This window comes from Calidris pugnax, unplaced genomic scaffold, assembly GCF_001431845.1.
Source record: "Calidris pugnax isolate Ruff unplaced genomic scaffold, ASM143184v1 scaffold31, whole genome shotgun sequence".
In the NCBI taxonomy this organism is placed as follows: Eukaryota; Metazoa; Chordata; class Aves; order Charadriiformes; family Scolopacidae; genus Calidris; species Calidris pugnax.
In genome coordinates this window covers 9,662,117-9,733,636 of record NW_015090786.1, presented here as the reverse complement: position 1 = coordinate 9,733,636, position 71,520 = coordinate 9,662,117, and the positions used below count along the sequence as shown (strand labels likewise).

The 71,520-nt window shown below is 42.9% G+C and overlaps 3 protein-coding genes across 8 annotated transcripts in view; 1 reads left to right on the top strand and 2 right to left on the bottom strand.

Moving 5' to 3' along the window:
• Positions 1–24,643: 24,643 nt before the first annotated feature.
• On the bottom strand, positions 24,644–30,318 carry OTOR (otoraplin). Its single transcript, XM_014966470.1, has 4 exons — positions 28,867–30,318; positions 28,242–28,381; positions 27,546–27,656; positions 24,644–24,921 (listed from the first exon to the last, which is right to left on the bottom strand). The coding sequence occupies exons 1-4, from the start codon at positions 28,988–28,990 to the stop codon at positions 24,898–24,900; spliced, it is 399 nt and encodes a 132-aa protein (XP_014821956.1). The 5' UTR covers positions 28,991–30,318; the 3' UTR covers positions 24,644–24,897.
• Positions 30,319–30,453: 135 nt separating this feature from the next.
• SNRPB2 (small nuclear ribonucleoprotein polypeptide B) lies at positions 30,454–39,152 on the bottom strand. Of its 2 annotated transcripts, none has more exons than XM_014966469.1 (7): positions 39,014–39,152; positions 38,751–38,838; positions 36,411–36,583; positions 34,136–34,276; positions 32,966–33,019; positions 31,348–31,436; positions 30,454–30,826 (listed from the first exon to the last, which is right to left on the bottom strand). In XM_014966469.1, the coding sequence occupies exons 2-7, from the start codon at positions 38,812–38,814 to the stop codon at positions 30,667–30,669; spliced, it is 681 nt and encodes a 226-aa protein (XP_014821955.1). In that variant the 5' UTR covers positions 38,815–38,838; positions 39,014–39,152; the 3' UTR covers positions 30,454–30,666. The 2 variants fall into 2 exon arrangements, with proteins under 2 accessions (XP_014821955.1, XP_014821954.1); XM_014966468.1 differs by having other exon boundaries at positions 39,145–39,151.
• Positions 39,153–64,720: 25,568 nt separating this feature from the next.
• KIF16B (kinesin family member 16B) overlaps positions 64,721–71,520 on the top strand; it is a 140,139-nt gene continuing 133,339 nt past the window's right edge. For all 5 annotated transcript variants that reach the window (XM_014966428.1, XM_014966427.1, XM_014966429.1 and 2 more), the window contains exon 1: positions 64,721–64,778. In XM_014966428.1, coding sequence (XP_014821914.1) covers positions 64,732–64,778 — 47 coding nt within the window. In that variant the 5' untranslated portion in view covers positions 64,721–64,731. The remainder of the gene's footprint in view (positions 64,779–71,520) is intronic.

The following is a 71,520-nucleotide window of genomic DNA, read 5'->3' as shown; positions in this document are numbered from 1 at the left end:
AGAGCCCCTGAGCCCCAAAACACTTGTTACTATGTTTAGAGAAAAAGTTACCCTTTCCCTGAAAGAAGCAATGGAGGCCAGATCTTCTTGGGCCACCCACTCAAGCCCATCTGCCAGCTTCCACACGCTCTTTCAGACCCCAAATTAGACAGTCACCTCCATTCCCAGGAGTCTCCTCTGATCTGGTTGCTGTTTGTATTCAGTGAAGGACCAGCTTTATCACTGTTTGCAAAGGTACTAAAGCTGCTTTCGCTCTTTAACTATGCCCGGTTTTGAAAAAAAGACAGTATTTGTCCCGAGCAGGAGCTCCCATTATGCATCACTAAGTTCATGGCCCTGGACTAGGCGGAAGTTTTTTTTTCAAGGCTTCATAGCAATCCAAGATCTCTGACGTGACTCTTCTGTACTTCTGTGTAATGATGCTATTTGGTTTAACTCTGCCATTAACAGATTTAATTTGTACAGTCTGTTTTCTTGTAGGAGACAGAAATACATTTCTTAAAACTAATAATCAATAGTAAAAAATTCTGAATTATTTTCTCTTTCCTCTTTTTCCCTCTCCCCACCCAAGTTCTTGTAATAACCTACTATAGTTCCTTTCTCATGTGGCCCTACACAAATCTAAGTGACATCCAGACAAATGTGGGTTTAACTCAAACATAAGAGGTGGCAGTGTTTTCTGGAACAATTTCATTTTGGTAATTCAGACTATGTTTTTACCCCCATTTCCTATTCATGTGTCATCCCGCTGTCATAATATCCCCCAAATTCCATCTCAGCAGCACAAACCCACCATCATCTCAGAGAAGTTAGCTTTCACTCTGACAGTATACCCTACAAGCTAGTAATGAGTTACAGACATTACTCACACATGCATAAACAATGCTTGATGCTACATGTTGCAGATCCATATGAGTATAAAAAAAGCAGTCCCATAAGTTGAAAATCTATACAGTAAGGGCTGCATATCATCCTTTTACCCCCTTTCCAAGCCCCCCCACCCTCACACACTCTGCTTCAGGGAAAGGCAGCATTTATTTCAAAATTAGCCATTTGTTTATCACCAAGTGAAATACTAGAGCAATCACTAACACTTCATTAACGCTTCTGTTTACCATCTAGACAGGAGATGGCTTCAACAAACCATACCCAAGGGAAATTAACATTTCTGAAGATTTAGATAGTAAAACAAACACCTTAAGGTTTGGGTCACAAGAAACGCCTGGCAGAAGATCTGAATCTACACCAGAATTTCAGAGAACATCTGGCTATGTCAGGAAATACACATCCCGAAACAGAACCACCCTTTTGTTAACACTCCACCTACTGTGAATTTTTTTTTTGTTTCAAGGATGTCTTCACACCTCCTTAATAGCTGAATGATACAGACAGAAAAAAAGAGAAACAAGTATGTCAGGTCTGACAGTTCAACTGGGACTAGTGCAGTCTTCCAATTACGGGCATCACATTTACTAGGCTAAAAGACAGGAACACAAAAACTGTTTTCCTCTTGCATTTCTCTTTGGGACTAAGGGTGATCTGGGACCAGGTAGCAGGAACGGCATTCTACTTCCAGGGCTGCAGCAACATTCCAATGCAGAGCCATTCTTCCAGCACACACTCCAACACACTGGCAAGGGTATTCAGAAGGTGTGCAGTGAAGAGAGGAAGATGAGGAGTGCACGGGGAGATACCATTTCCCTGCAAATATCCTCAGGAGAGCTGATGGGAGAATGGACAGTAGGATCAGGGGCTGAACTTAACAGTCTCTCTGCAAGATCCGACTGAGACACCTCAGGTACAATTCTAAAGAGAGCTTCCCGGTCAAATGAAGATACCTTGAGCATTTCAGAAAGAACTTTTCTGTTGCTCTTTTTCCCTTGCCTTCCCCAAACTGATCTTACTGCAGTTTTATTTCCACTTTACCTGTAATATTTTCACATCTTCCTTTTCCTCGCAGCCAAGGTTATCATTCTAACTCTTCTTAACCTCCACAGATTCTTGCCATCCTGGTGCATCCTGGCCTCTTAAGCACTGCAGCCTTTGCTGCGCAGCTGTAAGGATTAGAGAAGAAGGGAAGTACTCTGTTTCTGAAACAATCCTTAAAGCCAGGGAGATAAGGCAGTTTAAACTACCTGTAGAATATTTTGACTTTCACTTTTGTTTAATCTCAACACTTTCTTTTCAGTATCTCCCATCCAATAGTAGTAACTCAGGAACCGGGCGTGGGGAAAAGGCAACAAAACACCACTGAACAAGAGATCAGGTCGATCCAAAACCCTGCAAATTTCATCAGCAGAGATAAGTTTGAAAAAATCACTCCTAGAGCACGGATTGTTTGAGCTGCAGCTCAGGAAAGGATGATTTAAAAATGTTTACACTCACAGCAATATTTGGATTTTAACTCGGTGGGGTAGTATTGTTTTCTATATCTTTATTGCCGATGAAGGACCCCTGCTGCAGAGCTGGAGTCAGTTTCATGGGGTTTTTTGTCATGACTCATACAAGGAAGATAGGGATGACACCACAGAGAAATAGTTTTGCCTCCTTCTCTCAAACTTTATCCACTGCCTGACTGCATGACTCATTTAACATCAAGTACAAATATAATAAGAACTTTTATTCACTGAAAAATAGTTGTATTTCATAGCTGCCTTTAATGCCAAAAGAAAAGTGGGAAAATGTGGACTGGTAATTAGGTTATTTATGTAGTTATATAGAAATTGTGCACTAATTTCCTTGTTTGCAACATTTGTAAGAGTCTGACCTGTGAAAACAAGTTCAACCCCCTCTGAGGCATAAAAACCATGTTTTATTCATGAAGAAAGCACCAGTACTACGTTCTTTCCATGCTCAGCTTTTCAGAGCTTGATCAGCACTGTTTGCACTGAAGGAAATGGTAACACGCACTACCTTGAGAGAAGCCGAGACTTTAGGCCCACTGACTGATTTACATTTGTGAATCTTGACATTTATCCTCGCTTGTGGGGCCCATGAGTCAGCCTGTCATGAGCCAAATCACAGCATCTTCACACACAGATCCATTTCTACAGCACAACACAGGAGAATTCAAAAGAGGAGTGTAACAGCACATGGGGTCAGCACACCCTGTTCACTTGGACTGTTTCCTACCACCTGCTCTGACCAACACAGAGATAATGCAGCTCTAACTCATTTAAGGCACGTGAACATCTAGCCAGCTCCTAGTAGAAGGGGAACTCAAAAGGTTTGCAGTATCTGCTCTTTGTAACATGACGCAGAAGCTCTGCACGGCTGAGCATCAGAGCCTTTAAAACCAATCAAGAACAAGAGGCACTAAAAGAACATAAGTAAAAAAAATATAGAAAATAAGAGACAGTGGTACAGCTGCCCATATTGCAGTAAAGCAAGAAAAACAAGTCACTGAAAAGAGAAGTACTTTTAAACAACCTGTCGGATTTTGATCTGCCACAAAAAATCATCCACAAACCTCTCAACTCCTAATGAGAAAAAACTCAATCACCAAGTTGTTCTCCCAGACAAATTTGAACCTAAATCATTACTGGAGGAGCAAATCAGTCTGTTTTCTGGGCTGCTATTTCCAGCAAAACTCTGCATAAGCAAAGACTTTCTTTAGCATCTACACCTTCCTGGAAAGTTTCCTCTCCCAAGAGGAACCCCACATTGCTGTAGCTCACAGCAAAGAATGACAAGTCCCAGCACAAAAGCACAGAAAGGGGCAGTCATGCTTTGTTTAAGGATGGGCTATGATACAAACGAAAATGGCTTCCAGGAAATGGCTCTTCAGAGTGCATTTACTATGCTACACACTTCATTTCTCTGTATTATAGAAATATTCTTCAGCCAAGCTACAGCAAAGTGTCTTGTTTGCTTGAATCACTACCAGTGACAACCAGAGTACTTGCATTAACATTCACCCTAATGGGTTTTCACTGCCTACCCTTTCACACTCTTTCTCCTCTGAGATGTTTTTCTAACCTTCCAAGATTAATTCTGTAAAATGATCAATGACATATGTAATGTTTAAACAAGCAAGAAAAAGTGCCTTGATGCTGCTTTTCTGTTTGTACTTTTGCAGCTTCAATGGAAAGTCTACAAGCTGGCTTTTGTTTGCTAATTACTTTAATTTGCAGCATGGAGAAAAGAAGGGTTAGCACATGGCAGATAAGCTTTACTCTAAACATGAAAGGAATCACATGGCAGAGCATTCAGGCTCTAGGTGAATGATTTCCATGCTCTTTATGAATCAGAGAACAGTCTCAGCCATAAATTACATTTCCAGTACAAGAAGAATGTAAGCGTGTCCCAGGCTCTATCTGCAAAGGAGAACATAGGCTCATTGACACGCAAGCAGCCCCCCTCTACTTGCTTGCTTTAGAAAAGACATTTACACTGGAAATACCTTCAAAATACAAAGCAAACAATTCTTTTTTAACACCCTCCTTCTTCAGTGACTACTGCTGCCTATGTTTCCCCCATTGTGATTTCTGTATGCTGTCATCTAGGAATCTGTGAGGCCTTAACAAAAGTGTCACTCCTGCCAAACCTGCAAAGCTTCAAGTCTCCAGGCAGCTGTTGTTAACCAGACACATAGTCCCTACACTTCAGTTTTAGCCAATTAACAATATTCATCAATGTAGAAGGAAATTAGATTATTTGTTGATACCAGGAAGAGAATAACTGGACATTATTAGTGACGTTATAACAAGCTCTCTGCTGCTCACCTACCAGATGTTGTTTTGGGAGAGGGAGAGAGAGGGGCTGGTTAATGCTAACAGGCAAATGTTCACAGAGGATGCACTGAAGAGGTTCATTTTAAGTTAAAGGGGCAGTTTTAACACAACTCGAGAGCGGCATGCCAAGCACTCCGGTCCACCCCACAACACAGAGGGGAACAAGAGAGGGGACAACACTGCTCCTCCACCACGGTGTGGCCCTCATCCAGGTCCCGGCAGGGCTGCAGCCACATACCTCACTTTATCTCCCTGCTCTGTGGTGGGCAACTGAGCTGCTAGCTGGGGATTTGCTGGCACTAGACTGATGCAGAAACCTCCATTAGTGAACTGCAGAGTCAACTGCAGCACAAATATCACTGACTATAAATCACAGAAAACCTAATTGAAACCAATCTAGCAAACTAAGCACGAGGGGAATGCAGAGCCGTTCCATCAGAGGAAACCCCACTGCGACTTAGAAAATTAATTTTTTCACTTTTTTTAAAGCTATAAGCCTGAAGCGCCAACTTAACCCTGTGTCCTGGGTTGAGAGACACGGGATTAACTTCTTGTGTAATGCTTAGGAGAACTGTGTTTTTGGAAGACTCTAGTGTCTGAATTCATAACAATATTTACTTTATAGCCAGATACACTGTGTGGGATTCATGGTCTCAGTTGCTTTTGAGCCTTCCCAAGTACAGGGATGAGGAGAAGCAAGGCCTGGGCACTTGACCAAAGGTGGCCAACAGGATTATTTTGTACCATGAACATCACATCCAATATAAATTAGAAAGTTTGCTGCGTAGTTCTCTCTCTCCCTTGATGGTGATGGTTCAGAGAACTCCCTTGCCCGGTGCTGGACTCCTGAATCCCTTCCTTCCTCCCAAAGCAGCAGCACTCGCAGTGTCCAACGTTTGCTGTCCCCTGCTGGGACTGCACAGTTTCCTACTGATATAATTGGCTCATAATTGCATATTTTATATTGGTATCAGGATCAATACTGGTTCTGTATTACTATTCTTAATTATTTAGTCTTATCCTATTAAATCTATTTATATTTCAACCCTCATGTTTCCTTGTTTTTTCCCAATTCCCCTTCCCAGGTGGGGAGGGGTCATTGGGTAAGAGAATTATTGTCTAAATGATAATAAATTCTTATGGGTTTTCTCAAACCATAAAACCTTGTCAAATATAAGTGAGGTGAGAGGCAGTAGAGTTCAGAGTACTAGAGACCCTCCCCACACATGCAAGCAAATGGGGATATGCTGCTACCTTAATGAAGAAAAAAAACGATATTTAAGTTTTTAGTATACCAGAGAAGGGAAAATAACTAAGTAATTTTTTCCCCATTTGACCTTCTTTAAAGTAGCCGATATTTCACCTTTTTTATAAGAAACAAATAGAAAAAAGGACAATGGTTAAAAACATATGTTGCTTTGGGACACAGATCTTATTAAAAACCTGCCCCATAACTGTGCATTAGATTATATTGACTCTCAATGCAACTCTAGTGTAGCAATTCAAGCCGGACTGCAGAATGCTTAGCTCTATTACTAGATCTACAGTAATCTTTTCCCTCCTCTGCTTTTCCAGCTCCTGACAAACCCCCTAGAAGATACCAGCAAGGAGCTTGGGTACCTTTCACCTGGTCTCTCTCCCTGTGCCTGTTGTGAAGACAAGACCAGCAGTGCCTCTTACTGGGCTCTGGCGTGGTTTAGTCTCCTGTGCCACCCAGTGGCTTCCCGCCTCTCCTGCAGTTAAGCTTTGCAGGGTAAACATGTTTTTGCTGGACACCAGGGTCAACTCAATGGAACACAATGACAGCAGAAAGCCAAAGCCTGGTATACTCAGCATGCTTAAAATAAAGCCAAAGAGCACTTTTGGGGGTTTTTTGATGTTCTTTAACCCAAAACAAAGCTTCCTTCAAAAACTATTAAGTTCCAGTGAAAAGTCCTCTCCTATTCAAGCTGGAAATTATGGTTAAAGTTTGAGGAAATGCAAAGAGCCTTCACCATAACCACCAACAGTGTTTCCTCCATGTGTTTTAATCCTGAAGCAAGCAAAGCCAGAAGTTAAACTCTGTTTTCCAAACAGCATGGCAAGAGTCCCAAGCCACAGAAGTCTCGATCACTTGGGTTTGAGGTTTTGTTAGGGTTTTTCTTTTGTCATCAAAAGCATTAGAAGGTGTTACTTGCATCCAGAGGTGACTTAACTCAGTCAGATTTAAGATACAAAGACTTTGAAAGAAAACTGTTGTTCTTCCCTACCAGAAAATTCCCAACCAGTACTTGAAGCAGCACCTGTGTCCCAGATCTAACTCATACTGCACTCTGACCACCTCAAACACGGCTCTATAGACGTGCACCACTTTAATTTTATTTTAATTTGATTGGGTTTTATTCTCTTTGACCTCCCTCAGATCACAACAGATAATGCCTTTTATGTCAGGGAAGTGCTTTTGCAAGTAGAAAGACTCCTGCTCTAAGTAACCGATTCTTAGGACTGTCTGTACAGATGACTTTGACATACACAGCTTGTTTGGTGAGCACACCTTCCGACAAAAAACAACACTCTGGCTTGTACATCTAATGCAATAGCCACCTATAGAGATGTAGTATAATAGCAGCCCATCTTCCCAATGCGTTCTTTTTCTACATGAATGTTCTACAGCTCCCCAAAAGGAAGTTGTAGAGAAGTGGCTGTTGGCCTCTTCTCCCAAGGGAATAATGACAGGACCACAGGAAATGGTCTGAAGTTGGGGTAAGGGAGGTTTAGATTAGATCTTAGGCAGACTTACTTTACTGAGAGAGTGGTCAGGCACTGGAACAGCCTGCCCAGGGAGGTGGTGGAGTCACCATCCCTGGAGGGGTTTAAGAAATGTATAGACATGGCTCTTCAGGGATGCTCTTGTGCAGGTAGTGTGATGTAGTGGGGTGTTGTGTTTTGTGTTTTGGTTTCCTGTTTGTTTGTTAAAGTTGGACTCGATCTCAAAGGTCCCTTCCAATCACGGCGATTCTGTGATTCTGTAAACTCAGCGTTTAAAGACTCCTTTTTTAAGTTCCATCCCTTTCTCACCCTCCAAATAAACCCATCCTTCCTGAAATGCTATCAGGAAAGCCTTGTATACCTGACCTTTCACAATGTATTCTAAATGCTCTGTGCTAATGAAGTAGCCGCATTCACAGAGATACAAACACAGTTTAATAGACCTCCAGGGTCCTTGAAAACAGAAATAGGGGAAAAGGCTCCACTCTAAATTAGCATGTTGCAAATTGCCAGTAAGATTAAAATACATATGTAGTGCTGAAAATTAAAATTAGTGCTTTGTGTGTGAAAACCCAATCTACCTAAAACCTAATGAGTAGCAAAGAGGGGAGAAATAAGGGCCCGGCAATTTTGTTGAGCAAAAGCTACCCTGACTCTTGGATCTGCAAGTGACATGAGCTGCTGCAATTTGCAAATAACGAGGCAGAAAAGAAGAGCTAAGCCCACAAAGTCATCTGCCACCATCTAATACATATGCATGAACTCCCAAGTCAGGAAAAATGTTCACTGCATATTAGTGAATCTTCTAACTATATATAACAACTACTTTTCTACTGCAAACCAGGTTTTCTAAACCAGCCCACAGGAAAAAAAAAAAATCATGTCAGGTACTCTATAATTTTTCATGTGGCTTTTAAAGCTGGTATTTTCAAAGCAGATACATATTTCAGTTATACACAAATTAGCACTTATCAGTTAGCTGTGCAAACAAGCCAAGTTCCAACAGAAGAAACTTTACACGATCACAAAGTAGCTATAATATACATATCAACCCCATTAACACCATGCTCTCCACATGTTTAATTCATGTACCCATGTTTAGCACTAAGTTTAGTGTGTATAGGTACTAGAAAATAGCCTGATTAAATTCAGTGTGTGGTCAATTGCTCAATTTTATACAGAGAAGATTGTAGGGGTGTTCCCATCCCCATCAACACAGGAAGAACAGCTTTTCTGTTGGCAAACACACTGCAAGAGAACTTAATTTCTTTTTCTCATTTTCTATGCATCTCTCCTTCCCAGTTTTAGCCACTTTAGAAGGTGCAAGATATTGGTGCCGAATAGAATGAGTCTGGCTACAAGAGCAGGAAGACAGAAGGCCAAGAATATGACTACCATTGTGCTGAAGAGACACATTGTTTTGGGGAGTGCTGTTTTAAGACTGTTTTTCTCTTAACTCATCCAAGCACAAGCAAACTAGTATCTGTGATGTAGAACTAGGATTTACTAGAAACTGTATGAAGGCAATGCATTTAGTGATAATGGACATAGCTGGTCTGCGTTTCAGCAGGCTTCAGCCTCTTGTCCAAAATATTAAGTTTAATACTGTGAAATAAAAATAGCTTAATTGCTTCTGCCATTGCTTGACCTTGCTTTACATTGATATGAATGCAGCAAAGTCAAGCTGTTCAAAGTCTAGTCAAATTAAACTTATAGCTTGAAGTTTCTCTTAGAATGAGAATAATTTTGTTTCCGTGATGATTTTCACCGCCACTGAACTAAAAACGGAAATGAGTCTGTAACAGAAGCATTTTTGCAAAAGGCCTCAATCTTTGATGTGGTCACCCTGTTATGGGGAGCAAACATAGCTTTATGTCATCCTTGATTAGCACTCACCTTCCCAACGAAAGGAGAGAGAGACTCCTTTCTGACTTAGCTAACATCTTCCACAGATCGTGCCAGGGCTCAGAAGTTCTCTGTCCCTCTCTTCTCCAGACCATGCCACAGTGACACACAGTGAGGATCTTCAGACTAGCAAGGGCAATTCTCCCAGATGTCTCTGTTTCCAAATTCCAAAATGCATGTGTTCCCGCTACCTGTCCACAGGAGAAAAAAAAAAAAAAAATTAAACCCCACTCATTTAGACCACACAGTGCAATTTGTTTCTCATCCATAAGGTTAAAAATAGTTCTTATATAGACTGCAGTGGATAAATTTTATACAAACAGTTCTTTTGAAACAACTTCCCCTACTTCCATCCTGATGCAACCACTTCTGTTTTCAGCCTTTCCCAACCCCAGCATTTGACTCAGTATAACCAACATTAATGCCTTGCCTCACCTGCTAACACCTCTATTTCCTCTTCATGATAAACCCAGATATAACACACCATTGTCTCCGTATCCTCCTCATCCCTTACATTTCACTCTACATTTCAACTTTCCATCCCCACCACAAAAGCCAAATCCAGTTAATTTTCTACTCAGCTTCCAAATAACCATTTCTGTCCCTTAATTATCCAAAAACACTTTTTTTACTTCTAGTTACACTCTGAATCCTTTCCACTAGCTTTCTTGGCCCTTGTCATTTTCAAATTCCTACTTCCCCCCCTTGAAACTGATTTTTTTTTTTTTTTGGTCAATATGGGTTGAACTGCTTTTGTTTCCCCAAGGTCCACTGAGAAGATTTAAGCAGATATCTTTCTTGAGATTCTGGGTTTCGTTCTGGGGAGAGCCAAGTCAACACGTATTCTTACTGTTTCCAATTCATAGCTACAGTATTTACTTGATGAACCATCTTTTGAAGCCTCAAGAAGCCATTTATATGAGATGTTACAGTGACTGAGTGACCTGATCTCTGTGCTCAGCCCTGTTCCCAAACTACTTAAGTGGTACTTACTGCATTTTGCCATGCCTTGCTTTGCCTTCTGTTTTCAGCTGTAAGGTATAAGCAGGGACAAAGAAACTTTCATCTCCCCTGAAGGCTGCTGACATTCTATAGCATAATCTCATCTTCTCCTAGTCAACTGAACACTGTACATTGTGCCCAATTTTAGGCACCATTCACAAAGTATCTCTCCCCTTTCTCTCCTCCCAATTGTTCAACAATACTGTTCAGTCGGTACCTGTAGTCACATCTACATCTTAAAAATGAGTGCATGCTTAGGTGACAGGAAAAGAAAAAATAAAATCAATCCTGAAATAAAAAGAATTAGCCATTAACCAAGTTGTCAGGCAAGTAAGAATTCTCTGCCACATAACTACTGCTTTAGTCTCTTGATTAGAAAGCGGAGAACACAAACCCATTTCCAGGAAAAGGATTTGTGTAAGGAAACTGTTGTTTCAGACTTCAGACAGCCTAAACTTCAGAAAAGCTGCACTGCATTTCTTTCAGCTAGATCAATAAGCACATTTTAATTGTCAGGTTTGTTTACATAGAACTGTACGAGCTGTCAAGGCCCATCAGCACTGGATGGAAAGGAACTAGCCTCCCACTCAAGTCCACACTGCTGACTTGGCATTGCCTCATCTAACAATCCTTGACAGCCTTGGAGGCAGAAGCTCTTTTTTCCCCTACACACAAGGGGCAGGCTCAGGAAAAAAAGCTCCAAACTAAGCAATCACACGTTTCACCTCAGGTTCATGTTTTTGCTTATGAGGACCACTTTAACTGTTTGTGTAAAAATTGAGACTGTCCAACACTGCCTTCATCTTCAAATGTCTTTGGAGTTTTATTCACATCTGTTGACATTGCTTGTTTTTAAAACCATATGATTAGTAGAACATTAAGTCCAAGATAAATCACTCCCTTTCAGCGAAGGCTTCTGGGCACATGGCTGAGGTATTTCAACAACAAAGGGCAGCAGCTTGCAATGTTAAATGGAAAATATCTGGGGGGTACAAAACGAAGCAGCTCCTCCAATACCACATTAGATACTCCGCAGCTGCAAAATAAAATTACCAGTTTCAGCTGAGTCACTGGAGAGATGAACTGGAGTTTGTTATAAGGCCTCTTCTATCTAGTGCACTACTGACAAGTGATGAATTAGACTGAGCAAAACAAGCTCTTCCCTGAAAATGAGCCCAGCATTCTAGCAACTCCATAATTAATTGTGTCAAAGCCAACAGACAGCAAAACCCTGTTAAGTCACCAGGATGGGAGCAGGCAGTAACGAAGCACATGTTTACCTCACAGCCTCAGGAACCCTCTCTCCATACAAAACTGGGCACACTTCTGCACAGAGGAGAGAGAGGGACATAGTCCAGCCTCTTTCTTCTGCTTCCCAGGTGCTAAAGTCACAGCCAGAAACTCCTCAAACTCCTGTCCTTTTACCTTACCCCCTTCACTGCTTTTCCCTGGTGATGGTAACCGCATGAAATTAGAAGGGGAGGAAGAAAGAGAGAAGGTGCAAACAAACCATTTTCAAACAAAGAAAGGAGGAAAAGATGGTACAAGGAGGCACTCCACACATCAGGTATCGCAGCCCCCCTATTCAAAGCACTTGCCTTTCTGTTTACTGTTGCCAGACAATCCAACTGCAGCCCTCAATTCCGGGTGAAACTGCAGGATTTTCTTTGGTTACAAAAAAGACTTGTTTATAGGAATATTTGTAGTCCACTAGTGGGGAAGAAAATGGAAACCAGTAACTCCACCAAAAAAAATTTTTAAAAGCAGAGATTATAAAAATAAAAGGAACTGTACCCAGTGCCCCTCAAGTGGTGAACACAAAATGCTGTGCTCACACATTCACAGTGATATTTTATTTGGCAAATAAATCAAGCAAAACTTTTCCCAAAGCAGTCCGTAAAGGCAGTCAAGCAACAGCATGAAGATTAGCTGTATTCCAGGCTCTGAAGCTGAACAAAATAAGGACAAGAGGCACTGGAAACCCTTGCAACATAACAAAATAGAATGAAAGGATAATTGCTATCTACAAATCATGGAGGTAGGGCATGGACCGCGCACAACTCATAGCATGAGTGCACAACAGCAGTTCCCATATGAAAAACATTGCCTATCACAGCTACCAACCCTTAAGAATTAAGTGTCAGACAAAACAAGTCTAAAATCTAGCTTTAGATTAAAAAAACAAAACATGAAAAAAACCTTTCAGTCTACACTAAGGCACATATTGTTAAACTTGCTGTTGAATACTTTCAAAAATAAGTAAGCAAACTTCAGCACCCTACAACCAAGCATACTTTAGTTTCTCCAGTATCATAACAAAAGTTTGCAATTTTCAATCATATAATTATAGAATTAGTATTCTATACACAGGCATTCTAACATAATTGCTGTTCTTTTTTGGAAATCGTAATAGCATTAAGCTCACATTTAAGAGGGAGGAATGCTGCTTGGGAATACTGCTACATACAGGTAAAACAAAAGAGTCTGAAGAACTCCAGAGTTTTAAAAAAGCCAGGGTCACCTAGGACTTTTTGCCGATTCTTACTTAAAATATTATTTGTATTTTGTGGCATTACTAGTGTGGCAAAAGATGCCTGTGATTCTGTGACTACCGTGATTCTTTGCAGGACCAGAACACCCTCACCTCGCCATAGCCAGCACTAGAGGGCCCACTTCGGCTGCTTAATAAGCTCAGGCTCTCCAGCAGCACAATTGCTTGTCAGTATATTGTAACAGCCTGGCCGATGTGATCCTAAAAAAGCATACCATCAACAACAAAAAAAATGGTATTATTTCCCCTTCATTTAACTGCAAATATTTTGTATTAAGAAAAAAAACCACAACCCTCTCAATAATATGTTATGCCAAATTATAGCTTAGATTAGAAACAAACCAGCCAACCCTGAACAACTATGAAAGAAATCCTGTCTTCCCTGCCTATGTTCATAGGACTCTGACAACACCAAGATCAATCTGGTTTTCTACAGAACTACAATGCATTGTTTCTGCTCCAGATGCAACTGCTATGTGCTTTGAAAAGCAGACTTTAAGTCTGTTTGGGAATTGCAAGCTCCACCCTTAAACAAACCAAACCAATTACCAATGGATAAGAAAAGCAAAGGGAGGGTTTCCTTTTGTAAAGCATCCCTTTTTCTTCGTGGCCCCTGCTAATTCAGAAGAATCTATTATTTTTCCTCTCTGCTGGTCTTCTTGTATTGTCTTCAGTTTTGTTTCCTTGCATTTCTCTCACCCTACAAGCTCCTTTCTGTGTTTCCTTTTTATTGCATCTTCCCCTGAACCAGGCTTAATAATTGCTCTCTTTCCTACAAGCAAGTTGTTTTCCCCTAAAAGTGTTAAATAAGCACTTCACTGCTATTGCCCTTGCTCATTTTAAAAAAGAATGGCAGGTAAAGACATAGTTCTTTCAATCATTGTAGCTGGTATAAAATAATGCATTAATCTTGATTTCTTTAATCTGAATACAACCTAACCTAGGATTAAGCACATATATGAAGATCTGTAAGCTATCCTTTACTGAATTTTAAATTGGAGCCTTCTAAAACCAGGATGTGAGCAATTTGTAAAATTACTTCAGTGATGTCTTCCTCATTCACTTTAGCTCCCCAGCATCAATGGGCTGTTCCTTTGAGAAAATAGTTTCAATTTAACTGATGTGCAACAAGAGCGACAAAAATAATGTTGCTTGTGTATGCAGAATCTCAAACAACTACACATGAAATAGAAAATATATGACCACCAACGCTCAGATAGAAACCTCATTAAAAAAAGAGTACCACATAAAAACATGACAAAACAAATGCAGATAATTGCAAATAATTATTTAATAAGATGATGCGTATTAAAAAAAACCAAACAGCTGGCTTTTCATCCTCCAATAATTTACTGTTTTGCTAAATCAAATGCTAATAGCCCTTCATTTCTTTAATCTCAATTAGTTATATAGGCAGAGAAGAGAGTCTGGACTAGCTAAATGGAAGTGAAAAACTCCATGCATTCAGGATAATAAAACCAAAACAAATATTTAAGGCTTCACTCATGCCTCACAAGGCCAGAGCCCGTCAGGATTTACCAGTCTCCTACACCCTACCCAGCAGCACCCCCAACTGCTCCAACCAGTCAATGGTGCATTCACAGTTTTCATTCCCCTCTCTTAATTCCCTTTTAGAGAAAAGAAAGGAACTGAATAGCAAGGCTAACAATCTAGTTCTATCATCTGTTGTTTTACGTCTAAACAGCTACTTTCCTTGCTCTGAAGAAGCCCCAGCTCACATAGGTCTAACCCCAGTCAATGCTACACTCCCTCCAATGGGCCAGGAGTGGTGCTGCACAGGACTGGGCACGGGCAAGTTCATTGTTTTAAGAAAGGGTGCCCAAACGGATCCAACCATCATTTCTCTGTATCACCCAACAGACTTTACCCCCTCTTTATCAGAGCTTAAAGAACACTCTATACCTTGAAGACAACCATTTCTTCACACAGTAAGGGGACTGAAGATAGTTCTGTCAGTCTCAGCAGTGCTTCAGTGAAGAAGCTGCTGTGCGACAAGAGGTCAACAGCCTTTCCTTGCCTGTAGATCTCAGAGAGCACACAAAATGTTCTTGAAAACTAGTATTTAGGAGATTCACTTACATGTCCTCGTAAAACATTATTGGAGAAGGAATTTAATGGTGGCATCAAATATGATAAGAGAGGTATAAATGTAGAGTCTTTAAAGCATAAGTTTGCAGAACTATTTAGGGTTACCATCACCCCTGTTTTTTTCCTAGTAGAGACAGCGTAGGAATAGTTGTTTGCTCTGAGTGCATCATGGCAACCCCAATGGTTGGGATGGATTGTTGCAATTGGAGGGATGCAAGTTGCAATTCCCACCTACCAGAAGACCGTGCCAAAAACTGCAGGCAGTGACTGTTGCATGTTTGTTCCCTAGGCCATCAATGGATGGCTGTAAGTAGCTTCATCTTGTTTATAAAAAAAAAAATTACCTGCAAAAGGAGCAAAATTCAAAGCAGCTGACTTCAGAATTTCAGAGGAAATGGACAAGATTGTGTCTGCAAGTGGATGAAGACACCAAGAAGCCTGGCTTATGAGAGGGAACCTCATGATGGTCACACTGCAATGACCAGTGTTATCTGCTAAGCAGACAGAACTCTGCTGCTTTAAGTTACATTAAAACACCAACTGAAAACCAGAGCAATAAGCTCCATTACATCATGGAGACATCTAATCCATGCTGTGATCTGCCTCCCACAAAGAGAAATGCTTTAAAAGCTGCCAATCTTCCCAATCACATCAGCTTCTCTTCACACCCCAGCAGCCATCAGCAGCTACCAATTTGAACAGAATAAGAAAGCCACTGCCTGCACCCTGCAGTCAGGGGCCTTGCTACTGCCAGATTTAAGTTTCAGCACAGCTAGAACCAAAGTGCCTCAATCAGCTCAAGGTACAGTAGAGTAGAGCTGCAGAACTCGCAGCATGAGGAATACTTAAAGAAGCATATCCATCACTCATGGTGCAACAAACCTCGTTATAGTGGTATTTAGTTGACAGGTAGAGGAAAACAATAGTGGGAAACGATCAGTATGTATGTTTGCAGAACAGGCAATATAAGAATTTTTCTACTACGTTTTTTTTTCCTCTCCATAAACTCTACTAGCTAGATACTAGTGCAACATCACTTTCCTGAAAAAGCTAGAGCTGGCCTGTAAGACTCCATGTGTTCAACGGTCATATTCAGGTAATTTGAAGCAACTCCAGAAAGCATCAACATACACTAACACTCAGAAGTTGTATGAGCTTCCAAACAACTCAATATTTTCCTAGTGCCCAAGCATGTCTAACCCACACAAGCTAACCAGAAGAATTTGCTCAGCAGCATATTATGACTTTACATATATGTATGCTGCAAATAACAAAGGATGACCTAGCTTAACAGCCTGAACCACAGAATTAATAATTTTCTGCTGTGGCTGTTCTGAGTATCCTTGAATAGCTATTTCCTTCTGCACTTTCCTCTCACCCTTAAAACAAAAGAAAAAAGTACAGTGTTTTGAACAGAACTCTGTAATTGGAACAAAAGGTGGCAGTTCAAACCCTTAAGAACACGTAGCATCTGCTTACAATTCTACAGTACAAACAAACCACAAGCTACTGAAAGCATATTGAGCTTATTCTGGCAGAAAACCACGTCTTCCCCTAGGGAAGGAGGTGGTGGTAATGCCTTAGGGACAGAGACTTTGTTGTCTTCCCTCTATTGATTAGGTTTAATGACATAAGGCTTTTTCTGTACATGCAGCTTTTCCTGTTGAAAAGCATGGCACTTGGGCCATGACTCTCTGACCTTTTCTTCCGAGTTAACAGCAAGATCCACAAGTCTGTCTACACTGTAAAAAGCAGCATAAGGAGGAGTGCCTTGAGCTAGCTAGAAACAAGCTGCAACCATTGGAGTTAAAACACCGTGGTGCACTGCAAAAGCTATTTATTGAGTTGAAAGACAGGACTAATTTTACACCAGGTACAATGTCACACTCACATGGCCAAGCAACTTTCAGGTGCCACATCCATAGCTTGGAACGTGACAAATCTGTCATCTAACAGGATGATTGTGTTCTGGAACACAAGAGTCGCAACATCTGTGCCTTACTCTCTCTGCTTGGGCCATATCCCATGTCAAGTCTGTCTCTGCTCTTCTGAGGTTCCAGGCATCTCTCTGTCCCAGTCCTCTACCCAGTCTCCCACTACTTCCTTTCAGTCCACAGTTATTTCACACCCATTGGTAAAATTTGAGTCAGGAGACTTTACCTGTTAGTACAGTCCTACCTTTACAATACTGTTCTTGCTTTGAGTTACAGCACTGATCTTACACAGAGCTTTTCTCAGATGGTGACCATAATGGGCAGAGTACCCCTCACGACTGTGAATTACTCCAAACATTTACTTTGCAACCAAATGTCCCATGCCCCCTGAGAACTGAACCCAGGTTCTAACATTCACTGTCTCCTCCCACAAAAATCCAGGTTAAAATACTATTTTAGCAAGATAGATTTTACCATTTTAGCTTATCAAAAAGATACAAGGAAATTCAACGCTTTGATTGGCATCATGAGCAATACATGCTGTACGGTAAATTAAAGCAGCCTGACTCTACATCAGACTAGTGCTAGCAATTTTACCCTTTGTAGCTCAAAGTGCTGAGACTGCCTAAAAAAGAACCCAGGCATCAAGCTAGCTGCATTTAATTTACACAAAGCTGTTTCACTGTTTCCAAAGCATAAACAAAAGTGCACTGGCAGCCACATCGCCTACAAGAAGCCATTGATTGGAACAGCTAGCGCACATTTCACTCAACACAAAGACTTCCAAAATACACTTGAACTCCGAAGGAAGTAGGAGTTATTCTCCTGTGAAATCTTCTTAGTAAGGAATTTCTCTATCTGCATCAGAACTGGGAACCATCCCCTTCTGTCACCAATAACTGCTCCAGTAATATTCAAAAATGAGGACAGGTAGGATGCAGTTAGTCAGAGTTTCAACCACCAGGAACTGGAAAGGTCTCCTTGTATCACAGCTGAGTGTCCAGTCCCCCAGGTCATTATGCATGCAGAGGCATTTCTCCACCTCCAGCTTCCAGAAAGCCTGCCTAGTACTTGAACAATCTTCAGCCAACAAAACCTAACTAGAAAGGGTAGATTCATAACAGAATACTGACTGGCGTGGGCTATACTCCAACGCAGCTACCAGAAGATAGATTAGCAGCTCTTCTCTTCTACACTGCTGTTCAAGTACTTTACCATATAGGAGGAAAATGTCTATCCACATAGAGCTGGATACTACACCCCCAAGCCGTGTACTACACCCCTTAAGCAATTTTACACACTCTTGTAGCAAAAATACAGTAGTGGAACCCAGTTTCCTTCTATGGGAATTCCCCCTATCTGAAAAAAAAAACAAACATCTTTGGTGAAACCCTTCAACATATCTTAACATCACTGCCACTGTTTGAGGGCTGGACCATTGGCAGTGCTTTGCTATAACATATATGAAAACAATGCAGACAGGAGAGCTGTCTTTAAGCTGCATTCTCACCACACTATTGTGTAAGACAAGCTTTACAGTCTGTACTTGTTCAAGACTAACTGCTCTTGTGCGTTTTATACTCTTCAGAGATATTCACACCTTTCTTTAAGCGATGCTGAGAAACTCCAGCATTATATGCATATATATTCAATGCTATTTACTAAATAAGCGATTTTACCTAGTGCCATCTATATTGAGCTCCTGCTTTTCACAGGCTGGCAGTGTAATTTCAGTCTGAGCAGGAAGAACAATAGGCCTCACACTGGTTCCTTGTGATTTGTATTGACACAACACTATTCATCCATCCCAAAGCAGTTTTATTCCACCCACCCCTGAAAAAACAGCCATTTCTAAACCTGAAACCCATCAGTCACCTCTGAGGGCTGGTGACATAGCCATTCCACACTGGTTCAAGAAAACCAGGCAGGGGTGGGAGGCTGTAAGGGAAAAAAACCCTACAGACAGGTCAGCATCAGCCAACAGAAGATAAAGCACCTCTCCTTTGCCAGAGAAAAGGAAAGACAAACTATCTTTCATCTTAAATTAGGTATTTCCAGTAAATAAACATAAATCAGGAACAGTTTAATAACCAGCACCATTTGAAGAATCAACTCAGGCCACAATGTTAGCAAAAATATTCTCCAGTTACTCTTTTCCTTACCTGGCTACTCCCTGACAAGGGCTCCTAAATCTCAAGGTCATGAGAGGTTTCAGACTCATATCACAAGGTATCTTCTTCTTGCAACAGCCAGGTCAAATAAAGTATACTGGGTGACAGAGAATAGGAGAACACAGGCAACCACACTTCAGATGAGAGCTCACCACATCACATCTGCCCTACCTGCCAGCCTAACCTCCTCCTTCAGTCTGTCTTTGTAGCCCCCAACTTCCCCCTCACCCTGCTGAGGTGGGGATTTCACAGAAGCTGTTGCTCATCCCTCCTTGATCCCAGTCAGGGCTGCAATTAGCCCTTCATTAGCCCTGCCACCAGTGTAGCCGGGGATGTGTTTCCCCTCCTCCGAAGCCCTCATGCTGCAGCCCGTGCTGTGTGTGGAAAGGAACTCAGCACCTACCCTCTGCCTGCTGTTTTCTGTCACTGAAGTTTGCTTTACGAAGCTGGCAGGTGCTGGTAACAGCACCCCACTGTGGGTACAGGCACCTCATGCACTGCCTCTTCACCATGGGGACAGCACACCCCAGGAACACACAGCGCCCTCGCTGTCAGGTGCACTGGCGTGACAAAGTCATGGTGGCCAGAACACGTCTTCTGTGGAAGAAACACATTGCAGGAAAGCTCCGAGTGAAGTCCTTATCCTTTTTCATAAGCCCCTAGGCATGTTTACCGATAGCAGAACAGATAACAAGATGCTTTCCGTAGTGTATGTAATTAGGAAAAAATCTCTAGTGTATAATGTTAGTGCCATTACAAGTAAGAATTAGATAAGCATGTGTGAATCTTTCATAAACTCAGTCATCCTTACTGTTACCAACAAGCCAAATCAGAAACTTGGCCTGCTGCTATGCAATTTGAGCACGTACTGCAGAGAGACAGTGAGATGGCCAGGGGACCACCAACCCTGATTGGAGAAGCTGTGGGGGTTGGACTTCTTCAGCCTGGGGAAGACGGAGCTTCTGGGGGGGCACAAAACCAGCCCCTCAGTAACTGAAAGGGGTTTATTGAGAAGCTGGATTTGGGCTCTTTATTGAGGTGCTCTGTGGAGGAAAAGGCACAGCAGATTTAAATTGGAAAAAACAGGTTTTACATAAAGAACAAATTTTCACTATAATAATAATTAAGGAACAAGTTACCTACAGCCCTTGAAGGTTTTCAGGACTGAGCAAATCCATGAGCACTCTGATATGGATTCAGTGTGACCCTGCTTTTTGCTGGAGATCCCGGAGGGCCCTCCTAGATGAAGTATCCCTGTGATGCTACTAACCAGCCCAATCCTCCCCACAGCCAGCCAGAAGTCAGCCACTGGATGTCACCCTGCGCCAACTGAACATCGCTGCTCCCACCAGCAAACAAAGGACCAAATCCTGTAACAGCGGGAAGGCTTTCTTAATTACAAGCTCTTTACTTCAGGTAATGACTTAGGAACATTATACTTCTTCAAAGCAACCTTGCTGAAAAATACACAACAGTTGAGTTTAAAAGCTTCTGAATCCCCACTTAAGGTTGAAAACTTAATGCTAATTTCAGTCAAATAGATACCATGAGATTGCAAGTTCAAGGCCACATCAAGAGTCCTACACAGCCTTGTTTAAATGCAAATATCAAATACACATCAAACTGCGTGTATATTCCCCTATGCTGGGATAAAATGAGAAGAAACAGACTGTAACATCTTGTCACATAACCAACACACACTGCATGTAAGATATTGTGTACATACTACTAAAACAGTAAGTGAAACTGCTGTGATTTCTAGAAAGAGACTGCAAGGACAATAATCACTGTAGGGGAAAAGAAAGAAACTAGAAAATCAAAAGCATCCTCCACTGCCTGCTAGCATAATATTGATTCTCCTCTCCTTCTCCTGAAAGTCAGTTCCTGCTTATTTCAGCCAGGTACACTACAGCATGAACACTTACAGGTCTGAATGATCTGTTCTGAAACGAGCTTCACCTAAGAATGTGAAACGCAGAAAGCAGATCTGTGTTGTGTCAAAACTATTGATTCTTAACTGTCAACTTCACAATAATAGTGCTGCCAACTGCAACCACTCAAAAAGTTTTCTCCAGGCATCCCATGCTCCCCTGCCATTTCTCCCTTCCCCACTTCCCTCAGACTTCATCTTACAAGTCTGGGATAATTTTGTTTACCTTTGGTGGTAGTGCTGTTAAGATTAAGGTTGTCACGCTTCCCTACATTTGTAAAGGGTAGAAACTTAGACTTCCCTCTAAAAAAAGATTCTCAAGTAATAATCAAGCCTCAGCAATGGGAATTTCAAATTAAATAAACATTGTGAAACTTGCAAATAATAACAATAGAGGCATATTGTGCCATATCTCTAGAATGACAAGACCATGTCAGACTGCAACACCTCCACTCTTCTGAGCACACACACCATCCATCCCTCACAAAGTGAACCTACCCAACATGCCTACTCAGCGTAGAATTTACACAGTGAAGAGATTGCCCTCAGAGAGGCATTGGCCATGAAGATCAGGAATTGCTGCATTCGTTGTATCACAGATGTCCCTGGTGACTAACGAATGAAGTCACAATTCTCCTTCGGACATCTAAAAAAAGGATCCTGCCAAAAAGTCACATGATGAAGCTGTAAATTTATCTAGTCTACCATACCAGAGTTCAGATTGTAGCATAGGTCACCAGTGCTTGCAAGATGACAGTTTTACACGATGTGGATGTATAAAACAAGTACCTATGACATTGTGCAGATGAAAGGCGCTATAAAGCTTCATTAGATTGGAAACCATCCAACAGTTGCACATTAGAGAGTGAATTCAGTAGACAAGTAGCTTTGCCAGTACAATGCTTCTTCACAGCCAGGTGCTTTATGAATTCAACAAAGTCAACCCTTATCTTACTTCCCACAGAATTAGATTTTCAAGTAGCAAAGACAGACTTTGATGCCCCTCAAAAGCCTGCTGAGTTATTTTCTGCACAGAAGAGATCACCACAGAACAGGGCCTCTGATGGCAGCCAGAGAAAGGGGAAAGAGAAATAAATACATACTGCCCACATTCTGCCACAACGACCCCCAGACTGGCTATAACTGCCAAAGAAGTAATAGCAGGCTGTTTTTCACTGATACTCCAAACGTTGCCCTTTGTACAAGCTCAAGAAGGACATTATATGGATACCTCCTCCCTGTTGTATGCAGCCTGCACTGACGGTATTCTCCTCTTCGTTGTTTTACTGTCCTGAAGTATCCATAGCTCATACAAGGTGGTTAAAAACCAAATAGGAGTTGAAACCAGTTAAGTCTGCAAGCTTTTCTTTACAAAGAACATGGGTTAAGGATTAAGCACGATGTCAAGGACTAAAAAGACCAGTCTCACTTTATACCACAGAAAATGCAGTTCTCCTGGCCTGAAGCTCCTGCACCGTAAATGAAAAGGTAAGGACAGTATCTCTGTGGAGAAATGCATATAAACCTTTTTACATCTGCCTCTTACATATCCACGTAGAACTGGGTGCGTTAATAACTGTAAGCAGTTATCTGAAATGATGACTTGAGGAAAGCCTTTGATTTCCCCATGGCAAGTGCTAAACCTCACATCCCAATTTTCATTTATGGTATCCACAGCGCCATTTAATGTATTTTGTGCGTTGTTTGCAAACACTTACTGCTATGCAAACTCTTCTGGTACCTGCAGCTTCTAACCTGTGAGCAGGTCTACAACTCACTTCCACTGAGCCTATCTAAAATAAAGGCACACAATTGCAAATACCTCACCTTGGAAAGCTGTGCTGTGGACGATCCAGCTGAAAAACGACTATTTGTTGGTAAAAAGTAACCTCTCTCTCACGAGAACCCTGCTAGAGGCCTTTGACAAATTGTCCTGGTTTAAGAGATACAGAATTAATTTTTCAGTAATTTTACTTTTCAGTAAGGTCTTTCCTAATGTTTGGGAAAACTGCACTTTTATAAGACTGTAGTGCCTGAATTTGTGAAACTACTTACTTTATAGCCAGCTACAGTGTGCAGGTTTCAAGGTCTCAGTGTTTCTGAGCTCACCAGGTGCAGGAATAAGGAGAAGAGAAGAGCCAAGCACTTGACCCAAGCTGCCAACAGGATTATTTCCCATCACGAACGTCCCCTTCAATATAAATTAGAAAGTTTTATGAGGAGTCCCTCTCTCTCCCTCCCTCCACCCCGAGAACTTTCTGTCCCAGTACAAGACCCCTCAGCACAGGGGCCAAATACCACCGCCGCTTTCAGCCACAGTTACCGTGGAGTGACACACCCTCCCGCTCCGGAGCGGGTGTGGGGGACAGGAGTCCCAGCCCAGCGCCTCCCGGGCGGAGGCAGCGGGACCCACGGCCGGCCCGGTGACGGCCATCTCCGCCGCCCCACGCCGCCCCACGCCACCCCCTCTCCCTTCCCCACAGCCGCGAGCCGGCAGCACGAAGATGGGCGGGAGTGGAGCGGGAAGAATGCCCGATTCCCATTGGCTGCCGCGCCAGCGCACGCGCGGCCCCGCCCTTCGGGAAGGCGCTGAGGGGAGCCCCGAGGGCGGGGCGGGGGTCACGAAGCTTCACCTTGGGGCCGCGCTGCGTTTCTGAGCTGGAGCGCCCTCCTCTGGTCTGCGTGGCTTCGGAAACGTGCGGTTTCGTTTTTTTTAAAAAAAAAAAAAAAAGTTGAAAAACTTTCTTGTCCGTCGCCCGATTCTGTGAGTGAGGCTCTCAGCAGGTTAAACTGAACATTAGGAAAGAGTTCTTCACAGAAAGAGCAGTCAGGCATTGGAATAGGCTGCCCCAGGAGGTGGTTGAGTCACCATCCTTGGACGTGTTCAAGAGTCGTTTAGATGTGGTGTTGGGGGATATGGTGTAGGGGAGAACTTTGTAGAGTAGGGTAGATGGTTGGACTTGATGATCCCAAGGGTCTTTTCCAACCTGAATGATTCTAAAGCTTTGAATATTTAGGGTGTTGAGGCACTGGAACTGGTTGCCCAGAGAAGCTGGGAGGGGTTCAAGGCCAGGCTGGATGGGGCTTGGAGCAACCTGGTCTGGTGGGAGGTGTCCCTGCCCAGGGCAGGGGTTTGGAACTCAATGGTCTTTAAAGTCCCTTCCACTTCTGACCATTCTAGTCTCTGATTCAGTAGGGGCTAGACATCTTCAGAACTGGCTCTCCAGGGAAGCAACTAGGCACCATGCTCCCTCCAGGCTGGGAGAGACCTTAGACAGGCACCATCCCCAGCCTCAACCCCTCCTCCTGGGGCTTTGAACATGCCCTCGATCAGCATATACAATGGTTGAGATACTCTTTTGAACTCAGGGCTGAAGCCCATATTTAGTTACTGTGGATTTCTCAGTTATGGGATAGCTCTTGCCACAGAAATTGTTTATTCTGGCAAGTCACATATGGCTGAGGCAAGGAAGGCCTTTTGAATGGTGTAAGGTCATGGCAGGAAAGCACAGGTTAAAATCACACATCTAATCCCATACATAGCATATTAATACCACTCAGCAATTCAAAGGCTTTATTGACAAGTAATGAATTATACACAGGTAAAAACTCTAAAGAACAAATCCTGTGTGGCACTATTTCCCCATCCAAATCACTCCCTTTAAATGAAAACTTAATTGTTTTGAAGAAGGATTATGTATTTCACAAACATCTACTGCTGGAAGGGCTGTGTGTTCTGGGAGGGCATCCAGGTTTCCTTCTGTCAGCTTTCCCTGGCAGCAGCCGAGAGATTACCTGACTGCTGCTTTCAGCACTATTCACAGAAGAAATCAATGTCCTGAAAAAGAGAGTCAAAAGGAAAGATGTTTTGAGATTACTGAAGGATTAACATACCTTTATCACCTCCCAAAGGTGCATGAGTAGATGCAAACACAGAATACACTACCATATACTCAAAGTACACTATAATATACTCAAATTTTGTTCTCAGTAAATAAGTGAACTTCACAGAATCCTCAAAAATAAAAAAGGTCCTTTGTGTCCTTTTGCGTAGCGGGGATGGTTTGTTCCTGCCATCAATTTTTAAAGTGAATTAGGCAATACCACCATCTCTCTTCATTTCAAATGATTCCTTTATCTCCCTTTTTTGTTTTGTATTCCCACCTCCATACCTGGATTGTCATATGTAACCCCTCATCATTAACAGTTCCTAATCACATATGAAAAGGATGCCTTGAGCAGACTGAGGCTACATGATACACTGGCTGTGGAGAAATGTGACTAGAAAATAAATGCCAGTATTTTGCTTGAAAACTTCCAGTCTAGTGGACTTCCACAGCATATTGCTTTCATCGCATTTCCTGCTATTATTTTATATGGCTATGTAGATCGCTGTTCTGTTGCGGGGCATTATCACACCGTGGTGCTCAAACTGTACGATGTTTACGTTAGAACAGTCTATCACATATAGCTATCCACTGGAAGCAGAAGACAGGGAGCTGATCCAGAACAGATGCTTACTGGTAATGAAAATACTCTCATTTTAACCAGCAAATGGCCAGTTTTAAGCTGAGGGAAGGCAGGCAATCCAACACTGCTTTGTAGCACACAGTCTATTGTGTTGAATCTGTTGTATTCTGTGCGATTCAACGGTTCAGGGGGAGCAGCACTGGGAGGGGGAGAAATCTCCTAAGATTTATTTCTCAAACAGCAACCAACTGGCATAGATTACCCAGAGTTGCACAAAAGAATGCTGAGAGAAGTTCACAGACTGAAACGTTTATTAGTAGGGTCTGTATCTCATGGCATACAGAGATTTCAACAGTGAAAGTTACTTTTTTGGGGGGGAGGAAGGGGGAATAAAAGCAGGGTCAAAGACACAGAGGCCCCCAGGCTGATGTCCTCTTTCAGGCTTCACTCCACTGCAGCAGGCATCCCCCCATAACAGTCCCCATCAATTGGTCCTCCATGCAATGCCATGTGTGTGCACCACCCAGGTACTGCATGAAGATTAACTATTAAGCTTTGGGCATCATCAGGTCCCCTGATATAAATGTCAGGCCCTTCCCAAGACAGCCCATCGTCATACCAATATTGGGCTTTGCAGGGGCAAGGGTGCAGTGTCAGCTCCTTAAGGCCACATTTGCAACATCTAGTTGAGAGCACTAGAAAAAGGAACATATCTGTATTGCCCTTTGTTTCTGTTGTAAAGCTCCTGCGCAGCAAGAATGTGAAGTAAGGGTGAAACAACTGTGAAAGTTTTGCAAATGAAAATTACTTTCCAATTAAAGTTCTGCATTGCTGCCCGACAACAGCCCATTCTGGACCCCGAGTCAGCCTGCAGGCTAAAACATCGCTTTAACCCACCTCTGCTTCCAGTTCAGCTTGCTGTGCAGCAGACTGGCTGTCACATTGTTGAGAAAAGAGCTTAGAAACGTATTTTAGTAATTCTTTCATGTTCTTTGGCTAATTAATTGCTGCAATGCTTCTGGACCAAATTCAGAACAACCTAATGTAGTATCAAGAAAAGCAATCACTTATCCAAGATTCGCACTTCCTCAAATAAAGCTTGTTTGACACATTATAACGCAAATCCTAGCAGCTATTAACATGAAACAAAATTCTTCCTTTCACTTATTTCCTCTGCGTTAACAAAACCCATCTAGTAATCTGGGCCTGGGATTAAAAACTCCGTATATGATTTCAGGATTGAAGCACTAATTGTTATATTTTGCCATACACTTCAAAACTGCAAAGAGCTAAATATTCACTGCTGATGAAGGTTGTTACTGCAAACCTACCATTCGATTTATTTTTAAGCATAGGAATAAGCTACTAGTAAGCTCTAGTTGTAAACCAAACCATGCCAGCCTCTGAGAAAGGACCCTCCTCTTCCACTCCTCTGTGAAATGTTTCAGATGTTCAGTAAAATCATGAGTTGTCTGGTGTATGAGACACTACATAATTAGGGACAATCATCCTTTCAGAAATGCAACCTACTTACTCACCACTAACGTCTCTCCAAAATTTTTCTAATTCAGCATTTTAACATACCAATGACTTTGTTACAAGAAAGGTTTCAGTAAATCAGAAGTTCTGCATGACAGCATCCATCTAAATATACAATTAACAGAAAGTGCACTTGTACACGTTACTAAAGCACACATCCAGACTCTAAAAAGAGAGCTTTGGGTAAAACTTATGTGACCTTTAAGGAATACTATTCAAATCGAGAGGAACTCTAATAGGATCAAGCCCTTAATGCAGCATTTGCAATATCAAAGCTTATGTTAGGGATTTTATTGAGGCTATTTGCCTGTGTAAAGGCCCAAAGATTGGATCCCTAAGCATCTGTGATATGCTACAATCAACTGCCACAATTATGATTTGTTTTTACAGCAAATTAGCATTAAACAGCCAAGTATAATTATGTAGCCAGCTGGGCTTTTGCAAATTCCTTACCGTTGTAGGAATAGTCTTATTTGCTTCTTGATAGACATGTTGTTCTGAGACTAAACTGCTGGGGAAATAACCAACTGTCCCCATATGGTCTTCATACTGTTCTCCATAAACCTTCAAGCAAGGAGATGTATAATTAGGTACCTTAAAACAGTCCTCATCTGGCTTAAGCTAGTTCGCAATTTAGTCAAAAGCAGTTACTAATAGTGTTTCTTACTCCAGTCTTAGATTTCCTAGTTTCCAATTAGCTGGCACATGAAATGAACCATTAAGAAAAGTTCTAAGTAAATTAACACCGCCTATAGTTGATTTTTTTTTTTATATAGAAATGCAGCTAATATTTATCTTTGCTTCCCGTAAATGTAAGGGGTTTATGATGAACTGTGATAAAAAAAAAAAAAAAAATCTAAAAACTTTCTCCTCTGTAGCTTCAGCAAGCAGCCACAGAAGAGGACTGTTGAGCCCCTCTGTTAAGGTTCAGTTTCTAATTACCATAAGTTATTGGAGATATTTCATAAAACAAAAAAGTAACTATTAAAACAGATTGAGGAATTTTGAGGGTTTAAGTATAAACATTCACTTTGAAAACTAAGTTGCTGACTTAAAACCCACAACAGCTCAGCATTAGCATCCATTTTTGACAGAAATGCATGTTAACCTACTTCTGCTTTGCTCATATAAACAAGAATCTCCTCTTACACTTCCAGCCCAGAATTCTCCAGAGTCTTTTTCTTTCACTAGTTTTGAGTAAACATAAATCAACTGCCCTTTTTTAATATTAATGAATCTGCAGTCTGGAGCATTATAATCCTCTTCTGCTCTGGCAAGGGAAATGGTGTCTAGAAAAAAAAAAACAACAAAAAACCACAAAAATGAGGTGGACAAATTTAAATACAGATATACTTTTACAGAGAGAAATATAAATATATAAGTGTGTGTGTGTGCACAAGTAAAACTATTTCTACAGACAAAAGTAGGTTACCCTGAAATTAATACAAGTCAAGAATTTGTCCTGCTCATTTTATTATTCTCCAGGAAGGAGAGTAACGGCTTAGAATGTGCCATTTCATCGTAGTGGAAATTATAATCCTCTCTGCCCTTGTCTTTCACTTGAGTGAAAAATGTCCCTTGCAAACCCCTTTTTGCAGTAAAACTGTGACATTCCACATAAAACCCTCCCACTCTTGCTTTTAAAGTTGACAAATCAATGCAAATATAACAGAGCTAAATAAGCAGAATAGCTTTCCCCTCACACTACAGCATCCAAACTGCATTTTTGAGACTTTTGAGACTCTATTCTCAAATTTAAAACTACATTACTTACAGACACAGTTGTCATCAGCACACAGCTTCTTGCTGGCAAGCTTGTCCATAAAAACTCCAGTTACAAAAGGACACATTAATCCGAGACACAAAAGTAGAACACCCAAATGAACGTGTTGTGTCATTTTTCTCTGAAGCAGCGCTTGCCGAATGCGTGCCAGGTCCAGCAATCCTCGTCTTTTATGGAAGAGGCAGACACCTGGACAAACACACCAGGCCAATGGGAAGGGGTCAGGGTGACATTCCACCCCACCAGAGGAGCCGTAGGCAGGACGAAGACAGAGTCCACTTACAAAACCGTTATCTCCTCCCAAAGCCAATCTACATTAACATTTCAATCAGCAACTGTATTATTTAAACATTTTAAGCCTTCCTGTAGTAGTCCATAGTCTTAATCTTACCTCAAGCAGAGTTTAAGAACGAAAATTAAGTCAGACCCTGTTAAGCAGCAAAGGAAATTACATCCTCCAAATCCTCAAGTTCTTCATTTTCACCCATGCTCACCGAGCAGTGTAATCTTCACTGGACCCTAAACCCTCAGTGGCAGAGATTTCCCTGGTACAGCCTACAGAAAGGACCTCCTAGGACCCTAACACATGGACGCAAACATACACAAACCATCAGGGAGTTGAATCCCAATAAAAAGGGCTCTGCAGGTCATCCATTTAAAGTCTAAAAGGCTCAAGTGCTGCATACTTGTACAGGCAAGATCCCTTCCACAGGGAGAGACAGTTCAGAGCAGAACACACGGGTTGTGCCAAGACAGCAACTGTTTCACTGCTGTTTACATACCTGAACTCCATGGAGGGTTTGCAGATGCAAGAGGCCGAACAACATACAGTGCCACAGGTACTCCATCACCTGAACAAAACACTGCAGCCTTTGAAGGGATTTTTGCACCCACATATTTAGAACAGTTACTCACAATACTATATCTGATTACATCACTGCATCCCATGTATTTCATGTCACATGAGACCTGTAAACATTTTTGACAAATACTAAAAAAAATCCACTAAACCAAAACCCAAACCCAGAAGCATTAGGTCGTGTATTTTGAAAAAAAGCTGCCTAAACACAGATTGTCAGGCTCATCTGCACTGTTTTTGTAAAGAGCTAGAGAGCCCTTCATAAACCATTTCTTAAGATCACTGGTAGCAGGGCTGGAAAGAGCAGAAGAACAGACAACAGAAACGTTTATGTTTCTTCTGTGGACCTGCTTCTACTACCACCCACCATTAGAAAGACAAAACCAAGTTAACAACAGTGCTGTCAAACTAAAATCACTATCTACCTATGCCTGGAAAAAAAAGGCCACTAATAATAATTTGTTTTTTCTTAAGTGACAAAATTGTCCTTGCTGAAAAGCAGCTGTCCCTTTGACAACGAGACTGAAGATTGAGTGTTGTGTTTATTCTGAATATGCTGCCATCTAGCATTCCTGCTCATGCTTTTTGCTCTGAAAAGACAACTACTTATACAGCACTCACTTCTGAGTCATGAAAGTCACCTAAAAAGTAGTTAAATCAATATAGTGAAGAAGCCCTGCAAGCCCTGCAAGTAAGACAGATGCAAGGAAAAACATGGCTAGAGAACAGCACAAACCGCATTTATTTTATAAAAAAAATTAGTATTTCAACACAAATATGTACTATCCAAGAGATCCATAGAAATCCTAAGTCTGTGTGTTGTGGCAATTTTACACAAGTCTTAAGTTTTCTGCAGAGAACAGCAAACGTGAGCCGATCATCATATTAAAAAACCCCAACTATCTGCAGAAGTTCTTCACAGGAGCATCTAGTTATTTCTTCGCATAAGTGATTTTCATGGCGTGAGACGGAGTGATCTTGAATCCTTGGAGAGCATCTCGAGCAGCTCCTGCTTGATTCTCATTTTCAAACTCCACAAATGCAATGTCATGGCGCCCAGGCACTAAGCGGACTTCTTTGAATCCAGGAAACCTTTAAAATAAAGTGAGAGTGTCAGATAATATTTCCTAGTTTGATAATACATCTCTCTTCACTAGCCAAAAGACCTTACCATAAGCATCTAACAGTATATTTACTACTAATAAGAGATTCAAATTGAAGGCTTTTACATGTCCAGTCCTTTGAACCATGCCTCAATTAAGGATCATTACACGGAAGCAATTCAGTCTTGCGCACACATGGAAGCAACTAAAGCTAGTCTTAAAACTGCTCCTGCTGTTGTGAAGTCTTTAATATTACAGTCACTAGCTTAAATCCGGTGCAGACTGATAGCAAATATCTTACACAGTCAAGACCAGCTACGAAAAAGAAAATCAGATTTGCTTTCTGCACTAAGTCATCTGAACCAACATCTGCAATCTTGGCAGCAAGACAAAGAACTGAAATACCTTCAGAAGAAATTCTCATTTCTAAAAAGTCAGCTTGCCAACTGAGAAAAAGCATACAGGTAACAGAGGAATTCAAAGGAGAAGTCCTTTCTATTCAAGACTTACTGGTTGAATAACATGGACAGCATCATCTCATTTGTTTCCTCAGGCAAGTTATTAAGGAAAAGGATATAGTTGGGTGGGTTATCAGGCACCTGCAACAACAGAAGATCAAAGTTCAGAAGATTATACACAGCTATCTGTTCCTCTTGATCTGGCTGCACAATTATTTGAACCAAGACTCACATATCCTCAGTTTTGCTCATCACACTACTAGTTGGACTCGAGTATACCTTCATGGAATAAGCAGACATAGCCCCTTGGTTCTTTCACACTGATATATTAATTTGGAAAGGCTCTTACTTCCAAAAAAACCCACAGTAACATACTGTCCTGTATGTCATATTTAAACTTGACAACTCAACAGCTGGTCCTGCAGTGCCCTCAGCGCTGCCGAGGAGGGATCCAGGTGCCTGAACACCGGCTGTCCAAGACACCTGGGTGGCAGTGAAGGAACCCATGAAAGGCTTGCATGCTTCTGGAACAGCACTTGGAAGCCAAGATAAATACCCTGTTCATCTACAGTAGCACTGGAATACTGAACATCTTTGGGCAACTAAAACCTACAAAACAGATACGGTTTTACTACAGTGTTCTGTTCAAATTTATTAATTAGAAACCCCGTTAGATTTTAAACTTTAGAGTCTTTATCTAACAGATTTGTCTGCTAATATGAATTTGTAGCAACCCGCAAGGCTGAGTAGTCAGTTTGTTGATGCTGAACTGAAAGGTTAGAACATTCCTAAGTCATCAAGGAAATTACTACAACGAAAAGGAACTGGACACCACAACTTCAAATGTTCTAATAGTGCTGCCAACTTAATGCCTCAGGAGAACAATTTCCTTCAGCTGGTGGAAATATTCCAGGCAGTGCCAACAGAAAATAAACTTCCAAACTTCAAACAAACACCTAAAAACTCAGTTGTGCTTCAATGCAAACTGACATACACATATCATGCCTGAAAGAATATCCAGACTGGGAGCAAGGAGTTTTCCCCTATGGATTATGCACACAATTCTCAATGATTATTTAAGAAATGCAGGGCAGGCAAAGATACACTTCTCTGGTATTTGCCCTCCTGCAGAGCCTGGCTCTTTAGTACCTCCACTTCTAAAACACATGAAGCATAGAGAGCTGGTGCTACATCCCCACACAGTCCTTTGGAAAATAAGACAACATATGAGGAAAAAAAGTAACAGCAACCAAAGGACCCCCCAGACTCCTGAAAGGAAGCTATCTGAAGGCAGATATTCTGGCACTCTGTGTAGTTGTCCTTCTCCATTACAACAAAGTTAGTTAAAGGGAATTAACAATGAAAAAAAAATTACGAATCCTTCAACTGATAAGCACCGTCCAAATTTAAGAAACAAGTGAGATTTGTTAATAGTGCATTTTTCTGTATAATGCTGAGAAACTATAGGTTTTCACGTCATATCAAGCACATACAGTAAAAGTGTGATTTCTTTTGTTCACTGTGATTTAGCTGTTAAAGACAAATGTATCACAAAACAAAAAGGAAGCTGTAAAATATATCCTCAAGTTTCCATGTGTAACAAACCATTATTGATAGAGAATGATTTTAAACGTTAGTGCTTTTAGTCACACACGCACAAAAAGCATTACCTGCTGGTTCTGTGCTGCAGTCCCTGGGGCACTGGCTGAATTTTGTGTTGCTCCCTAGTAAAGAAGTACAAAATACTTTTACAAAGGTGTTCTGTTAGAAATATATAAACACACATCACCACGTTTCTCTACAACTCAAGAAGTACGTTAAGGTTTTTTTAAGCGACAGTCCAAGGAACATTTGTTGCTTATGAGGTATCTCCTGAAGGGAAACATAAAGCACATTAATTTTGTTGAACTTCAAAACCAGGCAATGAAAGACAAAAACATCAGCACTATCTGATCTCACTAATGGCCAAACCAGCAGATAGAGCAAATCACTATTTCCCAACATTATAAAATTTAATTTAATAGACAGGAAGGAAGTACTTTTGAAAATGAAGTCCTAGACAGGACATACCTAATAAAACAAGTGTTACCACTGAGGACTCCAGTTTAGCAAAGATAACTAAAGCTATCACTATTATAGCTGGTAGCAACTATATCTTTCAAAGAGATTTGTATATAATGATTGATTTTTTTAATAAATCCTGAAGAATCTGAATATTCTATTTAACAAAGGTTGCTTTCTATGAACACTCTTATTTCTTCTTGATGCCAATTTGTGCCTTAGCAGGAAGCATAGTTAAATAACACAATATTCAAACTCTATGCTTTGATAGTTTTTTATATACTTCACCACATAAATTACTAAATGTTGTTCGTTTAGGCCAGGCCACCCTTAGTGGGGATATATCCCAAGACAACTCCTTTTCGTCCACCTGTAAATGAATTATCTTTTCCCATTTATCATTCTTCAGTGCTTACAGAGCAAGTAAGGCATTAAAACACCAGAGGGAAAAGCTGGTTAAGCACTTGAAGCTGGCATTTAAGACAAGTGCACATAGATCTCCTTTTTGTCTTTATTTATTTTTTTAAAGAGGTTAGTTTCTGCTTTGGTTTACTGTACCTTTGCCCTAAAAATAAAAAAAAATGAGGAACAGCAAGGACTATGTTATCAGTCCCCTCTTCTTCCACTTGCAATGCTTACTAGATATCAATAGACCACAATTTAGGGAATTGAGAAGTACCAAAAGTCAATACTTAGTCCTAAAAAAAAATAAATTAAAATAGCTGTTGTGTTTGTTTGCTTAGTTGCGTTTTTCCTTTTTAAACAGAGAAGCAGCTTACCTGGATAACCTTTTTATTTGCTGCATTTGCTGATTGCTCCAGAGATTTGGCCTTCTTCTTTTCCTTCCTCTTCTCCTTGTCAGCAAAAGTGCCACGCATTTTAGAGATGATATCAGAGTCTGTTTTTGCATACTGAATACGCTTTTTAAAAGGGAAAAAAAAAAAACCACAGTACATTTTGCAGTTAATAATACTGAACACTTTGCACCTGTCCTGGTTTCAGCTGGGAAGGATTGCTGTGATTCCAGTAAAAGGAATGTCAATAATACCTATTGTTTTTAGCTGTTGCTGTGTGATGTTTACACTATTCAAGGACTTTTTTCAGCTTCCCAGAGAAGCATAGACAGAAGGATGGAATGGCCAGTGAAATACTCCACACCACAGATGTCAGTAGATGCTCAGTACATAAATAGGGGTTGGCCATGGCGGGGGTGCAATCCACAATCACTGCTCCAGACAGTGCCAATGCACCAGGTGGTGGGAGTGACTCATGTCATTATTATTATTTTTCCTTTTCTGTTATTGTTTCTATTAAACTGTCTTTATCTTAACCCATGAGTTTTTTCCCTCCCTTGCGTCCCACCCTTTGGGGGGTGGAGGGGAGTAAGCGAGCAGCTGAGTGGTTCCAGTTGCCAGCTGGGGTTAAACCACAACAGCACTGCTTTCATTAACTGTGTTCTACTAAACTGCATTTACACTTTTTTTGCAGGAACTTCTCATATTAAAAATATTGTTATAAACTGTAGGTATGCTTACAGAGTATCTAATCCTCATAATTAATTCTGAGCACAACTAGTGAACTCAAAAAAAACCCAAAACAAACCCAAACCTAGGATGGTAATTACTAATTTTAACTCATTGAAATCAGAACCCTATTCATCCAACAGCATCTTTTTAACATCTGTCAAGGAAACATATACCAAATGATGAAAGGACATTTGACCAAATTGGCACTAGCTTCTATTAAAAAAAATGAGAGGGTTTTTAAATGCCATTTTATGGGGAGTTCAAGTTTTACAATAATTTCTCAAATCTCTACAGAAAACTGAGTTCAGCAAAACTCAGACTTTTTAAATAGAAAGGTAAGTACCTGCCTTAATCCAAACTGGGTTGCCCAAGTTCTGCCAGCAGCGCAGTGGTGCTGGTTTCCTGCCAGAGGCTGCCCAGTGCACTAGGCAGGGGGGGTAAGCAGGTTCAGCTATGAGAATACAGGTGGGGAATGTTATATATGCACACAATCCTATTGCTCTTACTATAAGACACTACCTCAATACAAAATTACGCAGCCACTGGAGATGATTTTTTTTTTTTAATGTTTTTGTTTATGGCTTAGATAGGATATGCATGCTGCAGGCAATATTCAAAGAGGGAAGTTCACTGGAAAGCTTATGAAGCCTTAATCTTTTTATTTCCTATTGAGTTTTACTGAGCACACAACTGTAAGGGTAAACGACAGAACTGAGTTTGCACAACTCCTTCTTGAGGATTTCATTAGAGAATCTGAGAGTGTTAAGGCAAAAAGACTTGTGGCTCAGAAATGCAAGAACTGCCTGTGCTCTCCCTAACGCTCAAAGCCAGGAGCTGAAAGCCAGTATTAATGGACCCATCCATCACTGAAGTCAAGTGGGCCATTTGCATGTATCATTACGCCCCACAAATAGGCACAGAATTAAGAGATGCCTAATTATCCAAAGAGACAACAATGTGTCAATTGTTGTGCTATTCTGCACGTTATCAAGTACATTATTAAACCACATTAGATCAAACAGCAGGGCATCTGCTTCACTGAAGTTATACCAAAATTCTGTCAGTTGGTTTGGTGATCTGATGTGTGCAGAAGCAGAACTAGCCATCTATTTAAATAAATCTAGCTATTTATTAGCAATAGTAATTAAGGTTACTCTAGATAAATTAACTGAAAGCCCCTAGTTTCAATAACCTTACAGAATGAATTTAATCAGTTCAACAAAAGACACGATGAGTAAAATGGAACCATTTCAGATCTTAAAAAATTTTTAATCCAGCATAGACAAACGTAAAGCCATCCCTTAGGAAACCTAAATGCTAAATTCAGCCTCTGTGTGTGTTTTAGCTCCAGTCTCCCCGCCACCCCTTTAGTTTGCATAGATACAAATATTCATAAAGACATGATGGACTGAGTAACAGTACAATTACAAGTACATATGATAGTTAACTCACGAAGTGTAAGTACCAAAACACCGTATCGCACCATGGCATTTTTTTTGTCCTTTAAAAAGCTAACAAAATAACTTACCATTGGTTTCCCATAAAACGGAAAGCCTTGTAGTTGTCTCAAAGCATTGGTAGACGATCCAAGTTCTTTAAATATAACAAAAGCCTGTCCTCTCATCTTCATCGTCTTTAATGCCACAATGTCCACCACATGACCAAACTGTGAGAATAACGCATACAGGGACCTCTTCAGTTCTGTTGACAAGTACAACAAAATAGGTTATAACTGGTTACATGCAGATGTCCACTTCTACAGAGCGTGCTGCCCTTCAGGAGCAATGGCTGTTGCCAGCTCTAGCTCACACAGGGATGCGTTACATGAGTGTACGATGTACAAAAAGCCATCAAAGACTGATAGGAAAATCCGTACTGTAACACGCAACAGTAAAGAGGTATGACTTACAGCAAGAACACAGCAAAACAGTAACTACTTAAAGGCTAATTAAATTTGGAAATTTTGTTTGTTTAATCAATTCTCTCACGCACACGAATTATTTTTTCATATTCTGGATCTGAGTATCTTTTTGTATCATCACACTATATCTTACAGCTGTAATGGATTTATTTTCATTATTTAAAATCATCTGACTACAGGCCAAATTAAACCTTAATCTTATCCAATCAAGCTAAATAAATCCTCTGTATTGTGTAATCATTCTAACTCACAAATCTTACATTCGAAATTTTTCAGCCACATAATAGCACTGTTCTTATTTATTGCTGTTGAGACACAGTAACACCAACCTAGTGGCACTTTCTCAGCTGTGCTTGACCAACCACAGCACTATACATTTTTTTCAAAAAAGTTCTCATCAAAACATGTTCCTTGAAAATAACTTCAAAAACTGTATTTAAAAAAAAATTAAAAAGACACTTGTAAGCTTTACAGGGAATCTGAAAACCTACATTTAAAAATTACAACCACACAATTTCATAACGGAGACTTACTAGTTTATAGGACACTTTACATGGTACAAACAAAGCCTCAAGTTAAATTTATTCAGTAGAACCATCTTGACAAGTTAAGGAACCATTTCTCAAAGCTGTTTCCACTTTCAGATCTCTCCCTGAAGCACTCTGAAGAAACATTTAGGTAATGCTAGTCTGATCCAGCCACTCAGTCCACAAACAATAACAAATACATTACCTTGATCACTTTAAATTACAAGCTAAACATGAGCATTAAGTGGATGATTCCATACAGACATCAAATAAACAGCCAGATAAGGACAAGAGATTTTTTTTTTTTTTGGTAGCACACTGCAAAGAGCTAAAAGCCCTTAGGGTGAAGTAATTTCTCTCTAGAGAAGACTGCAGCTATGTGCAAGGCAGCGTCTCTAAGAGGATGAAGCAAAGCAGGCTTGCTCATGCCATGTTCACTGCTTCTGCGTCATGCTAAAACAAATGAGGAGCACACAGATGCTCCCACATTTCAGTGAGCAGGGGCTGCATCCCACCAAAATGTATGCCAGCACATCTCTTAGCAACCATCAGATATTCTGATTACTGCTGTCATCGGAGTTATCCACTGACCAGCAAACTTAACCTATGCAATTCTAGAATCATAAAACAATTGGGGCTGGAAGGGACCTCAAAGACCATCTAGTTCCAATTAGCTACAGAACTACAGTAGAGAAGCAATCAGAAACTTCCTTAGAAATCCCAGCCCTGGTTTGCGAAGAGTTGAACATTGTGCTATGTTTGTTGGCAGCAGCTGCTGCTTCCTTACAAGCTGCAGGTCGAGGGAGGCGATTCCGCTCTGGTGAGACCCCACTTGCAGTACTGCATGCAGCTCTGGAGCCCTCAGCACATGAAGGACATGGACCTGTTGGAACAGGTCCACAGGAAGCCATGAAGATAAGCAGAGACCTAGAGCATCTCTGCTGTGATGGCAAGCTGGGAAAGTTGGGGTTGTTCAGCCTGGAGAAGAGAAGGGTCCAGGGAGACCTTAGAGCCCCTTCCAGTACCTAAAGAGGGCCCAGAAGACAAATGGGGAGGGACTCTTGGTCAGGCAGTGTAAAGATAGCACAAGAGATAGTGGTTTTAGACTGAAAGCGGGTGGATTTAGATTAGATCTCAGGAAAAAATTCTTTCCTGTAAGGATGGTGAGACACTTGTCCAGGTTGCCCAGAGAAGCTGTGGATGCCCCATCCCTGGAGACATTCGAGGCCAGGTTGGATGAAGCTTTGAGCAACCTGGTCTAGGCCCCTTCCAACCTAACCCTTTCTATGATTTTATGACAAGCAGCAGGCTGCTGGGACTCTGCTGCAGAACCGTCATCCATGCGACACCTAGAAGCCCCAGCACCACCAAAACCACCACCCCGATGCCACAACACCCGCTGAGCCGCAGATACCGATACCTTCTTTCTTAATCTTGTCATTGATGTTGTTGATGTAGATGGTGTGGTTGGGCCTGATGTCCATCCTCAGCGGCGGCTGCAGACCTGCCTGCAGACAAAGCACAAGCAGGGAGCCCTTTAGCGAGACACGGGACGAACCGACGGAGCCGGCAACACCCCAGACCCCGCCGCGGGACGTGGAACGGGGGACCCCAGGCCTCCCCCTCACCGTGGGACCTGGGACAGGCCCTGAGGGCCTGCTCACCCTCCCACCCCGCTCCTACCCTCTCCGGGCGGGCGAGCCCGTAGGACGGCGGGACGGGCACTCCGGGGAGACAGCCCCACGGCTGCCCGCCATCCCGCTTCCTCCTCCTCACACCACCTGGGCCTTACACCGACACCCGGCCCAGCTCACCTCACCTCCTCCCTTCCCCCCCCCCCCCCCCCCCCCCCCCCCGCCGATATGGCGGCCGGCTCCTCCCGCCCTGCCGGAGACGCAGCGCAGGCAGCGGAGCCGCTCCCGCAGCAATCGATGGGCCGAGCGCCGATTGGTCGAGTGGCGCCTGCGCAGTGGCAGCGGCTGCCGCCATGTTAATTGGGTGCCTGAGGGCCCGGTGCTGCTGGCGGCCTGTGCTCCCACCCCGCGGGCAACGAGGGGAAAGGGTCATAAAGCCCTTCGACAAGCAGCTCGATTTAAATAAAGCGGGTTAGTAAACTGTGTCTGTTATTAAAGGCTGAGAGGGTTGGAGTTGTTCAGCCTGGAGAAGAGAAGGCTCTGGGGAGACCTTAGAGCCCCTTCCAGTCCCTAAAGGGGCTCCGGGAGAGATGGGGAGGGACTCTTGAGCAGGGAGGGGAGTGATAGGAGAAGGGGTAATGGTTTTAAACTGAAAGAGGGGAGATTCAGGTTAGATCTCAGGAAGAAATTCTCTCCTCAGAGGGTGGTGAGGCACTGGAACAGGTTGCCCAGAGAAGCTGTGGCTGCCCCATCCCTGGAGGGGTTCAAGGCCAGGCTGGATGGGGCTTGGAGCAACCTGGTCTGGTGGGAGGTGTCCCTGCCAAGGGATCTTTAAGGTGATCTTTAAGGTCCCTTCCAACCCAAGCCATTCTGTGATTTGTTTCTGGCCCTCACTGTAGAGGGAAAATGGTTTGCTGAGGCTGGAGGGGTGCCGTGCCTGCTCCACCACCCGGTGAAGCCTGCAGAAACACCTTGGGGAGCTCAATCTGCCTTAGGGTCAGTGCTGGGATGAGAGAGGGTGATAGTTGGGGCTCCACAGAAGTCTGCAAAGGTTGAAACTGACCAACATGGGGATTTCCTGCCCCAGGTTTAAGCTGCTCTGTGCTAATACAGTAATAAAGTGGGCTGTGATTTTTTCGTGTCTTCACGGTTAACATCGGATACAGCAACTTGTGGGAAATGAAGAGAAGCAGTAATTTTAAAACGGCTGTGTGCATTTGTTAGCTAACATTTGTTTTTGGTTTCAATATTGAAAAGGCAAAGTATCTGAGCATGTTATTTCTTGAAGGTACTTTGAAAATCCCTGTGGTAGTGGTAGCTCAGGATAAATAAACAGAGCAGAGATTGAGCTTGCAGCCTTTGAATTTTTGGAATAATTTTGCAGGCTGCATACCTTCATTTCTATGAATAATTAAGCAGGCTTTTTCAGAAACAATTTTAAGTTGCAAAGGTTAAACCTGGTTACATATCAAAAGTTCTTGAGGGGGAAATATAATCGATAATGTAGTTCTTGCTTAAACTCTAAATTCTGTTTGGACAGGCCATCTCTTTGTAAAGAGGCAGGAATGTTGAGTAGAGAGTTCTTGGTTCAGTTACACTTCAGGAGAAAAAAACCTCAACATTATCACGTTTTCTTTTTCCTCAAGCAAACTCTAGAATCTGGAAGTATTTAGGAAGCTTATAAAGAACAATATGGATTAAAGTGATTTGAATGTAAAAGCAAAAAGAAAAAGCTGTCGATTGAGGTGTTACTGACTGGTGGAAGGGAACAGCGTGTTCTTCAGTAGTTGATAGCATTGCGTGGTATGGGGAATGGCGTGCTGCTATGATGCCATATGCAGTGCATACATTCCACAAATTCAAGACATGATTGGCACCAGTTCCAATCAAGTTTTAGGGGCCTATTTTTCTTTTTGGTTATTGTCTTAGAAGTACATGTTAAGATAAAGCATAATTTTGAAATCCAAACATGAAAAATACATTAAAACGCTATTTTTCAGAAAGCCTGACTGTGCTATCTTACATGTAACTTCATAACTTAGTAACAATGTTCAAAACTACTTATTTGTTATTGAATCAACATAGCTAAAGGAGTTTGTCTCATAGAATAAAAAATATTGACGTATTACAAATTATTTTTAAAATAAAGTCCTTCAACAGTTTATAGAGAAGACACTGTAAGGAAAACAAACGCACAAAAAACCTCAACCTGACACAAAGAAAGGAAGAATTCATGGCTTCTGTAATTCTTCCAGCACAGTATGCCACACTCGTACTTGCTTAGAGTCACTTTAAGCACAGTTGATTTATTTTTGCAGAATTTGAATGCAATAAAGCAGAAAAGCTGTGTCTTTCCTGCTCCTCAGGTGGGATTTCACAGTCTGCCTGCCAGTTCAATAGAAGTGACATTCATTTCTGAGGTTGGCTTCCCCCTCTCCTCCCCAAGGTTTATTTGAATTACTTTTGTTTTCTGAATCCCCGAACAGAGGGATACAGATATTCACTAAAATGGTCATTTGTTTAAAAGTCTCTGAAAGCTTCAAGTACTGTAAAAATTATTTCAAGGTTCTTAGCAAGAATGCTCATGGTAACTTAGTAGGCAAGAATTCATCACCAACATAGTGGGCTAGAAACATACTTCCAGCTTAAACAGGTAGCTGCTTTGTCAGAGACTGCCCAAACAGCCTTGGAGACACAAGGCAGAGGGTTTCTTGAAAGTATCTGTGTAGCCAGTGCTCTTCCCCCTTCCCCGCCTTTGCTCAAGGTCAGGGAAGCCTACCTTTTCATTATTATTGCTGTTGTTATGAAACCACTAATAAAAATTGCTTTGGGTGGTTTTTTTTACTTCCTTTTCTAAATTCAGTGCAATTCCCTGAACTTAAAGCAGGACAATAACCAAAAGCTGCACGTAGTGGAAGCTTTGATTGAGGTCCATGTACAAATAATGATGCTTCACACTTTTCACGGCTGTTATTTCACAGTCTTCGTACAGGAAGGTGAGTGAAGTTACTCTAATTTATCAGTATAGAAATATTTTCATCTCGCCAGTGGAAGGGAGGGAATAAAAATCCCATGCTAGAAAGGAACACGGGTGTGAATGCTTTGTGATAACGGCTGGGTTGGTCTTCCGTACTTTGGTTCTGCCCTTTAATTGATGTGTTCTGCTGCGCCGAGGAGCGTGTCAGCACATCACTGAACATTGGAACATGGACAAAGACAATGAACAAAATGACAGGAAATAAGGAAATTCCCTAGCAAATACAAACGCATGGCAGTGGTGCTGTGAGCACTCGCAAAGTCAATATACACAAACCCTCGCGTCTAAGACAGAAAAGGTTCTTTGAAGGGTGAGCAACTTCGGGATCTATATTCAATTGGAAGGTGCAAAAGAGAAGGAGCTGCGTGCTGTAAATCAGTGGTTGCCGGGCAGTTGTACTGACTGCCATCCACCGGAGTGAATTGCCAGAAGGAGCCAAGGAGGCTGCAGTGATTTACAGATCATTGTTCGCAGGCTCAGGGTACATGATCTCTGCAAACTAACAAAGCAAAGTGAATGGACGTGACGGCAGGAGAAATTTAGTATTGACAAATGCCTGGCAAAGCGCTTGGAAAAGCATCATTTGAACCACCTGAATTAACTGTAACCACTCAGCAGGAGGACCCCGCTGACCCCCTTTGGGGGACGATAAAACACCCACTGGTAGGGAGAGCGGCAAACAAAAACACCATGTGGAAGGGAAAAAATGCACTGTAGTTCCTTTAATAAGGCTGTTTCATAACCTCCGAGGAGATGCTTGAATGTAGTACTGCTTGATCAAAACCAAAACACCTCCACACATTCCTCTGACATCTGTTATTCGCCGTTTATACTTTTAATTATTAAATACACTACCTGTCAGACCTTTCAGGTAGATGATGTGATTCAGTCAAGGGGGCTTCACTAACCAAGAAGGAGTACACCATCAAAACTAATTATTTATTACTATTACTTCAGAGGAAAGTCATTCTATTGTGATTTATGTAACAGTGTTCTTGTTTTGTTGACCAAGTCACCTTTCTCCCTTACCAAGTCCCCAGGAAAAAAGAGTACAGCACTTTATTTCTATATATGTGCTTCTAGTTTATTGCAACAGAAAACAGGTTATAAAAAATATAATTAAGTATTTACCTTGTTAAGTGAAACAGAATTAAATTTTAGGTCATTGACATTCATAGTTAATTAGTTGTATCAGGTGAAAACTGCAAAACGAGTATATTTCATCTTGCTTTCTCAAGTATGCTAGGAAAAAAAATTAAAAATCACTACAACTGGGAGGGGGGACTCAACACATCACACAACAAACTTGTTCAACCAAAGCCATCTGAGTTCACTGGTGAATTACTCACTTTCCCATCTCAGCTGGGTTCCTTCAATTTTAGGGCTCACCAGATGAGAGTGGCTATTACTTCTCTATGAACACCTTAAAGTTTCAGTTAACATCAGAGCCTTCGGGGGCCGGTGACAATGACCTCCTTGATCCCCCAGTACTGGTACTGTGGTCAATATGCAAATATGACTACAGGTCAATTATCTGACCCCCATAAATAGTGAACAGCCCAAGAGCCCTTGGAGCTCTCCTGCACAGCAGCGGCTGCACGCCAGGATCTCCCCTTGAGCAGGGACGCCCGCTCGAGGTCACTTCTCGAGATTGAGAGGCTCCTGGCACAACAGACCCTTGGTAAATGAAAAAAAGCATGCTAAACCTTGAAATCTTAGCTAAGTGATATAAAGGATTGATGATGCATCTGACATCCTTTAGGTGTAAACCATTGACCAAGTCTGGGACTAGGACTGGATCCAGCTGCACCTGGCTACTCTCTGAGGAGTTCAGAAGGCAAGGGGTCCTTTCTGAACCTCATGACTCAATGGGAGGGTCTCCCTGACACCTCCCTGTCCTCTGTGCAGTAAATAACCAAGTGTGCCTTGCCATCTCTGGTGTCTTGTTAAAACACTGTCACATTTACCGTCAAATTTTGCATCACTAAATGTATTGCTGCTTTTCTCTTTGAGTGAAGTCATCGCTCCCTCCGCAACAGCAGATGGGCCGTTCCTTCATGGGAGAGCCTCTTCCCTCTCAGACCAGATGCTGTCCCTGGCACACATTGTCTCTCACATTGCATTGCTACTTCGTCTCCTGGGGCAAAGGACATCTGAACTTGCACGTATGCTGCACGCTGCCCTCAGCAGAGAACTCCTTGTATTTGCTGTATTTATCGTTATGATGATTCCCAATTAGTGTTGGGTGTGCTAATATACTGAAAAAAATGGGTATCACTTTTAAATCTCATACAAATGGTTCCAAATTAGTTCAGGGTGCTGGGGTTGTCCTTTTGTTAGTGTTAATTGGTGGCAGTGCCTTCTGCCCACACTGGAACTCTTTGCTGGGAAGAACAGCACTGCACTGGTTCGATTTATTATTGTGCAGGAATACCTGCTCTCCTTCCCTTTTTCTTTCAGTCTGGATTCATTTTTTAGTTTTACTGGAATCACCATACTAATACAGTGTAAGGGATGTGACTTGCCTTGAGCATTTGAGATTCAATACTTTTGAATCCTGACATACGCAGTACATTGGAGTATAATGAAATCAAGACTTAGTGCTTAGTTGTATAAAATTGCCTGGTTGTTTCCATCACTTTTTCTTTTTTATATCTCACAAACCGCCAGTCCCCCGTTGTGAATATCTTCACCCACATCGTTACAAACCAGTTGTAGCTGCAGCTCTTGCAACGTTTCTCTGATCCATGAGTTCTCAGCACACCGGGAGCATCCTAGTTGCAAAGTTGGGGAAAACAAGAGGACCCACCATGCTCATGGGGGTCACTGGGTACCAGAGGGGTGGGCTCTCACAGGCCATGAAGCCCCAGCTGGAGCAGAGCTGGGAAACTAGGAACTGGCTGCAGAGCATGACCTGCTAGAGGAACAAGCTTTGGTCATCTGTGAAGCCAACGGTGTTTGGTAAAACAGCTGGAGAAGTTATTGCTGTCTGTTTGCAGGAAAATAAAGACAGAGGGGCAGCCAGACACCTGGGAGGGATGAGCTAGGGGCCCTGATGGACTGCTGAAGGTGGATTTGGGTGGTGGGAATGTTACCTGTATCTCTGAGCTTGAAGCAGCTGGGAAGTAGGAGGCTAGAGGTGACGTCTGCAACAGTCACAGAATCACAGAATCATAGAGTAGTTTGGGTTGGAAGGGACCTTTAAAAGTCATCTAGTCTAATCCCCCTGCAACGAGCAGGGACATCTTCAGCTCTTATCAGGTTGCTCAGTTCCCTGTCCAGCCTGGAAGAAATGTGGCAAAGAGGTGAGTAGGAAGCTTCGCCTACTTTAGACAGCATTGCCGGGCTGGAAGCCAGGAGACTGAGTGGGCACGGTGGTCTCAAATGGCTGGTGGCACCACTGTGGAGCTGAGGAACACAGATGAGATGGGGAGGGAATGCAGTATGTCCTGGACAGAAGGGCAAGCCTGCCCCTTGAAAACACAGATTGACAGGGAAACAAGTTTGCCCGGAAAGAGGACCTCAAGAGCAGAGGGTTGGTTACACCAATGCTACCTGAGGAGGGAGGTCTGCCCAAGCTGAGGGTTTCCACAGGGCCTACTGGCAGCTCGCCGTCGGCTCTGAGTGTGGGGTTCCACCAGCGATAAGATCCTGTAAAGAAGCACTCAGATTTTCATACACTTCTTTCTCAAGCCAGCTCAGCCTTGAAATTGCTGAGACCTGTGCCAGCATCAAGCTATGAAGCCGTAAATAAGCTTGTTTATTACTAGCCTTATGGTAAATAATCACTGCAGTTTGGGCAAACAGCAGTACTGAGCCTCTCTAACAAGTTCTGCCTGGGCTTGTGTTGAAGCTCTGCCAGTTCTCCGTATGGATACTAATAAAGCTCGTGAGTTATTTGGATTGTCTCATTCCTTCAACCATTTATTGACCTAAATAATTTTGTTCTCAGTCACAGCAGACACTGAGGAGCTGATGGTAAATCATACCATCTTGTACCATACATACTCTGGTACTTGAGTAGGCTGTAAATTTACCATATCTGGTAGACTTGAGCTGGCTATAAATTCTTTCTCTGCTCCTGAAGCTTGGCTGGCTGTGGAAAAGCCGGCGTGTGTTGTGCTGCCTCGTGTTTGCAGCCGTGCAGGGAGTCAGAGTGCCTATTTCTCATTCAGCCTCAGCGCGGTAGAGCCCCTTCTAAATGTTGGGGTTCTCCTCTGCCATCCTTTAAAAAAAAAACCCCACCACCCTACATCAACAAATAAGGTAGGTCAAGAGCAACACCAAATGCGGCTTCAGTCTCTTCTCCGTCAGAATTCCACCCCGGAACAGCTCTGTGCGCGTCGGCTTCCTCAAAGACTCTGTTCCCACTGTGATTTACACCGTCTTGCCTTCAGTAATGTAAAAATAAATCTCGGCTCTGCGAGATGAGATCGTACCTCCGAAGGAATAAATTTCACCCCTCCAAAGAGTGAAGTGAGAACAGGTGCTTGGGTATATGAGCATATCAATCCATTGGCTTAAAATTAAGTGCGCAGGTGGATTAAGACAATTCTTTCCACCAGGCTTCTGGTTACAAAGTAAGGCTACATGACATTAAGCAGTCAACGTCCTAAATCAAATACAAATTTCCTGGTTTCAGCCTGAAAAGTGATTATTTCACACACAGCTTGTTATAATTTTTCAGGAGGAAACTTAGTGACAAAAGCTCTTGTTTAAGAATATTTTTCTAAATTAGATTAATTTTTTGTAAAAGGTTTCTGTTCTTAATAAAATGGATGAAACATTTGGACATGTACAACCACTAAAAAGCTTTATATAAAAAAAACGTAGTTTGTTCTTTTCTTGCAAGAGGGAGGAACTATGAAGTCTCCCCATATTCTTCCTTTTGCCTCCTTATTTCCATGTGAAGTGATAGTTTGTCCTGGGGGGTCCTATCCAACCAGTACAACTTCATTACTTTGAGGTCAGCCGTTTTTCAGATCAATGTGAAAATGTGGTTGCTATCCAAAGGTAAGTCTCTGCCAAAGCAGTGATTTCCAGCACAGGGAGACATTTCTGCTCTAACAGTAATTTTGCCAGCTCGTGTAGCAATAACATTGAGGTGATAAAAGCACAGAAGGATGACTTTTGCAAAAACACTGGCGATCTCAGGTACATGGATGGCAGCATTTCACTGTTCTTCCCCCTTCTGCTTCATTCATTCATAAAACCATAGAATTGTTTAGGTTGGAAAAGACCTTAAAGATCATCAAGTCCAACTGTTAACCCAGCACTGCCAAGTCCACCACTAAACCATGTCCCTCAGCACCACATCTACATGTCTTTTATATACCTCCAGGAGTGGTGACTCAAACCACTTCCCTGGGCATCCTTTTCCAATGCTTGACAACCCTTTTGGTGAAGAAGCTTTTCCTAATATCCAAACTAAACCTCCCCTGGTGCAACTTGAGACCATTTCATCTTGTCCTTTTCTCCTGTTACTTGGGAGAAGAGACCAACCCCCCTTCATTCCACCCTCCTTTCAGGGAGTTGTAGAGAGCGATAAGGTCTCCCCTCAGCCACCTTTTCTCCAGACTGAAGAACCCCAGCTCCCTCAGCCGCTCCTCACAAGACTTGTCCTCCAGACCCCTCACCAGCTTCGTTGCCCTTTGGACATGCTCTGGCACTTCAATGTCTTCCTTGTAGTGAGGGGGCCAAAACTGAACACAGCATTTGAGGTGGGGCCTCACCAGTGCCAACTTCAGGGGGACAGTCACTTCCCTCATCCTGCTGTCCACACTCTGTCTAATACAGGCCAGAATGCTATTGGCCTTCTTGGCCACCTGGGCAAACTGCTGGCCCATGTTCAGCTGGCTGTTGACCAACACCCCCAGGTCGGGCAGCTTTCCAGCCACTCTGCCCCAAACCTGTAGCATTGTGTGAGGTTGTTGAACCTCACACATGTGCATGGAGCCATGGAGAATGGACCTGCAGCCATAAAGCAGTGAGAAAAGTGTTCTCCCCACCTCTCCTCCACCTGCAGGGCAGGACCCACAGGGCAGAGCCAACTCACACGAGTTTTCCAGTGAAGATGCACCACTTGGGTAGCGCTGCCTTCTTCCAAATCTGCAATAAGTGTTAGAAATATACTACTACCTTTTCTACATTATATAAAATGTCTCAGCTAAACAATTGTGGTGTAGGTGTAGTCCCTTTCTGTTTGCTGACTGCGAAATATTTTGGGGGGTTTGATTTTATTAGGCCTAGTTTCTAACTAGCGCATTGGTGCCTGCAAATATTTAGCCTGTCCTAAGACTGCATCAGGAGTAAAGCAGTGTTAGCCATTCACAAGTAACGACAAATCCAGATTTGGTGGTTGAAAATGCATTTTCTGTGAAAAAGAAATTTCTATAGCCTGTCCTGTGTGATATTATAATATCAAATGAATGCACAAATCTACTTCTGGTCCCATTCTACACCGGATTTCGGTGGTTCCAGTAGGACTCCCTCTGCCTCAGTCTCCACCCGAACACCAGCTCTGCGAGGGACAGCCTGAAGCTTCTCAGCTCTGGCAAATCGGACTCTAATCCTCTGAAAATGGGGCCTGTGAGTGGGAACCGATGTCCAAAACACATCTGAGGGGAGAGTCAGCTAATTGATTCCATTTGGACCCCAGCACGCTGCATCCCTGCCCGCTCTCTATGGCTAAGCAGCAAAGAGGGCTTGGGACTGTCGTTGCACCGTTGCACTTCAGCAGACTTTGAACTCTCAATTTCAGGTGATACTCGAAGGGAGAAATCCGTACCCTGGGGAGCGAGTAGCCTGTCCTTCAGCCTAAATGGGTCTGTCGGTGAGGAGAGGATGAATATTGTTTCTCAGTGCTCGGCTCTCACGTCTCTGCACCCAGCATGGCTTTCCCTGGTCCATCACGGCTGTAACGGTGTCACCTCTCACCCCTGTGTACTGAGACCACACGTGTGTGTAAGTGACCACAGTCATGAACTGTGTCACAGCTCATATAACACAGATTGTCTTTTTCTTCTTCAGCGAATCCTCGGAAAAGTTTGGAGCTTTTTGTGGGACATCTGCTTTTACACGAGGAACATCCTGTGCTGACTTTGTTCAGCAGCCACAGCCTTCGAGCGAGTCAGCCAGGGATGCTGTCACCCTAAGAAATACTGCTCAGCAGCCAGATTATACGCCATGAACCGTTTCTTCAGGGAATCCATCTTAAACTCATTTTAGGCTAACACAGTCAGAGCCGTATATTACAGAAGGGGGCAGCTAACCCTTTAGATCTGCTAAGTGTGATTGAAACACATTACTCACTTTCTCTCCACCTGGACGGTTTTAGCCAAGAAAACAATTGTTGGGGGGAAAAAAACTTGCTATGCAGAACGGTCATAGAGCAATGTTAATGATCCAAAAGGTTTCTTTGCCCTGACTTCAAATCAGAGCCAGCTGCCAGAGAGAGAAGCACAGGAACGATCTGTTCCAGGATATCCTCAGACCTTCTTCAAGTCAAACAAATTTTACCATAGGATATTAAAGTATTAACAAAATTGGCAGCATCAGTACAAACCTGCGCATTAATTCTTTGTTAATAAAGTGTTTTTTTCTTGGTGCTAAGGCCATGCAATATGTCTTCTCTGCATCCACATGCTGTGAAGCTGACAGCATCTTGGCACGAGCGAGCCCTTGGGGAAGGCGGGCATCATGCGTAAGGGTCTGCTCATTTATTAAATGAGCACCCCAACGTCAACTAAAGCCTCACCAGGGCTGGGAGGGAGGTTGTAAGGAGCGACGGTCAAATGAGATGTTCGTCAGAGGGCTGTAGATACTCTGTCTGATGTAACCAACATAATGGAAATGAGAGAGAGAAGCCTCCTTGTATCAAAATACTGGTGGAAGTTCTCCCTAACCAAGAACTCTCTCTTCCCGTATAGTTGAAAACCTATCCTAATCCTGATTCAGCAGAAGTGGTTTTGGTTATTTTCTTGGTTTGTTTTTTTGTTTTTTTTTAACCAGTCCAGGCTTCCTCTAGGCTGCAGAAGATGCTTGCTAGCAGGTACCATTTCAAATGACAAGTGCAGCTGAGAAAAGCTTCTGGTGGACAGCAGAGATGCCAGCACAGCAAGAGGCAGAAGTGTGGCGTGGGTCACATCGCAGTGGTGTGGGAGGATCTTGCCCCTTCCCTTCCCCTTCCCTTTTCCCTTCCCTTTTCCCCCCTTTTCTTTCCCCTTTTCCCCTTTTTTCACCCTTTTCCCCTCCCCTTCTTTTTTTCCACCCCCCCTCCTCCCTCTTTTTCCCCCTTTCCCCCTCTTTTTTCATTCTTTCCCCCTGTTTTTTCATCCTTTCCCCCTCCTTTTTCCCTTCCCTTCTCCTTTCCAATTTTGGTTCAGCTCAAAGCCTTCAAAACAGCAGCTAACTACGGGGAGGAGAGGAAAAGAAGATTAAATATTTTTTCATCTGAGAACACTGTGAGCGTTGCTCTTTCTGTATTGCCTTTCTCAGCCCTTGCCTGCTCCACAGTCAAGGAGAACTTGCTCTCAGAGGGAGCAACCCTCTCTCCTTGTGCACTCACAACAGTTCACAACCCAAAAAGCATCTTCTTTTCCTGCTTTTCCGTTGCTAGTTATTTCTGCCTTAGTTTAGTGCTAAGAAGGCTCAAGACTAATATCACCTGAACAGGAGAAAGCCTCCCATTCTCACGACGTGGCTCTTTGTCTTTTCGATTTGGTATTAATGAAACAATCTCTCTGCTTAAAAATGGAAAGGCTAATTATTTCCCTTTTTAATATAAAAATCTGTTATAGGCCTGGTATTAGATTTGTCACATTACCACACATTGATCCTGTAAACTGGAAGAAAAACCCTACCCTAACCATCAAACTGCCCAGCTGATAAAGCCAAACCCCCTGATAATATCAGGCTTGTTCTACACAAAATGAACAGAAATGGAATTGTTATATTGTGGGGTGAAATAATACGGTATGATTCCAAAAATAAAGGCCGAGAAAGAAAAATAGAAGTGATTTTGAGATAAAAATCACGTTAATAATGCTTTCCCCGTGCAGAACAAAAAAAAAGAAGAAAAGAAAAAAATGGTGTGTTTGAGTGTGATATTGCAGGAGCAGATACCACTGATCCACTCATTCATTTGGGCAGGGCTCTCCGGAAAGGTCTGCGGGCAGGATGAATACGGATTGTTAGCATTCATGAAAGGGCTTCATCGCTTGGTTGCTGGGAAACAGCAAGGGAAGGGTAGGGATGCCAGCCTGGTGATAGGGATAGCGGCAGCTGCATTAATCCCCTGCTTTGCAGACAGGAGATCTCTATCGTTGCCAAACGCGAACGCCTGCACAGGCTGGCGGAAATTTCAGAAGGTCGTTTCGCTAATGGTTTTGTAGAGATGTGGAACATGAGAAAAAGCCTCAGCCAGCAGCAGCGTCTCGTTAGAGCTCTGAAAAACCTCCCCTAGCCCATAAAATAGAGTTTTATGGGATATTATACTCGTGTGTAAAATATCCGTGCTGTTTGCTTTTTAGGTAAGGAGAATATAACTAAGGTGACCTGCCTCAGTGAGGATCAGGGACCATCAAGTGTTATCGTTAGTTAATAAGCAGAGGGATGCTCAGATTTTTACTGAAAAAGGCAAAGGAAGAATTTGGTAAATTGAGACTGGGCTTTTCTAGGTAGGCTTACCTGTGAGCAGAGTTAAGACCAGACCTTTGGTAAGCCCCCAGGGCGTGGATGCAGCGGTCAGGATTTGACTTAAATTTAAAGGTTTTTATTTTGTTTCTTTTGTGCAATATCTTCTTGTGTTCTGTCAGTAGGGAAGACATAAGGTACATTCAAAAAATGGTGAAGTTTCTTAAAGGTTTATCCCGTACAGGGCACTTTATGTTGTCCTGCTGCCTTCCAAGGGATTAGCATCAGTTCCTAGTAAGGGTAATCAAATCTTGTAAAGTTTTATGATTCTGCTGCTTTGTTTTTTACCACTCCTTCAGAATGGTATGTTCAAATGTGTGTAATGGGAGTATAGTGAACTATAGGAAAGACTTCAGAGAAGTCGAGAATATTTTTTTTATTTTTTTGTTAAAGCACCAGCTATTTTTCACTCTGACTGATCACTTGTCATTATCCTGGAATTTCCAAGGCAAGGAAAAGCCCCACGAAGTAGAGGGGAAAAATCTCAGTGCCCTTGAGCTCTGCTGGACTCTGACACAGGAGACTTCTTACAAGTCAGGGGGCTGATTGTAATGAAGGTCCAAGACTGCTTTTAGTCCTTCTGTTCTTTAATCTTCAAGAAAAGCAATCTTTGTGTGTATGGCTCTTCTGAAATGACTCCGAATGTGTTTATGAATGCTCAGTGGAAAGTACAGCTCAGCTGAAACAACATTGGGGAATAAGGACGTGGGTGTTAGCAGCAACGGTGTGTCTCCTTGCCATTAAAACAGTGTCCACCACCCTCACTCATCTTCCGACGGACAGACTGACATTTATGTGTCTTCAATTGCAATCGCCCGGAAAGCAGCAAACTGCATCTCATTCTTGATTATTCAAATAGCACTTCCTGAGAAACGTTGAAATTCGTAATAATACTCAAAACTTCCCCTGACGGGAAGTGATGCGTGTGGAGGGGCTGTCTTGTACCATCCCTTCAGAAATTAGATACCATGATATGACATTTCCTTTTAGCAATCTTGGGAAGCTCTTCCAGCGTTGATAGCAATCATCTCCAAAGGAAAAAAGTGCACTAACCTCTGGTGAATATATCTTGAGAGAGAAGCGAAAACAATCTTGTGAAAGGTATTACCTGGCTTCTGGAGGAAGGAGCCATGGTGAACGTGCTTTCACCGTTCCAGCTGAAGGGATGTGAAAATGGGGAGATTAAAGAGGCAGAGCTCGTTCATCGGAGGGGAGCTTCTGGGAGGGGACAAAGTAGAACAAGAGAGAGCCCTGAAGCACTGTGTTTTCTGTTGTGCTAGAGGCCTCCTCTAAAGGGATTCAGGGAGAAAGTGAGAAGTGAACTGGTTCCCTGGAAGACCCCATGAACCAGATGTAGATGGCTGTTTCTCTGTAATGGCAATGCTTTCTTGCCGCACCTGCCTACCTCCCTGCCTTTAGGAAGATGCCTTCACTCAGTGAGATGAACGCCAACCTTGTGGTGGGTGGACACCCGGAAGATGTCTGTGGTGGAGCAACCAAGCAAGCTACCCTTAGTCAAAGGGATTTCTTTCAGGACTCTGTTATTTGACAGATCATTTAGGGCTACGTTACAAACATAATGGCAGAAAATGGTGATCCTGTTTAGCCTGCAGGAACATTCACTGTCCAGGGCTGCTCCTTCTTTGCTGTCCACATGCAGGAACATGCTGATTACCTCTCCTTTTCCATACGGGATTAGCAACGTGTCTTCTGACCCTGAGCTGTTATAAGGTGTTTCATTTCAGCCTTTGAATGGTAAATATGCCTTAAAATTACACTGACTTAATTTTCAGGACTATATTGATTTACTAGACTCAATTTCAGGTACGAGCAGGTTGGATTTCATTTAAAGGAAGGGCACATATCTCTGTGGCATGCCAGATTGGGCAGGTATATGAGATAAAATGCATACACGATGTTATATTGTTAGTCTTTTGCTTCTTTTTAAGTGGTGGGAGGATTAGATGGTGGAGGTGGGGGGATGCAGGGGGCTGTTCCTTGGGTTTTCTAACACAATGTACCCTGAGATCTGACTGTGCCCTTTCCATCAAGTTGTGTGACCCAAGTGTTGGGCTGTGAGTGTGCACTTCATAAAACCTGTGTTCATAAAACCCCTGTTCTCACATGCTCATTGTCTTCTTGTGTGACCGTGTGCCTCTCCTTTCCTATCCTTTCCCCACCCTCTTTTCCCTGTCTTCCCTATTCAGCTGCAAATTCCTGGCATGGAAGGAGCCACGTTGCGGCATAGCTGCTACCATGGGCTTTCTGGCTTGACTGAGTGGATACTCCAGACATTTTATATAGCAATATACACTTTTATTGCCAATAATAATATTGCCATATTTATCCCAAGGCAAGGAGGAGAAACATAAATTCTCTCTGGCAATGCTTATCATCTGAAAGTACATGTACAACAATATCCCAAGTAAATTTTCTAAATATGCCATCATCATCATTATAGCAGCAATGATGCTTCTCACAGCCAACACCAATGCTATCAGTTTTGTTAATGCAGTCAAGTATGGGTGAAATACTGTATTACTGTTTTATGCATTTATATGCACACATTTTTGCCAGTAAGAAAGTGATATTAATTGAAATAATTGAAACGCTGGTTATACCTCATATCAAATATGGGAAACTGTATTACTTGAAATACTTAGCAAAAATGCTTTCGTATCTTAGTGTTTTTTCTATTTTGAACTCCAGCAAAGAGTGGTGACTTTTTACTGCAATCATAATATGGCAGATCAGAAATGGGTTTTGTACTTTTTTGCTGGATCAGTAATTCAGCAAGTGAAAGGCAGCTGGCCCTTCTCCAACGAAACCATTTCAACTGTGGTTTTAAAACAGATGATTCTCCCTGTGGCTCCTGCAGGAGGGTGCACAAGATCTCGGTGTGCTGCCTTTTACCAGCAGCATTAGATCTGCTAGTGAGACGTGGCTAAGCAGAAAAGTAGACACTTGAAATTAAAAGCAGTTTCAGCTCTTCTTTTCCAGGGTGGTATGATTTATCTCCATGCCAGGGCTTTTTTGATTTTTAAAGAGAAGCAGTGGCCACTAGAGGGAGAATAGGTGATGCGTTTGAGTTGTACGCGCATACTTCGTTTTGAAGACATATTCTATATGCAGCTACTGACACAAAAAACCTGTTTTTCTTGTTCTGGTTGGTGTGTGATCCTAATCTAGTTTTATCTCATTGCAGAAACACAATGAAATAAGAATGACAAACTGTAGTTTTATTAAAATACTTTGCTTGGCTTGATTTGAGTGTAAGTTGCAGGGATCATTGCCCAATGCCCTTTGTGGCTATCACTAACAGAGGAATAATGTTTTAAGTTGAAAGATTACTTAAAAATAAATGAGCAATTTCTTACTAGTTATTCTAGAAGGAACTATAACCAGGTAATGTTGACAATTTGGAAAAAAATCTTTCTGGTGGTGTTTATTTTCTTGCTAAATTCTCCCCAAAATGCTTTTTAAATATACACTACTCCACAGATTTGTTCTTTTCTGAGTGGGCTCTTCAATTACCTTATCTGAATATCTCTTCTGCTCATAGACTGCATGCATATTCTGCATCAGTGAATGAAGAGAGGCATCTAAAGCCACCTGCTCAGGACCATCTTTGGGAGTGTGTTTCACGGGCTTGGTACCCCAGCACACCTTACAGGGATGCCCTTTTGTGGGGGCTGCTCTGCAGCTGGAACACCACCGATGGTGATTTTGGAGGACTCACCAGCTTCTACCCATGCTTTCAAAAGAGGCCAAGAAGTCCTGCAGTTCTTACTCCTTACTCAGGCAAAACCAGCCTTTGAAGCCAACGATGAAGCTTGTTTTATCTTGTGGACAACAAAAGAGGAACCGGTTCAGTAGATCTCCAGGGGGTGGGCAGGAGCTGCAGGGATGGATGTAAGCAGTGGGCTTCTCTCATGATGTTCCCCCAGCAAGCTGAATCCTCCTTTGTCCACCCCGTGCAGAAGCACAGCTGGTATCCATCAGTCGGTGTTTCTCCTTGCCCCGTGCTTCCTGTGGGCTCCTTTCTTCAGCAGGAGCCCGCCTGCCCTCCCCAGCCCCAGGCAGCAGTCTCTCATCCCACCCTCGCTTCTGTTTGCTGTTTCTTTCCTTGCCCTCTCTTTTTGCCCCTTGAAATTCTCAGCAGGGCTGGCGCGCTGGCACGCCGGGTGGTAGGCTTGCCTTGCTAACCGGATTAGAAAGAAGGTTATGTTTATTTTCATGAGCAAGGATCAGTAAAATGGTTTTCCAGACTGCCTAAATATTTCATTCCAGTCAAGAGGAATCTGTAGATCCTTTGAAGACGTGTGTGCCGCCTTTCAAGTACCTCCTGAAATAGTTTTCTTATGGATATTGCCATATTCAGCAGCTCAGACCTACACTGTTTCTTTCCTTGGGGATTACAGATAAAGCTTTATCTTATTAAGAAGGCTGACCCGTACTCCAGTCTATTTTTCTACTGATCCCAATCTTAACGTTAAATACAACAAGATTTCATGTAAAAGCAGCGTATTAGGACATAAATGTGCTCGATACCAACAGAGTAATCTCTTTATTTCTCTCCAAATTTGGCTTATCCAAATCCTCCAAGTGTTTTCTCAGGGAACATTATTCCAAGAATATATTTGTCTGCTTTTCCCTGTAGATATTGATCAAATTGCACTGAAGTCAGTACAAGATTTCTCAAAGATTTTCAGTGTTTTACTTTCAGCTTTGCATCAATTTATATTTTCCCAGGTTGTTCTATTTTATTCAGAGCTTGGCTATAACATTAACATTAATTTCTGTTGGAAATCCAGGAACTGCTAAAGATCAGGGAACAAACTGAGTGTAAAATACAGGCAGTGATACATTTTTCTGCCCGCGACCTTCCAGTGTCCAGCTTCAAGTGGTCAGTCATTATCAGTTACCCCAAACCCACAGTATAAATCATTCACTAATTCCTACCCTGAACCTCTCTAGGCAAAGAAAAAGGCACTTTCTGGCATGAGAAGAAACAGAAATAACATTGGGAACGCAGAAAGAAAGCTTGATTATTATTCTTTTCCTGTATGCCATCAACCAAGCCTTCTCTGGCCTCCAGGAAAACTTCTCATGCGTTTTAATTTCTTTCAGGCAACCCATGACCTCTGCAGCCTGATGTCCCCCAAGGTGGATACTTGAAGGGCACTTCCCTGCCTTGAGCCTAGATACCCTGGCGGCAATCACAGCTGAGCTCCTGAGCCTAGCAAGCCAGCGAGATACCCTTCACAGCCTTTATCTCTCTCTTGGTGGGGATGTCGGTATCAGCATCGTCTGCTTTGCGTCTTTGGATGCAGGGTGAAGAAGTGATTCTCGCTGCTAAACTCCTCGGTCCCTCCAGCACTGTGCCTTGTTGGGGGGGCGAGATGGTGTGGGGAAGTACCGGAAGATTGGCGAGGAGGACTGTAACTATGCTCAAGTGACTGGCGTGTGGGGTGCTGGAAAACACATCTATCACACTCACTGTTGCTTAGTTTTGTGTGCTCAACAAGTAGAACATCAGCACTTAGATAACATGGTCCTGGGGTGGACTCAGGGGCACCTTATCAAACACGCCTGGGATTCTTGCCCTGCTGTTGAGGAGATCAAAGCCCAGCAGAAATCTCTGCCTGCCAGAATCCTTGAAATACAGCCCCAAACAGCACGTGGGAGCTCCCTCGCTCCCTCACTCCCTTGCTAACAAGGACTCTCTTGCTAATAAGGACTCTCACTCTGCTGCAGCCCCTGCTTGCCTGCTCTGCCCGGGTGCTGCTTCAGAGGTTCCCCCATCCATGAGGTATTGACATTAAATTTGTTCTTTGCCCTTAATCCATGGTTTTGTGGTTGTTCCTGCTTCCTGCCTGCATCGGCTCACACAGATGGTAACAAGTAGGTGCTCAGTCTCACTGGAAAGTCTGGAGGAGTGTTCTCTGGAAGAGAATTTGCAGCTCCAAACCTCCTCCATCTTTAATGCCAAAAACAGGCAATAAAAGGGGTCCTGGAGTGAGGAGTAAGGGGGGGTTAAAAAGCTAGGAGTAAATGGTAGTGCTGTAGACAAGGAATTTCCATGGGCTCGTGAATAAAACTACAGTGACGTACCCAAGAACTTGCCCCTGACCCAGCCTTGAAATACGTGGCTATTCCTGATCCCGAGCAGTGGTGTGTTGATGTGTTGTGTAAATCCCAGGGTGCTGCTGAGAGAACATCTCCAAACACAGCACTGTGACAATTCATTAAACATTGCTAGATCTTCGGCTTTCTTATCAAGCCCTGTCATATTACCTTTTGGATGTAACAGATTGCCTCTGTGTTAATTGAATGATACACCAGAAAACAGAGCAAACGAGAGAGCTCAGAGGCTGCCACCATCCCTGTATTGTAAATAACAAGAACTTGATAAGGAAAAATTATCAGAACATCTCCTTATTATACTTAATAAAGGAACAACAAATTGCTACGTTCTTGGATGGTTGGGAAAAATAATGAGTTGAACAACAGACAATCTCATTTCTCTTTCCAACTGTGCAGAAATTAAATGTCAACTACAACCACTTATTCTTCATTTCCACTTCTCTGTACCATACTTTTCCTTGTCAGGCTGCTTAACTGAAAGTGAAGTGGGAGAGGGGACAAAACCAACCTCATTTCTAAGAAGCCAACAACAGGTTTAAAATGCCGGAGCATGCTCTATGAAACTCATGAGTGCTTTTTGTAATGAGAAAAGTTTCTGTGTAGGATAAACTTCTCTTGTGCAAAGCTATTTCCTATTAATGTTTTAAAATAGATACAAAGTGGCTGTGTTTTCATGGTTAGAGTTTGATGTGACAATTGTGTGTCAAAGGAGAAAGTCATCTCCTCTAATATATATATAAAAATATAAGCAGTATGTTTGTTTCTCTGTTGTTACATACTTTATTTGTTTATTCCCACATGAATTATGTTTCAAATCCTTTGAAACTAAACGGAGGTGGAAAGCACCGCAAAAGGAAAATCAGCTCACAGAAGAATTAATTAAGCAATTTGCAGTAGATCAAAGCAGCAGAGAGAATCAGGCTGGTGACTTTGTGGTTCAGTTCCAACTAAGCTTTGGCTGAAGCTGTTCTGGATCCAGCCTAACACAACAACTTGAGAACTGTGATGTGTGCCCAGCGGTTTGAATCTTTGCTTGATTCATTGCCCCAGATGATGAAACTCAAAGGCTATTTACAGGCCGGTTCTTCTTTTGTGTGGTCCAGCAGACCGCAGGAGGTTTTTAGTGTGGACTTTGGTGTTTCCCCATCCTGCCACAGCTGTACCACCATGGCTTCTCGGCTCCCTCTGAGGCAGGGCAGGGAGCTGTGTCCGCTTCTCCATCCCCACATGAGAGCCAGTGTTATGTTTGAGGAACCCAGCACAATTTATTGTTGTTTAGACAATTATTCTCTCACCCAGTGACCCCTCCTCACCTGGGAAGGGGAATTGGGAAAAAAACAGGGAAACCTGAGGGTTAAAATATAAACAGATTTAATAGAATAAGACTAAATAATTAACATTAATAACACTGAAGAACCAGTATTGATCCCGATACCAATATAAAATATTCAGGGACTCTACCCACCCCATTTTTTTCGGCAGGAAGCTGTGCACTCCCGGCAGGAACAGAAAATATGAGACACTGAGAGCGCTGCAGCTTCGGGAGGAAGGGAAGAGCTCAGGGGTCCGGCACCGGGTCAAGAACTTCTCAGGATCACAACCATAACAGAAGAGGGGAAACTTGTCATCAAACTTTCTAATTTATATTGGATGTGATGTTCATAGTATGAAATGATCCATCTTGGGTCAAGTGCCCGGGTCTTGCTCCCCCTCATCCCAGGTTAGCACCTGGCTGACTTGAAAACACTGAGACCTGGAAGCCCGCACATGGCAGCTGGCTGTAAAGTAAATATTTTCACTAATTCAGACACTAGAGCCTTCTAAGAATGCATTTTTCCCAAGCGTTAGAAGAGACCTTACCAAAAAGTTAAATTACTGAAAAAGAAAATAATCCTGTATCACTCAAATCATGACAGCCAGTATGGCTGTAACCCCTTTGCATCCTTCTTCATGGCTCAAATGAAAGTCTGTGTAAGAGGGTGCCAGCGAGGATACCCTTCAACCCAGCCATTTCTTTATATCCTCCAGCCAGAAACTTGGAGATCCCTGCACATGTGCTGTCTGCACTGGGGACAGGCCACTATCTCCTGTACCAGCCTCTCATGATGCGGCCTCCAAATGTTTGTGATGGGCACGGAGCTCTCCAGGAAGGGATGCAGCTGGAAAGATGGGCAGTGTTCACCAACCATGACATCCAGCTGCTGGATGAGCTGCTGATACTCCCTCTGCCAAGCGAGGGAGGAATGGCCACATTTCCATTTACATTATCACCATCATAACCCTGAAGGTCAACAAGGGGGCTGGATGCAAATGAAAATGGACCTGCTAACATTTAGTTTAAGCTAATTTCCCAAACTGTAGCAAGCAGAGTGCTGGCACACAGCCTGGCATGGCAGTGGCACCAAGTGCTGCCGTGTCTTCTGCAATTTCTGCTCCTGCTCTCCCCAGATGCAGGGGGTGGTGCTGGCACCACCAGCTCCAGGCAACCCTCCAGGGCTGCCCCAAATTCATCACTCCCACCCTCAGCAGCTGGCAGCACCCTGGCAGATGGAATGGCTCCATGTCCACAGCATTCCTTCCATTCAAAAGAAAAAGGCAACTGCTGGAAAGAGGAAGGGGGAAATACCAAAATCCAGCCCCAGTGGTAACTCATTAAAACCGCGCAGCTCCCAAGGAGAATTTTAAGCTGACAGCTTGATGCTTATTTACTCGAAACTGCATGCTGAGACCTGCTGGAAATGGGATAATTCTCCTTGTTTAGTGTGGATTCAGGCAGCACTTGGTTTAGTTTTTAATACAGTGAAATCCTTTATTTTTCAGCTGTCAGGTGGCTCTGTTTGGACCTTCCACCAGGAAGCTGTAGTGAAGCACTGGCACTCGCTGGGGCTAGCAGAGGAGCACTTGTCCCCTTGAGAAGTTTATAGTCCCCCTTATAGAAGTTTATAGAAGTCCCCCTTCACCCACGGCAAGCTCCTCTGTCTGAATACAAATGTGAGTTCAAACCAGAGAGGTACAGCCACGTTTTGTGCAGAGATGAATATAGACCAAAACATGGCTTGGGAACGAGCTCCAGAAAGCAGAATGTGTGTATGGATTAAAAGGACCGCGTTTGTGTGCTACCAGGAATGGGCAATGCTGTATAGTCCTAACGATTTTGACAGATTGGAAAATCAGAGCAGCCCAAAGAGGACAATTTCCCTGGCTGAGATAAAGGAGTTCACACCATGTCTCGGTGGGGAGAGCAGAAATGACATCTGACTCTGCATGGCATGTCGGGTGTGAAGAGCCCCACAGAAGCAGGCTGGAGGAGGATGCTGAGCAATGATTCCCAGGACGATCTGTGACAAGAGAATACCTTCTCACAAACATTGGCCAAGGAGGACCCTCTTAATCTCTTTAGCAGCGAGCATTGAGCTTTCTGCATCAATTAGGAAATGCAAACTGAACCCAGGCTGATGGCAAGCTCTGTCCTGACAGCAAGTCCTGTGGGATGGGGAGATGCCCGTCCATCTGCCCCCTCCATCATCTGCCAACGTGAAGGGTATCTCAGCACGCTCAGGTAGAAGTCCTAGTCAATGTCTCCTTTCTTAGAAACATATTTCAAACTGCAATGGTAAAAGAGGATGCTGGCTGGTAAGACGTAACCATCGGTCAAGTCATTAATTCCTGCCCTTCTAGGCTATTTGCATATGAACACAAGGAAAGGCAACCGGTCATCGTCACGGGGAGCGTGCAGTGGAAGGGCTTGAATGAAAGACTTTGCACCACTCATTATTAGTAAGATCCAGCCTGTCATCTCCTGGGCTTGGGACTTGTTTTGCAACCCCAGGAAATGAGGGTATGTGCCCGAAGGCATTTCTGACTGAGCAGGTCCATTGCAGGAGGTCAATTAGGAGCAAGAAGGAAGTGCAGAAGCCGGAGGTCAGAAGTCCTTCAGGTGCGGTGCTGCTCGTCTCCTGACCTCTGGAAGGTCACAGAAGCTCCAGAGATCCCACCTCTGAGTCCAACCATCATTTCTACTGCAGGGGGAATCAGCCTTCCCAACTCTGAGTGAAGAGAAGCAGAGAGGCTCTTTGCGATAATGCAAAGAAAAACTTTGGAAATGCTTCGTTAACTGTATCCAAGCCATGTCTTTATTAATGACACTCATGCTCAAAGAGTAGAGAAGTATTTGGGAATGTGTGTGCTTTGGGTTTGGTGTGGATTTAGGTTTACAAACTTTGCCAGGTGTTTCTGAGTGCAAAATATTTAGTACTTAGAAACTGACAAATGTATTTTCCATCCAGATTTTAAGGAAAGGAGTTTGAGACACTTGGTGTGGGTATGTATATTTACATACCTTTACATTTGCTTTTTTTTTTTGATTGGTGTCTATAAACTGTCATCTATGTATGGAAGTCTCAAAAATATCCCTTTCTGGCAAGTTTTGTAGAAGTCAGGCTGGGAACAGAGGGACTTTCCTAACACCTCAATCCTTCGAACATCCGACGAGCGGCTTAATGACAGGACGCTGCCCTAAGAAAGCACTTTTCTCTCTGGCTCCTCCTCTTGTAAAACTTACTTGTTCCTTACTGAAGCTGCAGGAGACGTTACATACGGTGTGTAATAACTTAACGTGGCTGAACTGATAAGAATTTCAGGCAAAATATTTCAAGCACGTCTATTTTTTTCTAGCATACTTTTTAGCTTATTCTGTCTTTCTAACGTGTTTGTGCTATTCCCTGTCAGCTTGTGGCATGTCTCCCAGGTCCTCTTTAAAGCTTTCAATACACTTCTGTTGATTTGCCCCATGCCTCAGCACCGGTCTCCTCTCCTGTACGTTCGGCTGCTGCAGCGTGTCACCTCCCATGCTCACCAGGGTGACCCAATCCTTGGCTGATCTTTAAGCAAATATTGTTCCTTCTGTGATTTTCCCAGCGCCCTTCTTCTTTCTCTCCCACTGTAACACCTCTCTGGCATAGCACAGTTGATCCCTTCCCTCCTTTTTTAGTGCTCCTCTGACCTCTGACCCATGACACTCTGACACTGGTGCCGAAACTTCTCCTGACTCGTTTTCTTTTACCCTTGGAGTTTGTTTCAGCATCATAAAGTCCAGCTCTCTCTTTGCATCTTTCCCCCATGATTGTCCTTTCACATTGACCACAACCCCAGGAAAAATCCACATTGTGAATCCACTTCTTTCTTTTCTGTCTCCAAACCTTTAACATGGCTTTTAGTCTCTGACTCTCAGGCCAGAGGTCCCACCTGGCAGACTCCTGGGTCTCCAGCAGTGAGCTCTTCTCTCTCTTTCTCTGTATATTGTTCCTTCCTCCTTCTTTCCTATTACCAGTCCTAGGTTTTTTCCTCCCTTCTTCTCTTTTAAGCTGCTCCACCAGTGACTTTCTAACCCCTTGCCCCAGACCCCTCTTGTTCTCACCCCTCCTCTTCTCTTTCTTGAGCAAATTGAACACATAATAGTTTCTCTCTTGTTATAAAACCACCCCTTGGACCTGACCTCTCTCTTCAAACATCACCTCCTCTCTCAGTTGATCTGGTGCTCTGCTGGGGACATCACTTCTCTGGCTTCTTTCTTCCTCCTCTCCTTTCTCCACCCTGTGGCATCTCTTTTTGCTGTGGTTTTCAGCTGTGTTTCCGTGTAGGGCCTTTGTAGGGCCACAAAGATGATTAAGGGCCTGGAGCATCTCTCCGATGAGGAGAGGCTGAGGGACTTGGGTCTTTTTAGTCTTGAGAATCGAGAAGGCTTAGGGGAGATCTAATTAATGCGTACAAATACTTAAAGAGAGGGTGTCAGGAGGACGGGGCTGGTCTTTTCTCAGTGGTGCCCAGTGACAGGACAAGAGGAAATGGGCACAAACTTGAGTATAAGAAGTTCCACCTAAACATGAGGAGGAACTTCTTTACTGTGAGAGTGGCAGAGCACTGGAAGAGGCTGCCCAGGGAGGTGGTGGACTCTCCTTCTCTGGAGACATTCAAAACCCGCCTGGACACGTTCCTGTGCAACCTGCTCTGGGTGGACCTGCGCTTGTGGGGGGGTTGGACCAGAAGATCTCCAGCGGTCCCTTCCAACCCCATATGATTCTATGATTCTATGTATGTATGTACACACATATCTGTCTCCCCATATATAGGTATCTATATGTATATACATATAAGGGTGTGTGTATATTGAATTAAAGAATAAAGCCAGGTATGACTTAGCAAATGTAGCCTGACTGACCACAAACAGTATATAGGCATGTATATTTACAGACACCCCTACCTACAACCCTATATATATATATCTCCCTATATACAATGGGGATATACATATATATGTATGTAGACGCATATGCCCCCCTTTCCCCAAATACATATAGGGAGAAATATATATGGGAGTGTATATAGGGTTGTATATATATAGGTGTGTATATCTATAGACACCGCTATCTACAACCCTATATGTATATGTGCCTATATATAATTGGGAGATATTTATTATAGGGTGTGTGTATACATACATACATATTGATGCATATACACCACTGCCCCCGATATATGTAGGGAGAGATACATATGGAGTATATATGGGGGTATATATAATGGGGAGATACATATTTATAGGGTGTGTGTGTGTATATATGTATATATATGTATGTATATGCATATACCCCCCCTCCTTAAATATATATATACACAGATCTATTTATCTACATCTCACTGGAGGGCCCTGTGGAGAAGCCCCCACCCATGGTAAATGCACCCCTCCTCCCCAAGCCTTTCCGCCTTCCCCGGCCTCCTTCTCCTTCTTCTTCTGCTTCCTCCTCCTCCTCCTCCTCCTCCTCCTGCCCCCCCCACCCCGAGCTGATTCCCCACTCATCAGCAGAGCCCGTGGTGTGGCTGGGGGATGAGCCATGGCTTCGGTGAAGGTGGCCGTGAGAGTGCGGCCCATGAACCGCAGGTGAGTGCGGGCCCGAGCGGCCTTTTCCCCCCGCCCCGCTCTTGAGGGGGTCCGCGCCGCCCCGGGGCCAACGCTCGCAGGGGGAGCGCGGAAGTCCCGTGTCCCAGAGCGCGGGCGGGGGAGGCTGAGGGGGGAGCTCCGGCGGGGACGGGAGGGGGTTCTCGGCGGCGGGCTGAGCGGCTGCTTCTCCTCCCGGCGGGCTGGGGAGCAGCTTCTCTCTTTCGCTTGGAAGGTGCGGGGCCCTTCCGGGAAAGTTCAGTCCCTGCGTCCCACCCTTGTAGAATGGCGAAAAGGTTACTTTGCTGAAGATAAGAAACTACGGAGAGACACAGATCTATTTATCTACATCGCACTGGAGGGCCCTGTGGAGAAGCCCCCACCCATGGTAAATGCACCCCTCCTCCCCAAGCCTTTCCGCCTTCCCCGGCCTCCTTCTCCTTCTTCTTCTGCTTCCTCCTCCTCCTCCTCCTCCTCCTCCTGCCCCCCCCACCCCGTCCCGCCGTGGCCAGGCGGAGCAACGCCTTGCGCCTTTGTTTGTCCCCGCGCAGCCCCCATAGCCGCGGGGAGGTGTGGGGGGGGAGGCCGCTGCGGGGTTGCCATAGCGACATGGCCTAGGCCGGGGGGCTTGAGGGGGTCCGCGCCGCCCCGGGGCCAACGCTCGCAGGGGGAGCGCGGAAGTCCCGTGTCCCAGAGCGCGGGCGGGGGAGGCTGAGGGGGGAGCTCCGGCGGGGACGGGAGGGGGTTCTCGGCGGCGGGCTGAGCGGCTGCTTCTCCTCCCGGCGGGCTGGGGAGCAGCTTCTCTCTTTCGCTTGGAAGGTGCGGGGCCCTTCCGGGAAAGTTCAGTCCCTGCGTCCCACCCTTGTAGAATGGCGAAAAGGTTACTTTGCTGAAGATAAGAAACTACGGAGAGGCGAGGGCCTGTCCGACCGGGCTTCTGAAATGCGAAAACAAGCTGCTGCTTCGGCCCGTCCAGCAACCGCAACCCTTCCTACCGGCTGGAAAGAGAGAGATTGTTGTCTGGCTCCTTTGTAATGCCGGCTTTTGTGGAGGAGCCATTATGGTAAAGGTTATTAGTAGGCTGCTTAAGCCCGAAGTATAAAAGAGGCAGTGTGCCCCGTTGACTGTATTGACAAAGAGTTTATCACCCACTTCCCGAGATGTGCCCGCGAAACAAACACGGTCCTTTGGTGAAATAAAGTACCTAATAGGCACAGTGGAGTTAATTTTTAATAATATAATTTAAGAATCATATGTAGAACATGACCAGATTCTGCTGGCAGTGATCTTACGTCTTCCCTTGTTCTGGAGTGATGTAGTCAGTTAAAAGGAAAAGTGTTTTAAAAGCACAGGCAGCCAGTCAGGCTCCCACCCTTCCTCTCACTTGATCTCATTCAGGTATTTAAAAAAAGGGAATTCGCCAAGTTCTGGAAGTCTTGTTGATAATGTCTCCCTTTCAGTGGGGGAAAAACAAATCTTGTGAAAATAAAGTTGATGAAGGTTGGAAGGGAGGATTATTGCAGGTCAGTTTCAAGTAGTTTAGGCAGTTTGATGGAGCTGAGTGGTTAGAGGTCAGGGTTGGTGAATAATCTAGTTGCACCCTCCTGCTCCCTCCCCAAGTTTAACCATATGGTTCTTCGAAATTTTAAAAATTATTCTATGTATACACTTCACTTTTCCTTTGAGAATCTCTGACAACAGGTAGCATAGGTCTTTAAAGTATTAATAAGGCTTGTAATTTGCAGTGTTTCAGTAGCATGGAGAAGTTTTGTTTGTGGACTGGAACTGTGATCTGCTAAGAGACAGGAAAGAAAAGGCAATGGAAAGCGTATGGCAGAAGGGGAAAGGGCTGGTAACTGTGATCGGCAGTGGAAACACCAACTGATAAAGTATAAGTAGAAATTTGCAAGCGGCGAAAGAATATTAATCTGCTCTAGTGGAGGTGTCCCTGCCCGTGGGAGGGGGGTTGGAACTTGATAATCTTTAAGGTCCTTTCCAACTCTAACCATTCTGTGATTCTATTACAGACAGTGGCTCTGGATCTCATATCTAGAATGCACACGGGAGAATAACCTGGATGGGGCTAGATCAGAGCATACCTAGAAAATGATGGAAATTGTGAGATGATGGAAAATGGAGAGAGTAGGAGCAGGGCAAGCAGAGGCATGGTGTGATCAACATTGTCTTTGACATCGTGTACTGAGTGGCAATGAGTAGGGTGTAGATAAACTTATTCTGAGAACCAGTAAGTGTCTGACTGGAAATAAGCAAACTGTGCAGAGCCTTCCAGTTCAAGTTGTTAAAACCTTGTTATTTATGGGATGGTCCTTGATGTTTATAAAGCATTAATGAGGAAGCTGGATTCAGTGTCATGGGTTGTTGCTTCTAAGTCTTGATTTTTCACAGACACGGTTGCTGTTCTCTGTGGCACCCAGTACTGCAGCCTGGGAGTGGTACTGAGGTTGGTGGTGCTCTTCTGCTTCAGTCAGTGCTGGATTCGTCTGCTGTATATAGTAAAATTGACATCCTAAGCCTTAGAGGATTGAGTAGCTTTTCCTATTGCAATATGGTAAACCCTAAGCCAGGACCAGTAATCATATTTTGCTCATATTGGTTTCCCTTCTGTGTGTCTTCTCTCAGACATGCTCCCTTCTTCTTTATGGGTCACTGCAGTGTTTTACAGAAGAAGAACCTTTCTGCCAGTTCAAAAGAACATTCCCATTTGGGTGTTTGTGCTGCAGCACTTATTTTCAAAATCTTTAATGTGATACTGTATAGAGTTAAATTCGATTCATGTGTGTCTCTAAACTTGCTTTGGTTTGTTCAAAGCTTAATCATATAATGCAGCTTATTTCATGAGTCATTTTTAATTAGAGAGGACAGAGTTAATGAATGGTTATTGGTAAGATTCCTGCATTATGGAGCAGTTGCGCCGTGTGGTGTCATAGCACTGCTAATTGTGTAATAAGTCATGTAAGAACATGGATCTTGGAATGAATCATGTGATAGGGAGGGGGCTGTTGTTTGAGGATTGCTTGCTGTTCTGTTGCTTAGATCACAAATGTTAGTCTTTTTATTTTTTTTTTTTTCTTTTTTTTTTCTTTTTCCTGCTGTGATTTATTTTCAGTCTTCTCATTCTCTGGCTTCACCTGGAAGGAATTTGCTCATTTCAGTGCTGCTGTTAAAGCTGTTGACCATTCTTCTTAAAGTAGTTAACATCCCAAATTGTGTTATGCAGAGGTTACACTGGAGGTTTTTTACTGTATCTCTGGATAATATAATAAAAATGATGTCTAATGGCTTTACAGTTGCTTCTTTGAAACTAGTTGTGAGCATGATCTTAAGAGAGATCAGTTACTTGGTGAGTCACCGTTTATCCCCTTGCTTTTCCTAAGTCAGTACCAAATTGCAGTGACAGCCTCTCAGTCCATGCTTATATTTTAATGCTTCTGTAAAGGGGCTAAAAACCTGCGAGCTGGCAGAAGGCAAGGTTTTCTTCATCAAGTAGAAATCTGCTGGGAGGTGAGGTTGTGTGGCTGATGTATTTTGCTCTGGCAAGTTAATGCTTTTAGTCACCATTTAGTCCCCACAATCTTTTCCTACGTCCGTTTTATGTCACATTTTCTCTGCATGAAAGCTAGAACTCAATTACTGTGAAGGTAAACCACTTTTATTTTTTGGGTTTTTTTTGTCGGGTAAATAATACCTTCTAAAGTATGCTAAATAAGAAAAATGTTTTGATATTTAATAAAGGAAGAATCAACCTGATTCTTTCAGCTACTATATCCAATTGTTATGCCTCTCAATTTCTTGTACCTCATAGCTCTGTTTTATTTGGCTTTTAAGTCATGAAGTAATAGCGGAAAAGAAGCTTTTTCTGATTTTTAACCTTTTTCATCTGTTTCTTGCATTTGCATAAACTAATTATTTAACTGGTTGAACAAACTAAACGAGGGTCATATGCTGTCCTTACCTGCAGAAGATGCAGCTGACATCAGAATGTGGCTTTGCACTGCAGTAAGTTCTTCTTCCATGTGGGTATGCAGTGCTCTCAGTGTTTTTAAATATTTATTTAAATGAGCTATGTAGGTTTTCCCACAGCTCTGTTCTTATTTCCAATAAAATAAAATAGAAATTCTGATTTCATTTAATTTTTAAATGGTCAGTTCTTAACCCGGCATTCACACAGTCCTTAGATTTACTCTCCAAACAGAAGTGAGTGATGGGGGTGGCAGAAATGTATGTCAGTGGCTTTACATGGTTGTACAGTCATTCACAATTACCACGTGAAGATTAACAGCTTTTATGTTTGATAGTGGCGAGACGGAGAAAATATGTTTTATTGCTTAGAGAAAGCATTTGTGTGACTCTGGGATTTGTTTGGATTAAAAGCCATGCTGATGTCGATACTCTAATCCACAAATATGTTCTGCACAATTATTCATTAGATGTGAGGCTGGCCCTCTTGGTGAGGCTGGCCCTCTTGGTTTTACATTATTACACCTCTCAGTTAATGCTTGTAGAACTAAGTAACTCTTCTGTGTCCAGAGCTGGAGTCAGAATACCTTGGGAAATTTAGGACCAACATTATATTATCTTTAAAAATAACTGGTTGCACAATCCATGCCTTAGTATCAGTAGCAGAGTTTTCAACAGCTCAAATTAATATGGCAATGCAAAGGACAGACATATAAAATAAGATGTTTCATTTTACAAGGAACATGTGACTGGAGTGTTTTTGTAGCAGCGAAAAGAGGTAAACAAGTAAACAGTGAAGAGCCAGCTGAAATCTTAATTTCTCTTCCAAATGTTTACAAGTGATTTAGGTAGGAGCTTACTGGGAGAATGAAAGTTGTAATTAACTATCCATGCTTTTTAGAATTGAGAAGAGCAGTGAAAGAAATACACGAAGAATATATTATAGAATTTCCAATGCAGGGAAAAGGAGAATGAATTGGTGTTTCATGATGAATTGCTGTGTCTAAAATACAGGTTACTGTGTATATTTTTCATTTTTGTGAATTTATAAAGATAGTGTTTTGACAAAATGTGTATAACATCAGTGTAACACATGCAGAGTGAGAGAAGATGGAGTGATTACAAGCAAGGACACCCAAAGTTAATTATCATATTTGTCTCTGAGGTGCATGGTGAAATTTTTGCTGTGTCTGTTTCTGAGCACTGAGTGTTGGTTGTTGCTCTTAAGAGGCATCCAGAGTGTCAGCAGAAACATAACTCGGAGCTTAAATATCACCAAGTGTTGCAATACTGTCACTTTCTGTACTGATGAGGATAAGCCATTTATCAGCAAGTTGAGTTTGCTATTTCTTATGTTAACTCTTTGAACTTCCGTTTTAATAAATGGTGCATGTGATTTGATTTATAATCATGTACCGTTTCTCTACTATAAAAAGAAGTTGAAAGATCTTGAGGATAGGTGAGGGTCTTGTGCGCCTGGGGTGAGTGTTCTTCTGTCTTGCCTCTGCCTTTATCTGTGGGTGAGTCTGAATCCAATAAAAATCTGCTTGGATGCTGAATTGGCAAGATAAACCGACTGTTTTGATTGTGGCTTTTTCATCTTGCCATGCTTTGTGTCAAAAACCTTGAACCCATTTAATGACCTCCAGCAGATTTTTCCTTTTGGAAAAGCATCCAGAGTATACAGACACTTCTCTCCCTGACAGTAAGGTATGCATATATTTTGATATAAGGACCTTCATCAGCGTGCTACTTCTATTGTTAGCATTGAACCAATGCATAAAGTGATAGAGCCAAGTTTTGGATCATGTAAAGTTGATACTAAAAGAACTTGAAGTCTGAAATAAAAAGTGGTTTTAGTTTCGTAAGGCACGTTAAGAAACAGTTTTCTTTTCTATTTATTATCTCTCACTTCTTCAAAGGGAGTGAACAGTAGGAAGAATTTAATTCAACAGGACAGGTCCTCTAGTACAGAGAGAACCAGAGGAGCGAGCGTGGCAATGTACACGTCATCTCTCCTTAATGATCACTACCTCTGACCTGACCTGAGTGAAGATGCACTTAACAGATGGGTTATGGCTGGCGGTGGCTTGGTGATCCCCAGTGGGTACTGCCAGGTTCTTGGGTGGGATTAAGAGCAGTGGGTTTCTTCATTCATTTGGCCTTGGCAGCTCAGCACAGTGAGGCTGCCAGACATGAGAAAGCACAGAAATCTGGTACCTCTTCAGTTGTGAGAAGGAAATGTAGAATCTGATCTGTGTTTCCCTCCAGGTGAAATGCAGTGATGGTTGTATGGCCACGTGTTTAACATGTTGGACTTTGAGAGGGAGGAAAGCAGAGGTGGGTAGGGCACACAGGTGGTGCCCCTTCTGAAAGGGCTGCTGATCTCTGGTTTTGATGGTACCTGACCAGCACTAGGGAAGCCTCTGCTTGTTAAACGTGGTGAGAACATGTGTTCTTTGAGCATGGGTACCAACAATAAATTGTGACATAAGCATTAGTAATTATGTAAAGATGCCCTGAAAGATTATAAAAGTCTCAGTGATGGTTGTTTATAGCTGTTGTTATTGCTGTCTGTAGTTCCGGAATGAAGATGCCATTGAGCTAACATTATCTGCTAGGAAACATAGGTGCTATGTATTGTGAGGCTCCTCTAAGAAGTATCTATGTGGATCATATATTTGTGAAAGGGATGTAAAAAAAAAAAAAGAGGAAAGGCTGGAGAACTTGCTGTTGAAGCAAATGAAGTAGAAGTAACAGCTTGCTC

Coding starts and splice junctions, on each gene's coding strand:
- OTOR (XM_014966470.1), bottom strand. CDS start 28,990: ATGACACAACACGTTCATTTGGGTGTTCTACTTTTGTGTCTCGGATTA. Junction 28,382..28,866: donor TGCTGATGACAACTGTGTCT/GTAAGTAATGTA, acceptor TTTTTTTTCTAG/ACACCATTTCCCTTGCCAGA. Junction 27,657..28,241: donor GAGAATTCTGGGCTGGAAGT/GTAAGAGGAGAT, acceptor CCTTGCTTGAAG/GTTTATGGAGAACAGTATGA.
- SNRPB2 (XM_014966469.1), bottom strand. CDS start 38,814: ATGGACATCAGGCCCAACCACACCATCTACATCAACAACATCAATGAC. Junction 36,584..38,750: donor TGACAAGATTAAGAAAGAAG/GTATCGGTATCT, acceptor ACTTGTCAACAG/AACTGAAGAGGTCCCTGTAT. Junction 31,437..32,965: donor CTGCAGCACAGAACCAGCAG/GTAATGCTTTTT, acceptor CTGTTGTTGCAG/GTGCCTGATAACCCACCCAA.